We start from the raw sequence: 72,089 nt of genomic DNA, 5'->3' as shown, positions 1-72,089 counted from the left end.
CGTTGACCGATCAACAAATGTACACTTCCCAGCCAATCAAATGTACACTTCCCAGCCAATCAACAAATGTACACTTCCCAGCCAACGCCATTCATGAGGCTTGTCACATGTGGCATCAGCCAACAACACGCCAAAGTTCAGCGCTGAATCCCGTCAGCCGGTTGCGGCGTCTGTTTGACGGAAAAGGGTCTCCCAGCTTCTCCAGGCTCCACCCCCCCAAACCCCCAGAGCTTTTCCAACCTGGAGCCGGCAGCCAGTGGACGGGGAAGACCTGGCAACCCAAGATTGAGAGCCCTTATCCGTGGATTTCCCTTCTGTCCTGTGGGCAGAAGGACTTCGCAAGCGATGCCTTGAGCTCATGCCCCTGGCACCCATCAGTGACGTCAGCATGCCGGGCGAGGGACACGGTGACGTCGATGTTCCCTCTAGGCTGCAGAGTCCTTGTGAGCGAAGATTCTACTTTGTGAGCCATTGGCATTAAACTTGTGAGCGACGGACAGTAAAGTTGTGAGCTGCTGCATAAATTACCGTGCTCCTTCCTGAGCGAAGGCAAAAAAATGCATGAGCTGGAGCCTAAACATCTGTGCGCTGGCTCACGCTCACTCAGCTTCGAGGGAACACTGCTTGACGTCTGTGCAAAACACAATGGTAAAACCATAGAGTCGCACAAATGCCATTGCTTGCCTGGCCGTGTGCTGACCACAATCCTGGGCACACAGGAGAGAGAGAGAGAGATGGATGGATTGGATGATAGATGGCAGACAGACAGAGAGATGATAGAGAGAGAGAGATGATAGATACATAGATAGCTTGATAGATGATAGATTGATAGATAGATATAGATGGTTGGATGGATGGATGGATGGATGGATGGATGGATGGATGGATGGATGGATGGATGGATGGATGATAGACAGATGATAAATGATAGAGAGATGATAGAGAGAGACAGACAGGACAGACAGACGGATGACGATAGATGACATACAGACAGAGAGATGATAGATGATACATACATACATAGCCAGATAGATTGATAGATATAGATGGATGAATGGATGGATGATAGACAGATGATAAATGACAGACAGACAGAGAGATGATAGAGAGAAAGACAGACGATAGATAGATAGATAGATAGATAGATAGATAGATAGATAGATAGATAGATAGATAGATAGATAGATAGATAGATAGATAGATAGATGGATAGGTGGATGGATGGATGGATGGATGGATGGATGGATGGGATGGATGGATGGATGGATGGATGGATGGATGGATGATAGATGATAGATAGATAGATATGATGGAGGACAGGAAGGGTTATGTCTGAAGGCTGAAGAATTGAAGGGCTGCTTAGTTCTCATGGGCCTTTCTTACACATCCAGTAAAATGCTGGTCGCCACCTTCGGATCAGGAAGCCATTTTCCTCCGGGCCACTTTGGCCAGCAATCCTTGAGGCGTTTCCCACTCCCATCTTCTGGGCATGGAGCCAGGGCCACTGGGGGTGTATGTGTTGGGGGGCATATTTGTGAGTGTCCTGCATTGTGCAGAGGGTTGGACTAGATGACCTCAAAGGTCCCTTCCACTTTGATAATTCCAGGCTTCGTTGCTTGTTGAATCTCCCATCCTGCTGATGGCGTCTGCGTAATCCGCCATGAGGACAAGTGAGAAAGGCGGACTCTAAATAACATATATAAAGAAATACGCTTCAGGCATAAATTGATCGTCCTTCCATGTTGGTGAGCCGTTCTGGGAGAAGCTGGGTGGGTTTCCCTTTGTAAAAGCATGAAGCCGATGGAGGGCGGTTGCTCTCCACTCCCTTTGAAGGAGAGAGAAAAAAGCGATTATGCAACCGGCATATTAAGATCAAAGACGATAGAACAGGAGGAAGATGAGAGGCAGAAAAGGGAAGCGGAGAGCCAACTGGAGCGAGATGAGAGGGCCGACTGATTGAGGCACACACCTGTTTCCTCCCACCCATCAAAGCCTAACTCCTTAACTTCATCCCATGGACCAAAAATAAAATGAGAACATCATCTATGGCTTTGTTACTGATCTTACCATTTGGGAGATCAGAAACTGTAAACTCCTGGGGCAGCCGTGTCCACTAAGAGAGCCAGTTTGGTGTAGGGGTGAAGTGTGCGGACTCTCATCTGGGAGAACCAGGTTTGATTCCCCCCTCCTCCACTTGCAGCTGCTAGAATGGCCTTGGGTCAGCCAGAGCTCTCTTATTTGGGAGAACCAGGTTTGATTCCCCCCTCCTCCACTTGCACCTGCTTGAATAGCCTTGGGTCAGCCAGAGCTCTCTTATCTGGGGGAACCGGGTTTGATTCCGCACTCCTCCACTTGCAGCTGCTGGAATGGCCTTGGGTCAGCCAGAGCTCTCTTATCTGGGAGAACCAGGTTTGATTCCCCACTCCTCCACTTGCAGCTGCTGGAATGGCCTTGGGTCAGCCAGAGCTCTCTTATCTGGGGGAACCGGGTTTGATTCCCTCCTCCGCTTGCAGCTGCTGGAATGGCCTTGGGTCAGCCAGAGTTCTCTTATCTGGGAGAACAGGGTTTGATTCCCCCCTCCTCCACTTGCAGCTGCTGGAATGGCCTTGGGTCAGCCAGAGCTCTCTTATCTGGGAGAACCGGGTTTGATTCCCCCCTCCTCCACTTGCAGCTGCTGGAATGGCCTTGGGTCAGCCAGAGCTCTCTTATCTGGGAGAACCGGGTTTGATTCCCCACTCCTCCACTTGCAGCTGCTGGAATGGCCTTGGGTCAGCCAGAGCTCTCTTATCTGGGAGAACCAGGTTTGATTCCCCACTCCTCCACTTGCAGCTGCTGGAATGGCCTTGGGTCAGCCAGAGCTCTCTTATCTGGGGGAACCGGGTTTGATTCCCCACTCCTCCCCTTGCAGCTGCTGGAATGGCCTTGGGTCAGCCAGAGCTCTCTTATCTGGGAGAACCGGGTTTGATTCCCTCCTCCGCTTGCAGCTGCTGGAATGGCCTTGGGTCAGCCAAAGCTCTCTTATCTGGGAGAACAGGCTTTGATTCCCCCCTCCTCCACTTGCAGCTGCTGGAATGGCCTTGGGTCAGCCAAAGTTCTCTTATCTGGGAGAACAGGGTTTGATTCCCCCCTCCTCCACTTGCAGCTGCTGGAATGGCCTTGGGTCAGCCAGAGCTCTCTTATGTGGGAGAACAGGGTTTGATTCCCCATCCTCTGCTTGCAGCTGCTGGAATGGCCTTGGGTCAGCCAGAACTCTCTTATTTGGGAGAACCGGGTTTGATTCCCCACTCCTCCACTTGCAGCTGCTGGAATGGCCTTGGGTCAGCCAGAGCTCTCTTATCTTGGGGAACAGGGTTTGATTCCCCACTCCTCCACTTGCAGCTGCTGGAATGGCCTTGGGTCAGCCAGAACTCTCTTATCTGGGAGAACAGGGTTAGATTCCCCTCTTCCTCCACTTGCAGCTGCTGGAATGGCCTTGGGTCAGCCAGAGCTCTCTTATCTGGGAGAACCGGGTTTAATTCCCCACTCCTCCTCCACTTGCAGCTGCTGGAATGGCCTTGGGTCAGCCACAACTCTCTTATCTGGGAGAACCGGGTTTGATTGCCCCCTCCTCCACTTGCAGCTGCTGGAATGGCCTTGGGTCAGCCAGAGCTCTCTTATCTGGGAGAACCGGGTTTGATCCCCCACGCCTTCACTTGCAGCTGCTGGAATGGCCTTGGGTCAGCCATAGTTCTCTTATCTGGGAGAACCGGGTTTGATTCCCCACTCCTCCACTTGCAGCTGCTGGAATGGCCTTGGGTCATCCAGAGCTCCCTTATCTGGGAGAACTGGGTTTGATTCCCCACTCCTCCACTTGCAGCTGCTGGAATGGCCTTGGGTCAGCCAGAGCTCTAGCAATAATAATAATAATAATAATAATAATAATAATAATAATAATAATAATAATAATAATAATAATAAAAAACTTTTATTTATATCCCGCCCTCCCCGCCAAGGCAGGCTCAGGGCGGCTAACAAGACAATAAAACAATATATAATATAATTAATAATTTAAACAGTAAAACCAATAAAACAATATAACATTATAATGTAATCAAATTGTGTATAAGATAGCTCGGTGTTATTGAAGTTATCAGGGGTTCCGTCTTAAAAAGCTAGCTGGAAGAGGACAGTTTTGCAAGCCCTACGGAATTCGTTAAAATCCCGCAGGGCCCGCACCTCTTTTGGCAGTTGATTCCACCATTGGGGGGCCTTCATAGAGAACGCCTGTTCTCTGGTAGTTTTTAGTTTGGTTTCTTTTGGCCCAGGGATTTCGAGAAGATTTTTTGAACTTGATCGTAGTGCTCTCTGGGGAACATATGGAGAGAGGCGTTCCCTAAGGTAGGCAGGTCCTCGACCATATAGGGCTTTAAAGGTAATGACCAGCACCTTGTAACGGACCCGGTAAACAATTGGCAGCCAATGCAACTCCCACAGCCCAGGCTGCACATGTTCCCACCGAGGCAGTCCCAATAACAGCCTGGCTGCTGCGTTCTGCACTAGCTGCAGTTTCCGGGTTAACAGAGGTTGTCCTTGAAAGGGCAGCTGCTGTGAAAGTCCTCTCAGCCCCACCCACCTCACAGGGTGTCTGTTGTGGGGGAGGGAGATAAAGGAGATTGTGAGCCGCTCTGAGACTCTTGGGTGGAGGGCGGAATATAAATCCAATGTTTTCTTCTTCTTCTTCTTTCCCTCCCCCTGCTTTCTGATGGCCCTGAAGTGGGGGGAGGGCCTCCAAACTGGAGGATCCCCTGGTCCCACCTGGGGATTGGCAACCCTATGTGGGATGCACCCTCCAAAATTGCTGGTCCCGGTCTACTTAGGAGTAAGGTTGCCAACTCCAGTTTGGAAAATTTATAGAAATGTTGATGGTAGAGTCTGGAGAGTTTAGGGAGGGAAGAGTCTTCAGCCGGTTCTAACACCATAGAATCCATCCTCTAAAGGATCCATTTTCTCCAGGGGAACTGATCTCTGCAGTTTGGAGTTTGTTTAAAAAACCCCCCCACAAACTACTTCCTTAGATCTTCAGGCCCTCACTTGGTGGTTCTCCATCCCAGCTAGAAGACAAGAAGTTGAGTTTGGCATCCAGATGCCCAGGGGTGGAATTCTAGCAGGAGCTCCTTTGCATATTAAGCCACACACCCCTGATGTAACCAATCGTCCAAGAGCTTACAGTAGGCCCTATACTAAGAGCCCTGTAAGCAGGGGTGGAATTCTAGCAGGAGCTCCTTTGCATATTAAGCCACACACCCCTGATGTAGCCAATTCTCCAAGAGCTTACAGGGCTCTTTTTTGTAAGCTCTTGAAAGATTGGCTACAGCAGAGGGGTGCGGCCTAATATGTAAAGGAGCTCCTGCTAGAATACAACCCCTGCTGAGATTCCTAATAGTGGAACTAACGGCTCTGGGTATTGATCTGAGCTTTGGCTAAATCAAGTTGGAATAGTAAAAGGATCTTCAAGCTCATGTCATGAGCTCCAGAAAGACCTGCTCATTCTCTCCTGGATTCCATTAGCATCTCTGTCTCCTAGCAACGACCTGCACTCCTCAACAGTCTCAAAAAGCTTTGTAAAACGTGCCTGGAAGAAAATTTGCTCTCCTGGGAGAAAAAAGAGGATTTTTTCCCTTCTTTTTGCTCATATTCCTGCCCGTAAAAAAGGGAGTTCACAAAAGGACTCTTGATCGTCTGCTAACTTCACCACCGAGGGATAGTTTCCATGGACAAAACGGGCATCGGAGATCAAACGGCCAGAGAATATATTCAGCTCCACGCTGCAAAATAATGGCCCTGACCCAGATGTGGCTAGATGCAGATTTGGGAGACCCAGGTGAGAGCCAGTTTGGTGTAGTGGTGAAGTGTGCAGACTCTTATCTGGGAGAACCGGGTTTGATTCCCCCACTCCTCCACTTGCAGCTGCTGGAATGGCCTTGGGTCAGCCATAGCTCTCTTATCTGGGAGAACTGGGTTTGATTCCCCACTCCTTCACTTGCACCTGCTGGAATGGCCTTGGGTCAGCCAGAGCTCTCTTATCTGGGAGAACCGGGTTTGATTCCCCACTCCTCCACTTGCAGCTGCTGGAATGGTCTTGGGTCAGCCAGAGCTCTGGCAGAGGTTGTCCTTGAAAGGGCAGCTGCTGTGAGAGCCCTCTCAGCCCCACTCACGTCTCAGGGTGTCTGTTGTGGGGGGAGAAGATGTAGGAGATTGTAAGGCACTTTGAGTCTCTGATTCAGAGAGAAGGGCGGGGTATAAATCTGCAATTCTTCTTCTATTGACTGAAATAAGAAGAAGGCCAATGCCATGCTGGGAATTATGAGGAACGGAATTGAAAATAAATCAACCAGTATCATAATTATGGAATGACCCAGACATTCGAACTGGTTTTAGATTGTTGTTTTAAATTAATGTATAATTTCAATGTTGTTTTAAACCACCTTATATTGTATATTCTATATTGTATAATTTTATTGAACTGTTGTTAGCCGCCCTGAGCCTGCCTAGGCGGGGAGGGCGGGATATAAATAAAATTTATTATTATTATATTATTATTATTATAATATTCTTGTTCAGTCGCACAGTCGAGCCCGACTCTTTGCGACCCCCTGGACCAAGTCACGCCAGGCCCTCCTGTCTTCCACCGTCCTCTGAAGTCTGCTCAAATTTGTGTTCGTTACATCAAGAACACTGTCCAGCCATCAACTCTTTTGCCGTCTCCTTCTCCTTTGGCCTTCTGTCTTTCCCAGCATCAGGGTCTTCTCCAGGGAGTGCTCCCTTCTCATTGGGTGGCCAAAGTATTTGAGCTTCAGCTTCAGCATCTGACCTTCCAGGGAACAGCCAGGGTGGATTTCCCTTAGGACTGACTGATTTGATCTTCTTGCCGTCCAAGGGACTCTCAAGAGTCTTCTCCAGCACCACAGCTCAAAAGCATCTATTCTTCTGTGCTCAGCCTTCCTTAGGGTACAACTCTCACAGCCATACATTACTCCTGGGAATACCATCGCTTTGCCTATATGGACTTTTGTTGGCAAATCGATGGCGCAGTCTCATTTGGAATACTTTGTACAATTCTGGTCATCACACTTCAAAAAATGATATTATAGCATTGGAAAAAGTGGAGAAAAAGGCATCTAGAATGATTAAAGGGTTGGCACACTTTTCCTATGAAGAAAGGTTAAAATGCTTGGTGCTCTTTAACTTGAAGAAACATGGACTGAGGGGTGAAATGATAGAGGTTTACAAGATTATGCAGGGGATAGAGAAGGTAGAGAAAGAAGTACTTTTCTCCCTTTATCACAATACAAGAACTCGTAGACTCTCAATGAAATTGCTGAGCAGTTGGGTGAGAACAGATAAAAGAAAGTACTTCTTCACCCAAAGGGTGACCTACACATGGAATTCACTGCCACAGGACATGGTGGCAGCTACAAGCATAGACAGCTTCAAGAGAGGATTGGATAAGCATTTGGAGCAGAGGTCCATCAGTGGCTATTAGCCATAGGGTATAGATGGAACTCTCTGTCTGGGGCAGTAATGCTCTGTATTCTTAGTGCTTGGGAGGGGGCAACAGTGTGAGGACTTCTAGTGTCCTGGACCCACTGATGGATCTCCTGATGGCACCTGGGTTTTTTTGGCCACTGTGTGACAGAGTGTTGGAGCCAGGAGTCATTGGGGGTGGAGCCAGAAGACACTGAGGGAAAGAAACAGGAAAAATTGGCTTTGCTTGTGTGGTTTTTTTCTTGGGACATCTGAAAAATCTGGTTGACATTTGTTAGTTGAGCGGCTGAGTGTAATACAAGGGAACTCCGTCTTCATTGCCACTATCATTAGCACTCTCTGACAAACGCTCATATGTCCCTCTCTCCTGTAACATTTTCCAGGACAGATTGCGGTGATGAGTGCACAGGAAATTAATTTTCTGAGTGTCGTCCTCCTATCCCTTTTATGAATTATTATTAGGAAATGCTTGCGAAAACGGGGGGATGATGGAAAGCTGGGATGCTGTGAATATTCTCCCGTTTTGATTTTGAGGCAAAAACCTTGAGAAATTTCCTTTCCAAAGGCTTTAGTGATGGGGAAAATCCACTGTTTCCACATCCTGTTTGGTGTCGTTGCCATTTTTTAAAAAAATATATATATGGCATCTTTCGCCTTTCTGGAATAGCCTTATGCCGAGATGGAATTCTAGAAGGAGCTCCTTTGCATATTAGGCCACACACCCCTGATGCAGCCAATCCTCCTGGAGCTTACAGCAGGCCCTGTACGAAGAGCCCTGTAAGGAATTCTAGCAGGACCTCCTTTGCCTATTAGGCCCCACCCCCCTGATGTAGCCAATCCTCCTGGAGCTCTCAGTAGGCCCTGTAAGAAGAGCCCTATACGGAATTCTAGCAGGACCTCCTTTGCCTATTAGGCCACACCCCCCTGATGTAGCCAATCCTCCTGGAGCTCTCAGTAGGCCCTGTACGAAGAGCCCTATACGGAATTCTAGCAGGACCTCCTTTGCCTATTAGGCCACACCCCCATGATGTAGCCAATCCTCCTGGAGCTTACAGCAGGCCCTGTACGAAGAGCCCTGTAATCTAGCAGGACCTCCTTTGCCTATTAGGCCCCACTCCCCTGATGTAGCCAATCCTCCTGGAGCTTACAGTAGGCCATGCTCAAAGAGCTCTATAAGCAGGGGTGGAATTCTAGCAGGACCTCCTTTGCCTATTAGGCCACACACCCCTGATGTAGCCAATCCTCCTGGAGCTCTCAGTAGGCCCTGTACGAAGAGCCCTGTAAGGAATTCTAGCAGGACCTCCTTTGCCTATTAGGCCACGCCCCCCTGTTGTAGCCAATCTGCCTGGAGCTCTCAGTAGGCCCTGTACAAGAGCCTTGTAAGCTCTTGGAGGATTGGCTACATCAGGGGGTGTGGCCTAATATGCAACAGAGCTCCTGCTAGAATTCCACCCCTGGCCTTGTGGTTATGGATGATTCTTGACAATCAAGGGTCATACAGAGAATGGGTTGGTATCAATAAAATGTGGCACCAATCCTCCCTGCAACTGTGACCCGAACGCCCCACCTTGAATGCTCTGCGGCTCCTGCCACGCTCACCAAAGGACAGAATCTCGACACCATGTCGTGTTGGCTTTCACTGGAGCTGCTGAGCAAATTTTCCCTCCATCCCAGAGCTCGGAGAAAAGTCTGTGGTTCTCCAGCTGTCAGGTCTCCTCTGCTGAGCCACGGACCATTCACACCCCAAGACAGATGGCTGACTTAGGACAGGCTGGCAGGAGAGATCCGTTAGCAAGTCGAAGCCCCAAAGCACCATTAATCTTCTCTTTTTCTTCGAGAAGACCAGCTGCTGATGCAACAAATGCTGCGGCCCCTTCTGAGGGTGACAGGGCCCGCACAGGTCATGTTCATTAGATTGCACCCTTTTCTGCAGTGGTATTTTCCCTTGCTTTTGCTGCACACCTTCATCAGGTTTCTTTTTGTAGCAGGAACTCCTTTGCACATTCAGCCACAGACCCCAGATGTAGCCAATCCTCCAAGAGCTTACAGTAGGCCCTGTACGAAGAGCCCTGTATGCTCTTGGACAATTGGTTGCATCAGGAGGGTGTGGCCTAATATGAAAAGGAGTCCCTGCTACAAAGAAAGCCCTGCCGGTCAGTGTTTCTTTAGGTTTTCTGAGTGTAGTTTTGTGCAGATTCTAAGCTTGAATTTAGAACCGCAGATGGGCTCACATTCTAGCTGTATCTGGGAAAGTGGGCAGTGAACATAAGAGAAGCCATGTTGGATCAGGCCAGTGGTCCATCCAGTCCAACACTCTGTGTCACATAAGAACATAAGAGAAGCCATGTTGGATCAGGCCAATGGCCCATCCAGTCCAACACTCTGTGTCACATAAGAACATAAGAGGAGCCATGTTGGATCAGGCCAGTGGCCCATCCAGTCCAACACTCTGTGTCACATAAGAACATAAGAGAAGCCATGTTGGATCAGGCCAATGGCCCATCCAGTCCAACACTCTTGTGTCACATAAGAACATAAGAGGAGCCATGTTGGATCAGGCCAGTGGTCCATCCAGTCCAACACTCTTGTGTCACATAAAACATAAGAGAAGCCATGTTGGATCAGGCCAGTGGTCCATTCAGTCCAACACTCTGTGTCACATAAGAACATAAGAGAAGCCATGTTGGATCAGGCCAGTGGCCCATCCAGTCCAACACTCTGTATCCCATAAGAACATAAGAGAAGCCATGTTGGATCAGGCCAATGGCCCATTCAGTCCAACACTCTGTGTCACATAAGAGCATAAGAGAAGCCATGTTGGATCAGGCCAGTGGCCCATCCAGTCCAACACTCTGTGTCACATAAGAATATAAGAGAAGCCACGTTGGATCAGGCCAATGGCCCATCCAGTCCACCACTCTGTATCCCATAAGAACATAAGAGAAGCTATGTTGGATCAGGCCAATGGCCCATCCAGTCCAACACTCTGCGTCACATAAGAACATAAGAGAAGCCACATTGGATCAGGCCAATGGCTCATCCAGTCCAACACTTTGTGTTACACAGTGGCCAAAAAAACCCCAAGTGCCATAAGGAGGTCCACCAATGGGATCAAGACACTAGAAGTCCTCCCACTGTGCCCCCCCCAAGCACCCAGAGCAGTGACTCATGATAGCTCCACCCCTGCCACAAATTTTTGTTAGTCTTTCAAGCGCTCCTGGACTCTAACTTGTTTCTACTGCTATGGCTTTAAAGCAACAACTGGTTTACAGAGGTGTTTGGGTGCTTAGCAGATGTTAGGGAGACCCTGGTTCAAATTCTGATTTGGCCTTAAGCCCACTGGTGACTTGGTGGCAGTTACTCTGTCTCTTTCTCTCAGCCTAACCTACCATACAGGGTTGTTGTGAAGATAAAGTTAAGGGATGGAACCATATTTGAAGCTTGGAGGAAAGGTAGGATAAAAATATGTCCAGAAACAAGAAGTTGGGGTTGCCACTATCCATTTATTTTACTTCTTCTGGAGAAAACGGCCACAATGACTCATAGAATCATAGAGTTGGAAGGGACCTCCAGGGTCATCTAGTCCAACTCCCTGCACAATGTAGGAAACCCACAAATACCTCCCCCTAAATTCGCAGGATCTTCATTGCTGTCAGATGGCCATCCAACCTCTGTTTGAAAGCCTCCAAGGAAGGAGAGCCCACCACCTCCCAAGGAAGCCTGTTCCACTGAGGAACCGCTCTAACGGTCAGGAAGTTCTTCCTCATGTTGAGCCGGAAACTCTTTTGATTTAATTTCAACCCGTTGGTTCTGGTCCTACCTTCTGGGACCACAGAAAACAATTCCACCCATCCTCTAGAGGACAGCCCTTCAAGGACTTGAAGATGGTGATCCTATGACCTCTCAGCCATCTCCTCTCCAGGCTAAACATGCCCAGCTCCTTCAAGCTTTCTTCATAGGACTTGGTCTCCAGACCCCTCACCATCTTTGTCGCCCTCCTCTGGACCCATTCCAGCTTGTCTATATCCTTCTTAAAATGTGATGCCCAAAACTGAACACAATACTGCAGGTGAGGTCTTACCAGAGCAGAGTCAAGCGATACCATCAGTTCACGTGATCTGGACACTATACTTTTGTTGACGCAGCCCAAAATTTGCATTTTGGTGGACTGTATGGTATTATAACCTGCTGAGGGATTATGATCAACTGTGGCCCCTGCTCTTCCTAAACCCCATGGTCATCAGGGTTCACTCCCAAAATCTCCAGGTTTTTCCAAAGGAACAGAGCCAAGAGGAAACCTCAGGGGAAGCCTTAGCCTCTCTACCCTGTTGCTGAACAGTCAGAGCAACTTGTTGGCCCCTGTGTGAAACGGGAGGCTGGACTAGATGGACCCTCGCTGGTCTGATCCAGCAGGGCTCTTCTGATGTTCTTATGAAGGCCTCAGCCTCTGTGCCCTGTTGTTGGCCCTCCAGAGGAACTGATTGGCCACTGTGTGAGACAGGAGACTGGACTAGATGGACCCTCACTGGTCTGATCCAGCAGGGCTCTTCTCATGTTCTTAGGAAGGCCTTGGTCTCTATGCCCCATTGTTGGCCCTCCAGAGGAACTGGTTGGCCACTGTGTGAGACAGTAGTCTGGACTAGATGGACCCTCCCTGGTCTGATCCAGCAGGGCTCTTCTCATGTTCTTATGAAGGCCTCGGCCTCTCTGACCTGTTGTTGGCCCTCCAGAGGAACTGATTGGCCACTGGGTGAGACAGGAGGCTGGACTGGATGGACCCTCACTGGTCTGATCCAGCAGGGCTCTTCTGATGTTCTCTATGCCCCATTGTTGGCCCTCCAGAGGAACTGGTTGGCCACTGTGTGAGACAGTAGTCTGGACTAGATGGACCCTCACTGGTCTGATCCAGCAGGGCTCTTCTGAGTCCTTCATGAAGGACTCCGCCTCTATGCCCTGTTGTTGACACTCCAGAGGAACTCTTCTCATGTTCTTAGGAAGGCCTCAGCCTCTCTGCCCCATTGTTGGCCTTCCAGAAGAACTGGTTGGCCACTGTGTGAGGCAGGATCCTAGACGAGATGGACTACCGGGCTGAACCAACTGGGGTCTTCTTACATTCTTAAGCTGGAATGGATAACCCTACTAGAACTTAAAAAATAAAAATTAAGCCACAAAACAGCTCTTTTCTCCAATCCAGAAGCACATCATCTTTTAGTGAAGAAGATGAAGAAGAAGAAATCTGACTGGGTATATTTTTGGAATGGGAGAGGTTATGTTGCAGAAGAGGTCCCATCTTTGAAAGAGAATAACCTGAGAGTACTTCCAAGAGTGCTGCCTCTTTCTCCCGGGAGCAAAATATGCAAAACATTGGCCTGCGTGAAATCTCTCTGTTATATGTATTTTAAAACTATATTTTATTATTTTATTTTTGTGAGATTAACATTCCACCCTACCCCGCGAATGGGCGCACAGCGGCTTACATCATGTCAAACGCTTAAAACAGTCCTATAAAACACAGAATCATTAAACTTTTAATTCCAATAAAGTTAAAATTTAAATGAATAAGTTTAAAGACCTAACTGGCAGCTGGCGGGTCCCCCCCCCCATTCCAGTACACTGAGTTCATGCCAGGAAAAAGTGGCGGATCGTTCTGATGGTACAATTCAACCTACGGTTGCCAAGTCCAATTCAAGAAATATCTGGGGACTTTGGGGGTGGAGCCAGGAACAAGGGTGTGACAAGCATAATTGAACTCCAAATCGAGTTCGGGCCATCACATTTAAAGGGACCACACATCCTTTAAACGCCTTCTCTGTGTTTGGAAATAATGATGATATTTGATTTGGTGATATTGGATTTATATCCCGCCCTATACCCTGAATCTCAGAGTTTCAGAGTGGTCACAATCTCCTTTACCTTCCTCCCCCACAACAGACACCCCGTGAGGTAGGCAGGCACTCCACTGGGGATCCCTGATGTAGGATCCCTCCTTCCTTCCTTCCTTCCTTCCTTCCTTCCTTCCTTCCTTCCTTCCTTCCTTCCTTCCTTCCTTCCTTCCTTCCTTCCTTCCTTCCTCCCTTCCTCCCTCCCTCCCTCCTTTCCTCCCTCTCTCCTTCCTCCCTCCCTCCCTTCCCTCCTTCCTTGAATATATGAAGCTGCCTTATACTGAATCAGACCCTTGGTCCATTAAAGGCAGTATTGTCTACTCAGACTGGCAGCGGCTGCCTAGGGTCTCAAGCTGAGGTTTTTCACACCTATTTGCCTACCCTTTTTTTGGAGATGCCAGGGATTGAACCTGGGACCTTCTGCTTACCAAGCAGATGCTCTACCACTGAGCCACCATCAGCCTCCCTCCCTCCCTCCTTTCCTCCCTCTCTCCCTCCTTCCTTCCTTCCTTCCTTCCTTCCTTCCTTCCTTCCTTCCTTCCCTCTCCTTCCTTCCTCCCTCCTTCCTTCCTTCCTTCCTTCCTTCCTTCCTTCCTTCCTTCCTTCCTTCCTTCCTTCCCTCCCTCCCTCCCTCCTTCCTTCCTTCCTTCCTTCCTTCCTTCCTTCCTTCCTTCCTTCCTTCCTTCCTTCCTTCCTTCCTTCCTTCCTCCTTTTCTCCCTCCCTCGCTCCCTTCCTATTTGTTTCAGTTTTGGTCCACCATTTGGGTTCTCCTTTTTTCACTTCTGTTTTTGCCAGTCTGTTTTAATATACATGGTATTTATCTGTCCTTTTATACCTGTGCATGATGCATGACATTGATTTAATTGGTGCACAAGCGTGATTGCAAAAATACATACATTTTACAGGGGACATGTCACTTCGAAGAAACAGAGGATACCAAAATAAAGAATCACATGTTTCCCTTGGTGCGAGGGAGAAATGTAATTGAACAAGAAGGAAACAGCGGGGATGAGAAATGGAAAATGGTCCCTACCCACATCTACAACCCACAGCGGTGGAATTGCCAGAGCCAGGTTTTGATTAATTCAGGCGCAAAGCGGAGAGTATCGCTGCAGACCAGAGAAAACCTAGCCATGTTTCATGGGAGGTTTAAGAGCCACGTGGTGCAGAGTGGAAAAGCTGCAGTACTGCAGTCCAAGCTGTGCTCACAACCCAAGTTCAATCCCGGCAGAAGCTGGGTTCAGGTAGACGGCTCAAGGTCGATTCAGCCTTCCATCCTTCTGAGGTGGGTCAAATGAGGAGAAAGCGTAGAGGACTGGGGAAGGCAATCGCAAACCACCCTGTAAAAAGTCTGCCGTGAAAACATCGTGATGTGAAGTCACCACCCTGGAAGAGATGTCATGAGGTTCTGGCAGGAGGCAGATTGAGACACAAACCCCAGAGGGGACAAGCCAGCCACATACCCTCATTCTGCTGTCTCTAATCTCAGCACCCTTTCATTCCAGGGTGAGAAAAAGACCGTTCCTTTCGTACACAGAAGCTGTGATGGCCAAGTCAATCATCCAGGAGCATGTTTTATGAAACGATATCTCCCTTTCAATCCAGGTCTCTGTGCCCTGTTGTTGGTCCTCCAGGGGAACTGGTGGGCCACTGTGTGAGATGGGATGCTGGATTAGATGGACCGCTGGTCTGATCCAACAGGGCTTTACTGATGTTCTTAACAGAGGAAGGCCTCGGCTTCTCTGCCCTGTTGTTGGCCCTCCTGAGGAACTGGTTGGCCACTGCGTGAGACAGGAGGCTGGACTAGATGGACCCTCACTGGTCGGATCCAGTAGGGCTCTTCTGATGTCCTTATGAAGGCCTTGGCCTCTCTGCCTTGTTGTTGGCCCTCCAGAGGTTGTGTGAGACAGGAGGCTAGACTAGATGGGCCCTCACTGGTCTGATCCAGCAGGGCTCTTCATATGTTCTTAGGATGCTGGACTAGATGGACCTCCACTGGCCTGATCCAGCAGGGCTCTTCTGATGTTCTTAGGAGACTGGACTAGATGGACCTCCACTGGTCTGATCTAGCAGGGCTCTTCTGATGTTCTTATGAAGGCCTCAGCCTCTCTGCCCTGTTGTTGGTCCTCCAGAGGAACTGGTTGGCTGCTGTGTGAGACAGGAGATTGGACTAGGTGGACTAGTTGTCTGATCCAGCAGGGCTCTTCATATGTTCTTAGGATGCTGGACTAGATGGACCTCCACTGGCCTGATCCAGCAGGGCTCTTCTGATGTTCTTATGAAGGCCTCAGCCTCTCTGCCCTGTTGTTGGCCCTCCAGAGGAACTGGTTGGCCGCTGTGTGAGACAGGAGGCTGGACTACAGATGACCTGTAATTTCTAGGGGATCCTCAGGTTGGCATCACATATTTTTATGGAGAAAATGGAAGGTGGCATCTAGGGTTGCCAATCCGCAGGTGGGGCAGAGAATAAAGGTTACCACGAACCTCCACACAAACTAGCCTCAAAATTAATACCCCTTAAATATCACTCATAACACTCAGTAATTATATAAATTGTCAAAATTTCAAATTTTAAGAGTTTTGTTACTTTTCTCAAAAGTTAAGGGTAAAGGGTCAGAGGAAATAAAGAATTATAGTTACAAATACATCTTAGTCTGCATCTAATATACTTTCTTAGAATACCTATATCGTCACATATTATCATCTCTTAACTTTAAATCAGCAACCTTTAAAAATATTTATATTGTAAGTCTTCTTGTTGGAGTACCTATTCAAGTTGACATTTTCCAGCAAAGGCAAAAAAAAAAAAAATACAGGAGAAAGGAAATATAAATTCACACCAAAGAATCTTAAGAGTCTTGAGTATCTAGCCAAATATGTAGTTTTGACCAATATTTTCTTGCTTCTTCTGTAGAAAATTATCAAAATCTCGTTGAATCAATCAAAAGGTTATAGAAGATATTAAGGAACAAGAGTCCACACACATAGTTTTTTTAATGTCCAAGTAATATAGATTACAGGGTGCAGACAGAAATTCAAGAGGTAGAGTCTTCAAACATGGAGCACTGCTCCTAACGTATTCCAATTGAACGTCAAGAATTCTTCCACGGAGAACCACGCTCCATAAATCTTATCCTCTGTACAGCGACACGTTTCGCTGATGCTTCTACGAACTTTCTAGAAGAAATTTTAACCCGGTTGCAGTGCTATCGCTTACAAATGCCCATTCAGCACTGTGGGTGTGGACTCTTGTTCCTTAATATCTTCTGTAACCTTTTGATTGATTCAATGGAATTTTGATAACTTATATAATCACTGAGTGTTGTGAGTGATATTTAAGGTGCATTAATTTTGAGGCTGGTTTGTGTGGAGGTTTGTGGTCACCTTTATTCCCTACTCCGTTATCCACATTGCTCTTTTTTGATTGCTCAATCCCCAGGTGGGGGCAGGGGATCCCCTGGTTTGGAGACCCTCCCCCTGCTTCACGGTCATTAAAAAGCGGGGGTGGGGAGGGAAATATCTGCTGGGCACTCCATTATTCCCTATGGAGATCGATCCCTAAAGGATATAATGGAGAATTGATCCATAAGTATCTGGAGCTCGGGGGGGGGGCTGTTTTTGAGATGGAGGCACCAAATTTGCAGCATAGCTTCCAGTGCCTCTTCCCAAAACACCCTCCATGTTTCAAAAAGGTTGGATCAGAGGGTCCGATTCTATGAGCTCCAAAAGAAAATGACCCTATCTTTTATTATTTCCAATGGAGGGAAGGCATTTAAAAGGTGTGCGGTCACTTTAAACCTGATGGCCAGAACTCCCTTTGAAGTCCCATGATGCTTGTCACACTCTTGCTCCTGGCTCCACCCTCAATGTCTCCTGGCTCCACCCCCAAAGTCCCCAGATATTGCTTGAATTGGACCTGGCAACCCTAGTGGCATCATACTTTGCAGAGTTTCCTCCCCTTCCTGAACCATGCACTCTCCAGGCTCCACCCCCCAAATCTCCAGGAATCCTCCGACCCAGAGTTGGCAACCCAAAGGATCAAGCAGCCCGCCAGTCTGGATTGCAGGGGCCAGAGGTAAGGCATCTTAGGCCTAGAGTTGCCAAGTCCAATTCAAGAAATATCTGGGGACTTTGGGGGTGGAGCCAGGGGACATATGGGGGTGGAGCCAGGAGAAATTAGGGGTGGAGCCAGGAGCAAGGGAGTTCAATGATGCTTGTCACACCCTTGCTCCTGGCTCCACCCCAATGTCTCCTGGCTCCACCCCCAAAGTCCTGGCTCCACCCCCAAAGTCTCCAGATATTTCTTGAATTGGACTTGGCAACCCTATTTGCTGGGCTGCCTCTGCTGCCACATCAGTCAACAATATTGGCAAGGGCAGCCGTAGCAACTGAGTCACCTGCTCCGGGGATTCCAGGTTCCACCAAATCAAACAAACGCTAATTTTTTTTTTAAATGTATGTTTCCTGTGTCTTTATAAGCTAGGGCAGGGGTGTCAACCATGCGGCCTGGGGGCTGAATCAGGCCCCCGGAGGGCTCCTATCAGGCCACCGAGCAATTGGCTGTCGTCTGCTTCCTTCTCCCTCTCTCTTGCTTCCTACTGCGTCACAGCTTGCTTTGCCAGGTTTGCTCAATCGCACAGGAGCTACGGAGCAAAGCCTCTATTTTTCTCCATTGGCTGAGGCTCCTCCCTTGGGGAGGAAGGGGGGGGGAGAAGAACTTGCATGGCCAGGTTATCGCAATCACATAGCAGAGCTACTGAGCCAAGCCTCTCTTCCTTCTGTTGTCTGAGGCTCCTCCCCCTCCTGGTCCCCTGGGGAAGGAAGGAAAGAGCCAGAGCTTCCTTTGCCCAGTTCCCTGGATCCCATGGGAGAAATACAAAGAAAGCACCTTTAAGACCAACAAGTGCTAATGTTTTAAGCTGGTTTAAGTTTTTTTAAAAAAATCTTTAATCGTGTTTCTCTGTGTCCTTTAGAAAGCTTATATCCTTACTATCTAATCTTAAATAGGTACACATATGACCCGGCTCAACATGGCCCGGCCCTCCAAAGTCTCATTTATGTCAGATCTGGCCCTCATAACAAATGAGTTTGACACCCCTGAGCTAGGGAGTCCCAGACTTTTCAAGCTTGTAGATCCCTTTGGAATTAGGGTTGGAAAATAGCTGGAGATTGGGGGAGGGGGGAGACTGAGGAGGGTGGGGTTTGGGGATGGAAGGGACTTCAACAGGATATAATGCCATAGAGCAGGGGTGGCCAACGGTGGCTCTCCAGATGTTTTTGCCTACAACTCCCATCAGCCCCAACCAGCATGGCCAATGGCTGGGGCTGATGGGAGTTGTAGGCAAAAAAACATCTGGAGAGCTACCATTGGCCACCTCTGCCATAGAGTCATAAGCAGGGGTGGAATTCTAGTAGGAGCTCCTTTGCATATTAGGCCACACACCCCGTTGTAGCCAATCCTCCAAGAGCTTACAAGGCTCTTTTTTGTCAGCTCTTGGAGGATTGGCTACCTCAGGGGTGTGTGGCCTAATATGCAAAGGAGCTCCTGCTAGGATTTCAGCCTAGTCATAAGAACCTAGGAATGTAAGAGAAGCTGTATGGCAGGGGTGTTGGACTCATTTGTTATAAGGGCCGGATCTGACATAAATGCGACCTTGTTGGGCCAGTCCATGGGTGTCATAGAATGTCACGGCTGGTAGCAGAGATATAAACTTTATAAAGGACACAGACAAACACAATTAAAGTTTCAGTATCTCTCCCATGTGAACAAGAGAATTGGGCAAAGCAACCTCTGGTGCTTTCTCTCCCTCTCCAGGGGATGAGGAAGGTGTGGAGCCTCAACCAAGAGAAGAAAAAGAGACTTGGCTCAGTAGCTCTGCTGTGTGATTGACAGAGCTTGGGAAAGCTGGCTCTCCTGCCTTCCCTTCCTCCCCAAAGGAGGAACCTCAGCCAGTGGAGAAAACAGAGGTTTTGCTCTGTAGCTCCTGTGCAATTGAACAGAGCAAGCTGTGACACAGAAGGAAACAAGAGAGAGGGAGAAGAAAGAAGACTTGCTGGTGGGCCTGATAGGAACCCTCTGGGGGCCTGATCTGGACCGCAGGCCATACATTTGACACCCTTCCTATATCGGATTCTGCCAGTGACCCATTCAGTCCAACACTCTGTTTCACACAATGGCCAAAACCCAAAGGTCATTAGGAGGTCCACCAGCAGGGCCAGAATTCCAGAAACCCTCCCACTGTTGCCCTCCCCCAAACACCAAGAATACAGAGCATCAGTTCCCCAGACATTGGCCACCTCTGCAAGCGAAGCCATATTGGATCAGGCCAGTGGCCCTCCCAGTCCAACACTCTGTGGAACATAAGAACACAAGAGAAGCCATGTTGGATCAGGCCAATGGCCCTTCCAGTCCAACCCTCTGTGGCACATAAGAACACAAGAGAAGCCATGTTGGATCAGGCCAATGGCCCTTCCAGTCCAACACTCTGTGTCACATAAGAACACAAGAGAAGCCATGTTGGATCAGGCCAATGGCCCTTCCAGTCCAACCCTCTGTGGCACATAAGAACACAAGAGAAGCCATATTGGATCAGGCCAGTGGCCCTCCCAGTCCAACACTCTGTGTCACATAAGAACACAAGAGAAGGCATGTTGGATCAGGCCAGTGGCCCATCCAGTCCAACACTCTGTGTCACATAAGAACATAAGAGAAGCCATGTTGGATCAGGCCAATAGCCCATCCAGTCCAACACTCTGTGTCACATAAGGACATAAGAGAACCCATGTTGGATCAGGCCATGGCCCATCCAGTCCAACACTCTGTGGCACATAAGAACATAAGAGAAGCCATGTTGGATCAGGCCATGGCCCATCCAGTCCAACACTCTGTGGCACATAAGAACATAAGAGAAGCCATGTTGGATCAGGCCAGTGGCCCTTCCAGTCCAACCCTCTGTGGCACATAAGAACACAAGAGAAGCCATGTTGGATCAGGCCAATGGCCCTTCCAGTCCAACACTCTTGTGCCACATAAGAACGCAAGAGAAGCCACGTTGGATCAGGCCAATGGCCCTTCCAGTCCAACGCTCTGTGTCACATAAGAACACAAGAGAAGCCATGTTGGATCAGGCCAATGGCCCATCCAGTCCAACGCTCTGTGTCACATAAGAACACAAGAGAAGCCATGTTGGATCAGGCCAATGGCCCTTCCAGTCCAACGCTCTGTGTCACACAGAGTGCCATTAGGGAGTTCAGCAGCAGGGCCAGAACTCCTGAAGTCCTTCCACGGTTGCCCCCCAAGCAACTCCTCTTTCCCCTCCTTCTTCTTTCCGCATTCATGTGTGGCCGTTCACATGATAAGCTCAGAGGGACCACTGACCTCACCCCAACTTTGAGTCTTCAGCCCAACAAAGTGCATACAGAAGCTCATACCTTGAATCAAACTTTGTTGGTCTTCTAGGTATTTAGGGGGAGGTGTTTGAGAGTTTCCTGCATTGTGCAGGGTGTTGGACTAGATGACCCTGGAGGTCCCTTCCAACTCTATGATACTAAGGCGCCAGTGGACTCTAACTTTATTCTATTGTAGGGGTGGCCAAACTGCGGGTCAGGAGCCATGTGCGGCTCTTTCACAGGTATTGTGTGGCTCTTGAACTCCCCCCCTCCCCGCCACTGCCCCACAGGCCACCTTTGAGGAGGCACTTGTCTCTTTAAATCACTTCACCAAGCCAAGCCAGCTGGCAGCCTGGAGAATGCATTTAAAGTCAATGTCATTTTCTTTCCACCTCTCCCTCCCTCCCCCAACTATTTGCTTTCCTTCCTTCCCTCTGTTTTTCCTTCCTTCTTCCTTCCTTCGGCTCTCCAACGTCTGACGTTCATGTCTTGTAGCTCTCAAACATCTGACGTTTCTTCTGTGTGGCTCTTAAGTTAAGCAAGTTTGGCCACCCCTGTTCTATTGCTTCAGACCAACAAGACTACCCATCTGGAACTACCGTCCACAGCTCTAGATCTCCGGCAGTTTTAGGGAATAATGGGGAATTGATCCGCAGATATCAGGGGCTCTAGGGAGGCTGTGTTTTGAGGTAGAGGCACCAGATTTTCAGTATAGCATCTAGTGCCTCTCCTCAAAATACCCCCCCAAGTTTCAAAACGATTGGGCCAGGGGGTCCAATTCTATGCGCCCCCAAAGAAGGTGCCCCTATCCTTCATCTAAAAAGGTGTGCTGTCCCTTTAAATGTGAGGGCCGGAACTCCCTTTTGGAGTTTATTTATGCTTGTCACACCCTTGCTCCTGGCTCTGCCCCCAAAGTCTCCTGGCTCCACCCCCAAAGTCTCCTGGCTCCATCCCCAAAGTCCCCAGATATTTCTGGAATTGGACTTGGCAACCCTACCGTCATTCCATGTATTTCAGGGGTGGCCAACAATGTTTTTTTGCCTACAACTCCCATCAGCCCCAGCCATTGGCCATGCTGGCTGGGGCTGATGGGAGTTGTAGGCAAAAAAAAACATCTGGAGAGCCACCCTTGGCCACCCCTGATGTATTTGATGAGCTTTGACTCTGGAAGATTTATACCTCAAATACGCTGTCCTGTGTGGTGCTACTGGGCTGGAATCTAACTGCCTTACTGCAGACTAATACCTATATCTGTCCTCTGAAACGATGTATACACATTGTATATGTGTCCAGCATAGCCCGTGCATAAGGCTCTTGCGTATGGTATGTGCTTGATCTTTGTACACATGTTGAGCAATTCTTACATTAAGTTCAAGGCGCACACCGTTGAAAGTGTGGCCATTTATCCAATTACATGTCCCTGGCTTAACTTGGAAAGCCCTTGTAAGTTCTAGCTATTTTAGTGATCCAGCCATGTGTGATAGGCAGGGCTCTATTTTTGTAGCAGCAACTCCATTGCATATTAGACCACACACCCCTGATGTAGCCAATCCTTCAAGAGCTTACAGGGATCTTCGTATAGGGCCTACTGTAAGCCCCAAGAGGATTGGCTACATCAGGGGTGTGTGGCCTAATAGGCAAAGGAGGTCCTGCTAGAATTCCTTACAGGGCTCTTCGTACAGGGCCTGCTGGAAGCTCCAGGAGGATTGGCTGCATCAGGGGGTGTGGCCTAATATGCAAAGGAGGTCCTGCTAGAATTCCTTACAGGGCTCTTCGTACAGGGCCTGCTGGAAGCCCCAAGAGGATTGGCTACATCAGGGGTGTGTTGCCTAATATGCAAAGGAGGTCCTGCTAGAATTCCTTACAGGGCTCTTCGTACAGGGCCTGCTGGAAGCTCCAGGAGGATTGGCTGCATCAGGGGGTGTGGCCTAATATGCAAAGGAGGTCCTGCTAGAATTCCTTACAGGGCTCTTCGTACAGGGCCTACTGGAAGCTCTTGGAGGATTGGCTGCCTCAGGGGTGTGTGGCCTAATAGGCAAAGGAGGTCCTGCTAGAATTCCTTACAGGGCTCTTCGTACAGGGCCTGCTGGAAGCTCCAGGAGGATTGGCTGCATCAGGGGTGTGTGGCCAAATAGGCAAAGGAGGTCCTGCTAGAATTCCTTACAGGGCTCTTCGTACAGGGCCTGCTGCAAGCTCCAGGAGGATTGGCTCTGAACAGGGTCAGAGTAGCTGGTCTATAGCAGTCTGGGTGGCACAAATGAGATTCGAACTCGGAGCTTCCCCAATCAGAGCAGATTTTTTTTGGCTGCCGAGCCACACCGGTTCCAGCTGCCAAAACCGATGAAAGGAAAACATAAATATTTCCCCTGGACCCAGTTGCTTTCTATGTCCACAAAGCCTTCCCACCTCCCGAGACCGTGCGGAGCGTACAGACGTGTTCCCCCCTCCCAAAAAAACCCACCTTGTCACAGGAGGATTAGCGACCTCTCTAATTTAAATCAGCCAACTTTCTTTTTCCATTTCAAACCGGCCTATTCTGCCCGGTTTGCCTAAATCCTTGATTTATTTTAAGCCGCTCGAGAAGGATGGCGAGATTGGGAGCCGGGAGACGGTAAATGCAATTAAAACGAAGGGGAAAAGTCGGATCCTCGTTTGTAATCACCGCTTCCGGAAAAGCAATATGCTCTGGATTAGAGCGCTTCGGGCTCGGAGTGGGACCATCTGGTCTGCCTCTGCTCGTTCCCCCCTTCAGCCCTGACATTTTACAGCTGTCAAGATAAAGCTGTTTAGACGAGTAACATTGTCGTTTGTTTATGGGGAAATAATATGTAGCGAGTTATGATTAATCAAGGTGTCTCGAAACCTGCTGCAGGCTCTGCGGCGAGATTGAGTTTTGCGGCCGAGGATTTTGTCTCCTGAATTACTAACTTCATTTCTTTTCCCTCCCTCCCACCCTCCCGCCCTGCTCCTTTCTCTTCCTCGCCTAATCATTTCTGGAAGCTACGGCGCAATGCGTGGGGAAAGCTGGTTTGGCAGCTACAGGTGGGACCTGTTGAAAAGCTGTCTGCAGAGGGAAAAAATAGCCAGGATATGTAGGCCCGCTGGAATGCAAAGGGGACATGGCTGAGACTTGCCGTCTCCCCTACTGTTTATAATGTTTAGCCCGAGCCGGATGCCGCTTAATAGGAAGACACTAGGGAGATGGTCAGATTCGAAATGAGGTTTTTATGGGTCCCAGGCAAACACCCGCTGCCACGACATTGTGAATACATAAAAACCCCACGACACTGCGAATACATAAAAACCACTCTGTTGGGGCTGGCTGCTTCCCTTGCATTACTTATCAGCAGGGTTGCTGGCCTCTGTTTCAATGGAGAGCCAGTTTGGTGTAGTGGTTAAGTGTGCGGACTCTTATCTGGGAGAACCGGGTTTGATTCCCCACTCCTCCACTTGCACCTGCTGGAATGGCCTTGGGTCAGCCAGAGCTCTCTTATCTGGGAGAACCGGGTTGGATTCCCCACTCCTCCACTTGCACCTGCTGGAATGGCCTTGGGTCAGCCAGAGCTCTCTTATCTGGGAGAACCGGGTTGGATTCCCCACTCCTCCACTTGCACCTGCTGGAATGGGCTTGGGTCAGCCAGAGCTCTCTTATCTGGGAGAACCGGGTTTGATTCCCCACTCCTCCACTTGCACCTGTTGGAATGGCCTTGGGTCAGCCAGAGCTCTCTTATCTGGGAGAACCGGGTTGGATTCCCCACTCCTCCACTTGCACCTGCTGGAATGGCCTTGGGTCAGCCAGAGCTCTCTTATCTGGGAGAACCAGGTTGGGTTCCCCACTCCTCCACTTGCACCTGCTGGAATGGCCTTGGGTTAGCCAGAGCTCTCTTATCTGGGAGAACCGGGTTGGATTCCCCACTCCTCCACTTGTAGTTGCTGGAATGGTCTTGGGTCAGCCATAGCTCTCTTATCTGGGAGAACGGGGTTTGATTCCCCACTCCTCCACTTGCAGCTGCTGGAATGGCCTTGGGTCAGCCATAGCTCTCTTATCTGGGAGAACCGGGTTTGATTCCCCACTCCTCCACTTGCAGCTGCTGGAAGGGCTTTGGGTCAGCCAGAGCTCCGGCAGAGGTTGTCCTTGAAAGGGCAGCTGCTGGGAGAGCACTCTCAGACCCACCTGCCTCACAGGGTGTCTGTTGTGGGGGAGGAAGGTAAAGGAGGTTGTGAGCCGCTTTGAGACTCTTCGGAGTGGAGGGCGGGATATAAATCCAATGTCTTCATCTACCTCACAGGGTGTCTGTTGCGGGGTGGGAAGGTAAAGGAGATAAGAGAGCTCTGGCTGACCCAAGGCCATTCCAGCAGCTGTAAGGGGAGGAGTGGGGAATCAAACCCGGTTCTCTCAGATAAGAGTCCACGCACTTCACCACTACACCAAACTGGCTTTCTAACCAAGAGGGGGTAGGAAATACCTGAAGATTTGGGGGTGGAACCTGAGAAGGGTGGGGTTTGGGGAGGGGAGAGACTTCGATGGGGTGTGATGTCATAGAGTCCACCTTCCAATGTGGACATTTTCTGCAGTGGAACTGGTCTCTGTCACCTGGAGATCAGTTGTAATCAGTGTTCCCTCTAAGCTGAGTTAGTGTGAGCTAGCTCACTATGTCCTAAGGCCCTATGAGATGGAATGGACTCCCTTTCACTTTTCCCACTGCCTGCAAGCAGGAGGGACTGAAAGAGAGGCTTGCAATGGCTCCCTGCCTCTTGCAGCCACCAGTGGAGTGGGTCCACCTGCTTGTTTTTAGAGGCGGGGAGACATTGGAAGGTTCCCTTTCACTCTCCCCTGCCTATCTTCCTGCCTGCCTGTCTGTCTTCCTATCATTTTTCTGTCTCCCTATCTCCCTTTCTTCCTTTCCTTTCCTTTTCTTTTCTTTCACTCCTTTCTCTCCAGCTTTTCCATAACCCTTCCTCCCTCCCTCCCTCCCTCCCTCCCTTCCTTCCTTCCTTCCTTCCTTCCTTCCTTCCTTCCTTCCTTCCTTCCTTCCTTCCTTCCTTCCTCTCATTCTGCCTCTCACTTTCTTTTTCTTTCATTCTATCTTCCGTCTCATTTTTCTTTCTCTCACTCCTTTCTCATCCTCTTTTTTTAACCTCTCCCTTCTGTTCTTTCTCTCATTCTTTCTCCGTATCCCTGTTTTTCCTGTCTTTTTATTTCATTCTGCCTACTTTCCTTCCTTTCATTTTTTCTTTCTCACACTCCTTTCTCCCCATCTCTTCTTCTTACTGTTCTTTCTCTCATTCTTTCTTTCTGTCTCTCTCTTTCTTTTTCTTTCATTCTGTTTTTCTATCTTCCTTCCTTCCTGCCACCTACATATTCATCACCCCCCCCCCCAAAAAAATATTTTTATAGGGCCCACTGTATTTCTTCCTACGACAGGCTTTACTGCTAGCATGCATTATAGACTTGAATCTTTGTGCCAAAAGACTACATGAGTTGATGTGTAGAAAGACAATTATTGTGCATGCTAAGACATGATTATTGTCTAGCTTCTTATGGATCTGGGAATTATGCACAGTTCTAAACATAGTGGATATGATGCTGTAGTGCTTTTGACAAAATGATATGGTAAGATTTTTGATATACGGTTGGAATATTTAGATACTAAAAATACGCAGATAAGTTAGTGAAGGTTTTGTACAAATATTTATTACTTATATTACAGCGTTGAGTAGCGTTCACAGTGTGGTTTTCTTAGCTTCGACTTCCTTTCGTTCACTGCGGTCCGATACCCACGCTAAGCTGCGGAGTCTTGTGAGCAAAAATTCTACTTGTTGAGCCACTGGCAATAAAGTGGTGAGCCCCTGCATCAATGAGTGTGCTCTGAGGCCATTTTTCCTGAGCTAAGACAAAAATGGGTGAGCCGGAGGCTAAAAAAAACCTGTGAGCGAGCTCACACTAACTCAGCGTAGAGGGAACACTGCTACGGCCCCTGTTAGTGGTTTACAACCCAACTGGTGGTTGAAAACCCTACCCAGGGATCAGGCAGGACACATTGGGAGGAACAGTACTGAGTGTTGCAGCATATTAGTTTTGCTGCTGTTGGCTCTTCTCGTCTCAAGCATATATATATATATATATATATATATTGGGTGTGAGCAGAAGGGCAGGAACCAAAGAGCTCTTCTTGCCTCTTACTCTGTGACTCATGTCCAGTGGCCTGGACAACTGGTTGCCAATCTGCAGGGGCAGCCTGGAGTTTTGGTTGCCCCAAGCCGACCCCATGCCTGTGCCCTTCCCATGGGGGTCAGGGCAAGGCTGTGCCACCTCTTTCATCGCCTAGGTGCCCTGATTGTGTGCATGATGCCCAAGCAGCTCTTCCCAAAGGGTGATTAACTTGTGGAATTCACTGCCACAGGAGGTGGCGGCGGCTACAAGCATAGACAGCTTCAAGAGGGGGTTAATTTTTTTGGCCACTGTGTGACACAGAGTGTTGGACTGGATGGGCCATTGGCCTGATCCAGCATGGCTTCTCTTCTGTTCTTATGTGACACAGAGCGTTGGACTGGATGGGCCATTGGCCTGATCCAACATGGCTTCTCTTCTGTTCTTATGTGACACAGAGTGTTGGACTGGATGGGCCACTGGCGTGACCCAACATGGCTTCTCTTATGTTCTTATGTGACACAGAGTGTTGGACTAGATGGGCCATTGGCCTGATCCAACATGGCTCCTCTGATGTTCTTATGTGACACAGAGTGTTGGACTGGATGGGCCACTGGCCTGATCCAACATGGCTTCTCTTCTGTTCTTATGTGACACAGAGTGTTGGACTGGATGGGCCACTGGCCTGATCCAACATGGCTTCTCTTCTGTTCTTATGTGACACAGAGTGTTGGACTAGATGGGCCATTGGCCTGATCCAACATGGCTTCTCTTATGTTCTTATGTGACACAGAGTGTTGGACTAGATGGGCCATTGGCCTGATCCAACATGGCTCCTCTGATGTTCTTATGTGACACAGAGTGTTGGACTGGATGGGCCACTGGCCTGACCCAACATGGCTTCTCTTATGTTCTTATGTGACACAGAGTGTTGGACTAGATGGGCCATTGGCCTGATCCAACATGGCTTTTCTTATGTTCTTATGTGACACAGAGTTTTGGACTGGATGGGCCACTGGCCTGATCCAACATGGCTTCTCTGATGTTCTTATGTGACACAGAGTGTTGGACTGGATGGGCCACTGGCCTGATCCAACAGGGCTTCTCTTATGTTCCTTAGGTACCAGTTTCAAAACGACCGAGGCTCTCGAGTTGCCAGCCTCCAGGTGACAGAGATCCGTTTATTTAGAGAAAATGGTCATTTTAGAAGGTGTTGTTGTTGTTACCTTTAATTTATATCCCCCCCCCCCCCGCAAGCGGACTCAGGGCGGCTAACAATCAGTTCAAGATTTCTTATACAATTAAACAATCAAACTTCAAACAATAAACACTATTAAAACATTTTAAAACCATTTTACGTGCTGTTAAATAACTACCTAGCGGCCCCGTGGCACAGAGTGGTAAAGCAGCAGTACTGCAGTACTGTGATCTGAACTCTCTGCTCATGACCTGAGTTCGATCCCGGCGGAAGCTGGGTTCAGGTAGCCGGCCCAAGGTTGACTCCTCCTTCCATCCTTCCGAGGTCGGTAAAATGAGTCCCCAGCTTGCTGGGGGGAAAGCGTAGATGACTGGGGAAGGCAAGGGCAAACCATCCCGTAAAAATCTGCCTTGAAAACTTTGTGAAAGCAACGTCACCCCAGAGTCGGAAATGACTGCTGTTTGCACAGGGGACCTTTCCTTTCCTAAATAACTACCTAGGCGGGATTGTCCTTTACTAACAGTTAAACCCGTAGTAGTTCCAATATTTTAGTAGTGTAGGTGGCAGTCCTCTCCCGGTCTAAGTGCCAAAGGTTTGTAGGAATAACTCAGTTTTGCAGTCCCTGTGGAATTGAGAGAGGTCCCGCAGGGCCCTTATGGCCTCCGGGAGTGCATTCCATATTTCAGGTTCTACCACTGTGAAGGCCTTAGACCGTGTAGAACACAGCCTGGCTCCCTTGGTCCAGGGATGGACAGTAGATGTTGCATCCCTGAACACAGTGCTCTCTGGGGAACATGTGGAGAAAGGTGGTCCCAAAGATAGATAGGCCTCTGATCATATAGGGCTTTAAAGGTCAATACCAGCACCTTGAAATGGACTCGGAACACAATAGGTAGCCAGTGCAGTTCTTTCAGCACCGGCTGAATGTGCTCCCATCGAGGGAGCCTCATTAACAGCCGCGCTGTATAATAGCCTCTCTGGCATTATACCCCACTGAAGTCCCTCCCTGCCACACACCCCGCCTTCCTCAGACTCCATTTCAGCTAGGCAATGTCGATCCTACCACTGTCGGTAATACCAATGGACTTCTTGCACTGCCCTTTCTGGTAGGCTTCCCAAACCTCCCGCTCTGGTGGAAGACTTCTGGGTTCGCAGCCTCATCTCCCGCTCTTCAAATCTCTGGAAGCAGGGGTGGGGGGTGGAGGGGGGGGGAGAACATACCTTTAGGCTTCATGTTGTAGAGCTCCTGAGCCCTTTGCAAAATGTCTGCCCCTTTAAGGCTGGGCAGGAAGCAGGAAGCAGAAAGGGCTTCTGAGAACGGCCCCTCCCTTTCTTTGCTTTCCTTTTCACAGGAAAAGGGAGGGGGCAGGGGATTCCCTAGTTTGGAGGCCCTTTAGAAAGCGTGGGGGGGGGAGGGAAATGTCTACTAGGCACTCTATTATTCCCTATGGAAAACGATTCCCATAGGGAATAATAGGAAATTGATCCGTGGGTATTGGGGGCTATGGGGGGGGCTATTTTTTGAGGTAGAGGCACCAAATTTTTAGTATAGCATCTAGTGCCTCTCCCCAAAATACCCCCCAAGTTTCAAAACGATTGGACCAGAGGGTCCAATTCTATGAGCCCCAAAATATGGTGCCCCTATCCTTAATTATTTCCTATGGAAGAAAGGCATTTTAAAAGGTGTGCTGTCTCTTTAAATGTGATGGCAAGAACTCCCTTGGAGTTCAATTATGCTTGTCACATCCTTGTTCTTGGCTCCACCCCCAAAGTCTCCTGGCTCCACCCCCAAAGTCCCCAGATTTTTCTTTAATTGGACTTGGCAACCCTACTTTCTGGTGTTTGTCAAGAGTGCCTCTTGCCATTTACACAGAACGCTTAGCAGCTCGCCTACCTCTATGTAACTACTGAAGCATTCCTTCAGCCTGATCTCAGGGATGGCCAAGGCCGTCTCTGCGTGATATGTGTGCACCTGCAGCGAGACTGGGAAGATCCTTGGGAGAAGTGTCGCTTGCTTCGCGCCTTGGGTTTGAATGTATAACCGTTTCACAGAAGGTATAAATAGTAGAAGAAGACTGCAGATTTATACCCTGCCCTTCTCTGAATCAGAGACTCAGTGCGGCTTACAATCTCCTATATCTTCTTCCCCCACAACAGACACCCTGGGGCTGAGAGGGCTCTCACAGTAGCTGCCCTTTCAAGGAAAACTCCCATGAGAGCCATGGCTGACCCAAGGCCATTCCAGCAGCTGTAAGTGGAGGAGTGGAGAATCAAACCCAGTTCTCCCAGATAAGAGTCCGCACACTGAACCACTACACCAAACTTAACCACTACACCAAAGTAGAGGGCATTAGCACACCAAAGCTAGTTTTCGCAAGAACCGTCTTGCTCTGACCTGTCACGTATCAATAAACAGCTATTCTTGAAGTGGACTGTTGTTGCTCCTTGAACTGCTGGGGACTTGACAGTCTTTGCCTTGTTTTCTGCAATGTTTATAAGAGTTCTAAATTAAATTGGAATGAAAAGGAAAAAAATAGTTAAAAAAAAAACCTTAGAAATAAGAAATGCATTTTAAATAAATCTCCCAGGGTCCGATGGATCTCATAGCCCTGATTTCAGAGCTGGGGGACACCTCTCCAAATAGCGTCAGCAATTTGTTCCTGAGCCCTCTGACTGCCTTGAGCTCGGGTAAGTCCCTTCAATATCTTTCCAACTGTTTGCAACATGCTTATCCACCAATACCCAGCTCAGATGGCTGCAGTGGCTGTTTAAATAAACATCGAGCCATCTGGCTTTTGATTAGAACCAAATGCTCCCATCCATATATAGCGAAGATCTGGAGAAGGATAAGGCTGAGGAGTAAGAAATCTCGAGCCCGGCTTGCGTCTGTGGCTGGGAAGGAGCGATGAAGGTGCTAGGGTTGCCAACTCCAGGTATGGAAATTCCTGGATATTTGAGGGTGGAGCCTTGGGGAAGGCAGGGTCTATGAAGGGAAGGGAACCTCAAGACAGCAACCGAGATGATTCAGGTGCTACCACTGAGAAGGCCTTAGACCGTGTAGAGCACAGCCTGGCTCCCTTGATCCAGGGATGGACAGTAGATGTCTAATGAGTAGGGCTGCCCAGCCCAATTCAAGAAATATCCAGGCACTTTGGGGGTGAAGCCAGGAGCTGGGTTATGACAAGCACAATTGAATGCCGAAGGGAGTTCTGGCCATCACATTTAAAGGGACCGCACACCTTTGAAATGCCTTCCCTCCACTGGAAATAATGAAGGCTAGGGGCATCTTCTTTTGCAGATGAGAGTGCATACCTTGAATAAACCTTTGTTGGTCTTAAACGGGGGTGGCCAAACTGTGGCTCAGGAGAATGGCGGCTTGGAGAATGCATTTAAAGTTAAAGTTGCTTTCTTCCCACTTCTTCTCTCCCAAACTCTTTTCCCTCCCTCCTTTCCTTATTTCCTTGTCTTGTGGCTCTCAAATGTCTGACATTCATGTCTTGTGAATATAAGAACAGAAGAGAACAGAAGAACATCAGAGAAACCATGTTGGATCAGGCCAGTGGCCCCTCCAGCCCAACATTCTGTGTCACATAAGAACATAAGAGAAGCCATGTTGCATCAGGCCAGTAGCCCATCCAGTCCAACACGCTGTGTCACATAAGAACATAAGGGAAGCCATGTTGGATCAGGCCAGTGGCCCATCCAGTCCAACACTCTGTGTCACATAAGAACATCAGAGAAGCCATGTTGGATCAGGCCAGTGGCCCATCCAGTCCAACACTCTTTGTCACATAAGAACATAACGGAAGCCATGTTGGATCAGGCCAATGGCCCATCCAGTCCAACAGTCTGTGTCACATAAGAACATAAGAGAAGCCATGTTGGAACAAGCCAGTGGCCCATCCAGTCCAACACTCTGTGTCACATAAGAACATAAGAGAAGCCAAGTTGGATCAGACCAATGGCCCCTCCAGTCCAACACTCTGTGTCACATAAGAACATAAGAGAAGCCATGTTGGATCAGACCAATGGCCCATCCAGTCCAACACTCTGTGTCACATAAGAGAAGCCATGTTGGATCAGGCCAATGGCACATCCAGTCCAACACTCTGTGTCACATAAGAACATCAGAGAAGCCATGTTGGATCAGGCCAATGGCCCCTCCAGTCCAACACTCTGTGTCACATAAGAACATCAGAGAAGCCATGTTGGATCAGGCCAATGACCCATCCAGTCCAACACTCTGTGTCACATAAGAACATAAGAGAAGCCAAGTTGGATCAGACCAATGGCCCCTCCAGTCCAACACTCTGTGTCACATAAGAACATAAGAGAAGCCATGTTGGATTAGGCCAATGGCCCCTCCAGTCCAACACTCTGTGTCACATAAGAACACCAGAGAAGCCATGTTGGATCAGGCCAATGGCCCCTCCAGTCCAACACTCTGTGTCACATAAGAACATAAGAGAAGCCATGTTGGATCAGGCCAGTGGCCCATCCAGTCCAACACTCTGTGCCACATAAGAACATAAGAGAAGCCATGTTGGATCAGGCCAATGGCCCATCCAGTCCAACACTCTGTGTCACATAAGAACAGAAGAGAAGCCATGTTGGATCAGGCCAATGGCCCATCCAGTCCAACACTCTGTGTCACATAAGAAATCAGAGAAGCCATGTTGGATCAGGCCAATGGCCCCTCCAGTCCAACACTCTGTGTCACATAAGAACATAAGAGAAGCCATGTTGGATCACACCAGTGGCCCCTCCAGTCCAACACTCTGTGTCACATAAGAACATCAGAGAAGCCATGTTGGATCAGGCCAATGGCCCCTCCAGTCCAACACTCTGTGTCACATAAGAACATCAGAGAAGCCATGTTGGATCAGGCCAATGGCCCCTCCAGTCCAACACTCTGTGTCACATAAGAACATAAGAGAAGCCAAGTTGGATCAGACCAATGGCCCCTCCAGTCCAACACTCTGTGTCACATCAGAATATAAGAGAAGCCATATTGGATCAGGCCAATGGCCCCTCCAGTCCAACACTCTGTGTCACATAAGAACATCAGAGAAGCCATGTTGGATCAGGCCAATGGCCCCTCCAGTCCAACACTCTGTGTCACATAAGAGAAGCCATGTTGGATCAGACCAATGGCCCCTCCAGTCCAACACTCTGTGTCACATAAGAACATCAGAGAAGCCATGTTGGATCAGGCCAATGGCCCATCCAGTCCAACGCTCTGTGTCACATAAGAACATAAGAGAAGCCATGTTGGATCAGGCCAGCGGCCCCTCCAGTCCAACACTCTGTGTCACATAAGAACATCAGAGAAGCCATGTTGGATCAGGCCAATGGCCCCTCCAGTCCAACACTCTGTGTCACATAAGAGAAGCCATGTTGGATCAGACCAATGGCCCCTCCAGTCCAACACTCTGTGTCACATAAGAACATCAGAGAAGCCATGTTGGATCAGGCCAATGGCCCATCCAGTCCAACATTCTGTGTCACATAAGAACATAAGAGAAGCCATGTTGGATCAGGCCAATGGCCCATCCAGTACAACACTCTGTGTCACAGAAAAACATAAGAGAAGCCATGTTGGATCAGGCCAGTGGCCCATCCAGTCCAACACTCTGTGTCACATAAGAACATAAGAGAAGCTATGTTGGATCAGACCAATGGCCCCTCCAGTCCAACACTCTGTGTCACATAAGAACAGAAGAGAAGCCAAGTTGGATCACGCCAATGGCCCATCCAGTCCGACAGTCTGTGTCACATAAGAACATAAGAGAAGCCATGTTGGATCAGGCCAGTGGCCCATCCAGTCCAACACTCTGTGTCACAGAAGAACATCAGAGAAGCCATGTTGGATCAGGCCAGTGGCCCATCCAGTCCAACACTCTGTGTCACATAAGAACATCAGAGAAGCCATGTTGGATCAGGCCAGTGGCCCCGCCTGCCCAACACTCTGTGTCACATAGGAACATAAGAGTTGGACCAGGTCAGTGGCCCATCCAGTCCGACACCCTGTGTCACACAGTGGCCACCTTTCCCTCAAACCACTGTGACTCCTTTACCCACAGACGGGGTAAAAGGGAATTTATTAACCTCATTTGCAGGAGGGGAAAAAAAGGGTTAGAAGGAGGTGGGGCAGGAGCTGCATCAAAGCTACTGAGGAAAACTGAACGTGATCTCCAGGTATTTCCCAACTCAGATCCGGCAACCTTATATGGTTTTCTGTCAGTAAAGCTGTCACTCTAGTCTTGGTCAGATAGGAGCAGGGCTTTTCTTGAGCAGGAACGCCCAGGAACACAGTTACGGGCTGCTTTGGTGTCAGGAGGTGTGGTTTAATATGCAAATGAGTTAAGAACTGAGTTCTCTCTAACCCAGGGGTAGGGGACCTTTTTTCTGCCAAGGGTCATATGGATATTTATAACATCATTTGCGGGCCATAACAAATTATCAACTTAAAAAACAGTGCTCCGCCAAGGGAGAACGATTCAGGCCAGCAAAAGTAATGCAAAGAATTGTTTCACTATTTGAAGTCATGTGGGGAGAGCCTAATCTGGCACACACACATACACACACACACACAAACACACCCGGCCCATAGGGTTGCCAATCCCCAGGTGGAGGCAGGTGATCCCCCAGTTTGGAGGCCCTCCCCCCGCTTCAGGGTCGTCAGAAAGCGGGGGGAGGGGAGGGAAACGTCTGCTGGGAACTCTTTTATTCCCTATGGAGATTTATTCCCTATGGAGCTCTGGGTGACCCAAGGCCATTCCAGCAGCTGTAAGTGGAGGAGGGGGGAATCAAACCCGGTTCTCCCAGATAAGAGAGCTCTGGCTGACCCAAGGCCATTCCAGCAACTGTAAGTGGAGGAGGGGGGAATCAAGCCCGGTTCTCCCAGATAAGACAGCTCTGGCTGACCAAAGGCCATTCCAGCAGGTGCAAGCGGAGGAGTGGGGAATCAAACCCGGTTCTCCCAGATAAGGGAGCTCTGGCTGACCCAAGGCCATTCCAGCAACTGTAAGTGGAGGAGGGGGGAATCAAGGCCTTTTCTCCCAGATAAGAGAGCTCTGACTGAGCCAAGGCCATGCTAGCAGGTGCAAGTGGAGGAATGGGGATCAAACCCGGTTCTCCCAGATAAGAGACCTATGGCTGACCCAAGGCCATTCCAGCAGGTGCAAGTGGAGGAGTGGGGAATCAAACCCGGTTCTCCCAGATAAGAGTCTGCACACTTCACCACTACACCAAACTGGCTCTTTTATGTTGTTAAAGCTGTAAATGGAGTCTTGGTCAGATAGGACTAGGGTTTTCTTTTTGAGCAGAAATGCAGTTCTGGCAGGCTTGGTGTCAAGGGGCGTGGCCTAATGTGCAAAGGAGTTCCTGCTAGAATCCCACCCCCGCTTCTGACCAAGGTGTTTGTTCCTACTGCGTTATTTCTCAGCGGCTGGCCTCGCCAACTACTTCATCCAATCCCAGAGCTCTTTTTTTTTTCTTTTGGGTAATTCCACAGATTTTAACTAGACTCCCCTTCTTTCACGATTTCATTTCATTTCATTTCATTTTTTAAAAAAGTGACATTATTTTTAATTTATAAAAATGGGGAAAGGTAACCAGCAAGCCGAAAACTGGGCCCGTAAATGGAAAACGTCTTAACAGCCGCCAATTTTGACCTGCCAAGAGCGCCTTTCCCTGCAATGGAGAAGTAATGGAGAATGTCAATCACAGCCCGGCGAATGTTTTCAATACAATAATTGATATTAAAAATGTCACAAACTATGACATGTTTCAACACACACATTTAAAAGTATGTTCAATGAGGTTCCCCCCACCCCACTCCGTGCTGCACAGTCTTAGAGAAAAAGGTCAACGTTTAGGAAGACATGAAAGAAATCTGAAAGCTATCCATTTCCCATGAAGCACTGCTTTATGGTCAATTCGGGGCTACGTGGTTGCTGTTAGCGAGAGGGGGTTTCAAGGAGGGCAAACGGGTTCCCCCACTCCATATCTAAATGAAAACAGGAATCTAGTGACGCATTAAAAACGTGAACTCTAGGCTCATAGGTAAGTGTTCAAAGTGTCTGAAACACACAACAGATCTTTGCAAGTACAGATCGTTAATAACTTAACTATAAATCCTACAGCAACCAAAACGCAGAACGATATGGGAATGGAACAGAACACAGTTAGAGACATTGCAGATTACTTTTACAATTACTAGAGAAATCAGGAGGGTGAGTTATTGATTTCATCTTTCCTTTTGTTGGAAAAAGCAATGCACACAGAAGAGAATCGCTAATTCCTGATTTCGGGGCAATTTCCACCTTCTCAGAAGTTCTTCATTCAGTCTCCTCTCTGGGTTAGAGAGGTAGTTAGGAACCTATCTCTGTCTCTCCTCTTTCCTATCAAGTATGTAAGTTCCTAAAAAACCCCTATATCTACTCTTAAATCAGGTTGTGTATTGTTGCTGTGTTAATTACTCTGCCAATACCTTTTATGGGCTCTGGCTTGCAGCAACTTGAGCCCTTATCCTTCTGTGCCTGAAGAAGATAAAGAAGATATTGGATGTATACCCTGCCCTATACTCTGAATCTTAGTCTCAGAGTGGCTCACAATCTCCTTTACCTTCCTCCCCTACATCAGACACCCTGTGAGGTGGGTGGGGCTGAGAGAGCTCTGATAGAAGCTGCGCTTTCAAGGACAACTCCTGCGAAAGCTACGGCTGACTCAAGGCCATTCCAGCAGTTGCAAGTGGAGGAGTAGGGAATCAAACCTGATTCTCCCAGATAACAAGTCTGTGCACTTAATCACTACACCAAACTGGCTGCCAGAAGCTGTACCATATCAGAGGTCCCCAACTCCCGGAGAAAACGGCTGCTTTGGAAGGTGGACTGCATTCCGTTATACCCTACCAAAGGCCCTCCTTTCCCTAAACCCCACTCTCCCAGACCCTCCAATCTCCAGGTATTTGACCAAGGGGTCAAAGGATTACTGAAAGAGGATAGGGAAATGGCTGAGAAGCTGAATGCATTTTTTGCCTCCATCTTCACTGTGGAAGATGAGAAGTGTTTGCCTGCTCCAGAACCACTTATATTGGAAAGGATGTTGAAAGACCTGAGTCAGATTGAGGTGACAAAAGAGGAGGTCCTACAACTGATAGACGAATTAAAAACTAATGTCACCGGTCTGGATGGCATACATCCAAGAACTCAAAGTTGAACTTGTGGATCTTTTGACAAAAATATGTAATCTTTCATTGAAATCTGCCTCCGTTCCTGAGGACTGGAAGGTAGCAAATGTCACCCCCATCTTTAAAAGGGTTCCAGAAAAGATCCAGGTAACTACAGGCCAGTCAGTCTGACTTCAATACCGGGAAAGTTGGTAGAAAGCATTATCAAGGACAGAATGAGTAGGCACATTGATGAACACGAGTTATTGAGGAAATCTCAGCATGGGTTCTGTGAGGGAAGATCTTGCCTCACTAACCTGTAACATTTCTTTGAGGGGGTGAACAAACATGTGGACAAAGGTGACCTGATAGATATTGTTTACCTTGACTTCCAGAAAGCTTTTGATAAAGTTCCTCATCAAAGGCTCCTTAGAAAGCTCGAGAGTCATAGAGTAAAAGGACGGGTCCTCTTGTGGATCAAAAACTGGCTAATTAATAGGAAGCAGAGAGTGAGTATAAATGGGCAGTCTTCACAGTGGAGGACGGTAAGCAGTGGAGTGCTGCAGAGCTCAGTACTGGGTCCCATGCTCTTTAACTTGTTCATAAATGATTTGGAGTTGAGAGTAGGCAGTGAAGTGGCCAAGTTTGCAGATGTCACTAAATTGTTCATGGTGGTAAGAACCAGAGAGGATTGTAAGGCACTCCAAAGGGATCTGTTGAGGCAGGTGAGTGGGCGTCAACGTGGCAGATGAGCTTCAATGTGGCCAAGTGCAAAGTAATGTACATTGGGCCAAGAATCCCAGCTACAAATACAAGTAGATGGGGTGTGAACTGGCAGAGACTGACCAAGAGAGAGATCTTGGGGTTGTGGTAGATAACTCACTGAAAATGTCAAGACAGTGTGCGATTGCAATAAAACAGGCCAACGCCATGCTGGGAATTATTAGGAAGGGAATTGAAAACAAATCCGCCAGTATCATAATGCCCCTGTATAAATCGATGGTTCTGTCTCATTTGGAATACTGTGTGCAATTCTGGTCACCGCACCTCAAAAAGGATATTATAGCATTGGAAAAAGTGCAGAAAAGGGCAACTAGAATGATTAAAGTTTTGGAACACTTTCCCTATGAAGAAAGGTTAAAACACTTGAGGCTCTTTAGCTTGGAGAAACGTCGACTGCGGGATGACATGATAGAGGTTTACAAGATTATGCATGGGATGGAGAAGGTAGAGAAAGAAGTACTTTTCTCCCTTTCTCACAATACAAGAACTTGTGGGCATTCAATGAAATTGCTGAGCAGTCGTGTTAGAATGGATAAAAGGAGGTACTTCTTCACCCAAAGGGTGATTAACATGTGGAATTCACTGCCACAGGAGGTAGTGGCGACTACAAGCATAGCCAGCTTCAAGAGGGGGTTAGATAAAAATATGGAGCAGAGGTCCATCAGTGGCTATTAGCCACAGTGTGTATATATATGTGTGTGTGTGTGTGTGTGTGTGTGTGTGTGTGTGTGTATATATATATATATATAATTTTTTTGGCCACTGTGTGATACAGAGTGTTGGACTGGATGGGCCATTGGCCTGATCCAACATGGTTTCTCTTATGTTCTTATTTCTGAACCTCGAGTTCGCAACCCTAGGAAGTAGGGTTGACAACTGGTGGGAGGGTTGGGGCGGGGTGTCCTGTAAGAAAAATTTAAAAGAAAATAAGGCCTCATCTACTTACAGGAAGTTCTTACGATAGAGTTCCGGGCAATTCCTAGAGCTACCCGGGAATGCCAAAAGGTAGCTCTAGGAATCTCTAGAAATTCTATGGTAAGAACTTCCTATACGTAGATGATGCCTCATTTTCCTTTGTAATGGGAGATCTCTGGCTCCTACTGGAGTCTTGGCAGCTTTAACAGTTCAATGTGAAACAGGGCAGTCTTTTTTCAAACAGGATGAGCAGTAACCCATAAGGCAGAATCCATCAGGACATCACTCAGACCGAGAGATAGGGCTTAATTCCCTTCCTAGCCCAACCGCCATCATCCAAATTAAGCCAAATGGACAATTCTGACTGTTGAGCACAGTTCCCTTTCTCAAGGCAAGTGCTAAAGTCAAGTATCTGTTTCTAGATTTCCAAAGCTGCAAACGGTTTGCGCAGGCAGCGCGGATATTTATAGAGCACCAATCCATAAAGCGGGTTCTTGAAAGGTCCCTAGTAATAGCTACTTAATTGCGCGCCGCGCTTTTTTTGCGTTAAAAGCAGCCAGAAATGTTTAGCACTGAATTGTCACCATAGGCGGGAGGGGGTGAGGAAAAAAGGAAGTCCAACTAATGCATTTATAATAACTCCTCTAATCCACATGTAGCTCTCCTGCTTTCGGCTGGCTAAGTTTGATGAAACAATTTAAATGGCTATCGACTGTAAGGAACTTATGGGGAGTTTTCTGCACAGGCTATGGATCCGAGAGATCTTCTCTTGGCTGTGCCGTGAAAGACGATGGCCTGTAGCTCTCATTAAACATGCGTTACTTTCCGCTGCTGTTGTGTGGTTGGCCTCAGAATCTGGGCTGCATTTTTTTTTTTTGGCCACTGTGTGATACACAGAGTGTTGGACTGAATGGGCCATTGGCTTGATCTAATATGGCTTCTCTTATGTTTTTATGTGACACAGAATGTTGGACTGGATGGGCCACTGGCCTGATCCTACATGGCTTCTCTTATGTTCTTATGTGACACAGAATGTTGGACTGTATGGGCCATTGGCCTGATCCAACAGGGCTTCTCTTATGTTCTTATGCGACACAGAGCGTTGGACTGGATGGGCCACTGGCCTGATCCAACATGGCTTCTCTTCTGTTCTTATGTGTCACAGAGTGTTGGACTAGATGGGCCATTGGCCTGATCCAACATGTCTCCTCTTATGTTCTTATGTGACACAGAGTGTTGGACTGGATGGGCCACTGGCCTGATCCAACATGGCTTCTCTTATGTGACACAGAGTGTTGGACTGGATGGGCCACTGGCCTGATCCAACATGGCTTCTCTTATGTGACACAGAGTGTTGGACTGGATGGGCCATTGGCCTGATCCAACATGGCTTCTCTTATGTTCTTATATGACACAGAGTGTTGGACTGGATGGGCCATTGACCTGATTCAGCATGGCTTCTCTTATGTTCTTATATGACACAGAGTGTTAGACTGGATGGGCCATTGGCCTGATCCAACATGGCTTCTCTTCTGTTCTTATGTGTCACAGAGTATTGGAGTGGATTTTCCTTCCTTCCTTCTCCCTCCCTCCCCTCCATCTATTTTCCTTCCTTCTTTCCCTCAAACATCTGGCCTTTATTCTATGTGGCTCTTACGTTAAGCAAGTTTGGCCACCCCTGACCTAGAGATTTTTTTTTGAGGGGGGGGGGCTGAAGAGGGTGGAATTTGTAGACAGGAGGGACTCCAATGGTTTATAATGCCATGCAGGCCTCCTTCCAAAGCGGCCGTTTCCTCTAGGTGAATCGATCTCTGTCCCCTAGAGAGCAGTTGTAATCCCAGGAGATCTCCAGCCACCACCTGGAGGTTGGCAACAGCAGCCTTACCGATCCAACCAGGTTCTTGTCACGTTCGTCCACTTGCTCGGCTTGATTAAAAACGGGCAAAATCCTGGAAACATTTTTTGGTCGTCGTCCCAAAATGGGAGCCGGGTGGCCTAAGTTTGGTTCACGACGTTAAAATATTTCAGCCCTATAAATATTTATGAAGGAAGAAATATTACTTTCAAGAAGCCATCGTTTAAAATGGACAAGTATTTATTCAATGCTGGGACAAAGTGAAGCCAGATGACAATGTTAGAGAAAGAAATCTTGATTGCGTATATGACTAATTATTGGGGCTGCAGTCTATTGGCCATTGTAGGTGGGTTTCTTTTTAATAAATGAACACTGTTGATAAAAAGAAGATATTGGATTTATATCCCACCCTCCACTCCAAATCACAGAGGTTGTCCTTGAAAGGGCAACTGCTGTAAGAGCCCTCTCAGCCACACCCACCGTACAGGATGTCTCTGTTGTGTGTGTGTGTGGGGGGGGAAGATAAAGGAGATTGTGAGCCGCTCTGAGTCTCTGCTTCAGAGAGAAGAGCAGCTCATGATCTCCTTATTCTTCCTTCCCCTCCTTCCTCCCTCCCTTTGAGGTGGGTGGGGCTGAGAGAGCTCTCCCAGAAGCTGCCCTTTCAAGGACAATTCTGCGAGAGCTATGGCTGACCCAAGGCCATTCCAGCAGCTGCAAGCGAAGGAGTGTGGAATCAAACCTGGTTCTCCCAGATAAGAGTCGGTGCACTTTACCATTACACCAAACTGGTTCAATTTCTCAAAGAGCTTGGGGACCTAAAGCAGCCTAAAAGACTCAGTTTCCAACCAAGGAAAAGAGACAGAAGCATCATCCCTCCAAGGCCTGTCAGAGAGGCAAGAAGATAGAAAACAGATTCTGTAGCAAGTGTGTTTGGAGTCTCATACAGTCATAATGAGTTGGATTACCAGTTTATTTGGACATTGGAAGAAGAAGAAGAATTGCAGATTTACACCCCACCCTTCTCTCTGAATCAGATACTCAGAGCGGCTCACAATCTCCTTTACCTTCCTCCCCCACAACAGACACCCTGTGAGGTAGGTGGGGCTGAGAGGGCTCTCACAGCAGCTGCCCTTTCAAGGACAACCTCTGCCAGAGCTATGGCTGACCCAAGGCCATTCCAACAGCTTCAAGTAGAGGAGTGTCATTATCTAGATTTCTGCTTCCCCTTGCAGGGGTTGTACCTGCTGCTGTTTCTCTGCTTTGATACTATGTGCTGTTACTGCATGGCTTTTTTTTTTTTTAAAAACACCCATAAAAAGGTATGCATTTTTAAACTTTGCTGTGACCCCAGTTGTATGCAAATAGAATATGAGTTATGTGAAAAGAGATGGATTGACTCCGTCAAGGAAGCCCCCGGCCCATAGTTTGCAAGAACTGAGCACGGCTGTTCACAATTGGATGTCTTGGAGGACATGAATCCCCCCCCCCTTTTTGTTTTTTTTTGCTGTCAAGTCCCTCCGTGGGTTTTTAAGGCTAGAGACAAACAGAGGTGGTTTGTCATGGCCTTTTTCTGTACAACAGCCCTCAATATCCTTGGGGGTCTCTCATCCAAGTATAACCAGAGCCGACTGGGGGCTCAAACCTGGCTCAATTTTATATATTACCCCTCCCTCTCTGTCATATGTCATCTATCTATCTGTATTCTATCATCTATTTATCTAGCAACCATTTATCTATCTTCCTATCTTTCTGTCATATCTTTCTCTTTCCCTCTCTCTCATCCATCTATCTATCTATCTATCTATCTATCTATCTATCTATCTATCTATCTATCTATCTATCTATCTATCTATCTATCTATCTATCTATCTATCTATCATCTAGAGCCAGTTTGGTGTAGGGATTAAGTGTGTGGACTCTTATGTGGGAGAACTGAGTTTGATTCTCCACTCCTCCACTTGCACCTGCTGGAATGGCCTTGGGTCAGTCATAGCTCTTGTAGGAGTTGTCCTTGAAAGGGCAGCTGCTGCAAGAGCTCTCTCAGCCCCACACACCTCACAGGGTGTCTGTTGTGGTGGTGGGGGGGAAGGTAAAAGATTGTGACCACTCTGAGACTCTGAGATTCAGAGTATAGGGCGGGATATAAATCCAATATCTTCTTCTTTCTATCATCATCATCATTATCTATCTATCTATAATCTATCATCTACCTATCATCTACCTAGCTATCGCCTAGCTATCATCTATCTATCAATCTATCATCTCTCTTTCTGATGTATTGAATGTAGACCTTTATTGGCACTGATATAAGAGTACAGTATACTTTAAAACCAACAGTAACACTATAGAATATAATAAAACCTTAAAAAAACCCAGCAAAAGTTAAATGACATAAAATAGCTGTGGGCTATGCATGAGTAAAAGAGAAAAAGCCTCTCTGATTTGGATCGCAACCTGTAAAAAGTTCATCCATCCCAATTTTACAGTAGCCTTTTTGAGGCAGGACAACCCAAACTGTACACACTGTTCTAGAAGGGACGGCACTGCCCCCATCCCTTTCCTAATCTCCTCCTCATTCCCTTGCTCTAAGTGGAGTGGATCAAGATAGGGCCCCCCTTTCACGCGCTCAGAGGATTCATTGAGGATGCTGCAGTGGTTTCTCTCCAAGAGGACTCGTTCTCCACTGGCCAGTTAATAAAGGGAAGAAGGATTGTTACAGGCGATAGACACGGAGGGCAGGGCAGTGGCCTTTCATTTAACATGCGGGTCATCATCCCACAGGTCACTGGGAGCCACAGTCATCCGCTCTACACGTTTGTCAGGGATGAGGGATGGAAACAGCAATTGCCTCTGAGCTTGACGGGTGAACTGGCTAAGCCAAGTATCTCTTTTACCCGTTGAGTGTTTCGTAAGCTGCCACGCTTCCATTAATCTCCGAGGGGCAAGGATGAGGGGCTGCACAAACTGAGCACAGCCCTCCTCTCCATACATAAACAAGAAGGACAAAAGAGGAGTCGATTGCACCTTTAAAACCAACTTAGTTTTATTCAGAACTTAAGCTTTCGTGTGCATGCACCCTTCTTCAGACGAGGAATGAGGTGCAGCAAGCAGAGCCACATAGAGCTGGTGGGGTTTGGAGTGCCAAGTGGTACAAAGTTAAAAACCAATAGCAGAATAGCAAAATTAACAGATTCAGAAAACCTTTGATCTGAGTTGAATTAGCGTGGGAAACCATAAAACAGTAACATGTCAGAATAATGCCTGTTAATTATTCTATTGCTAATAAACCTGGGTCAAAAATATTAGCGGTAGAATAATTAAGAGGCATTCTCGCATTCTGACATGTTACTGTTTTATGGTTTCCCACTAAGGCAACCCCGATCAAAGGTTTTCTGAAATTACTAATTTTACTATCCTGCTATTGGTTTTTGACTTCATACCACTTGGCATTCCGAACCGCACCAGCTCTATGTGGCTCTGCTTACTGTACCTCATTCCTCGCCTGAAGAAGGGTGCATGCACACGAAAGCTTACGTTCTGAATAAAACTAAGTTTGTCTTAAAGGTGCAATCGACTCCTATTTTGTTCTACTACTTCGGAACAACACGGCTGCCTATTTGGATCGACAAACAAGAAGGGTCACTGATAGTACCGTGAGTTAGACATAGAGATTACTGGAAAATGCCACACAAATCCTGATAGCAAACTTGACTTGGATTTGATTTGTTTGATTTATATCCCGCCCTCCCCACCGAAACAGGACTCAGGGCGGCTCACAACATATAATAAAATCACAACGAAGCCGTTAAACTGAGCATTCATTAAACAATTAAAACAATTAAACAGTATTACAACAGTTCGGGGCTAATTCCTATTTGGTTACAGATGGCGCGCAGTATTCTTATGCATCCTTTAAAGCTGATATATCGGCGGTTTCAGTTAAAAACTGACTGAAATAACGTTGTCCTGCAGGCCTGGCAAACTGGGCAAGGTCCCGCAAGACTCTGACCGGCAGCAGCTGGTTCCACCAATGGGGAGCCACGATTGAGAAGGCTCTTTCCCTAGTCGTTTTCAATCTTGCCTCCCTCGGCCCGGGGATTGATAGGAGGTTTTGCAGTCCAGATCTAAGTACCCTCTGGGGAACATGAGGGGAGAGATGACCCCTAAGGTAGGTAGGTTTTAAAGGTCATAACCAGCACCTTGTCGCGAATCCGATATAGCAGGGGTGGCCAACAGTAGCTCTCCAGATGTTTTTTTTGGCTGGGGCTGATGGGAGTTGTAGGCAAAAAACCTCTAGAGAGCTACCGTTGGCCACCCCTGCGATATACTACTGTATACTACACATACTGTTCACTTTGGACACGTGAAGCTGCCGTCTCCAGATTGACTGCTGAGTAGAATGGTATTTCCAAGTTAGATTAAACGCAGGGCTTTTTTTGTAGCAGGAGAAAGTAGAGAAAGAAGTACTTTTCTCCCTTTCTCACAATACAAGAACTCATGGGCATTCGATGAAATTGCTGAGCAGACAGGTTAAAATGGATAAAAGGAAGTCCTTCTTCACCCAAAGGGTGATTAACATGTGGAATTCACTGCCACAGGAGGTGGTGGCGGCCACAAGCATAGCCACCTTCAAGAGGGATTTAGATAAAAATATGGAGCAGAGGTCCATCAGTGGCTATTAGCCACAATGTGTGTGTGTGTATATATACCGTATTTTTCGCTCCATAAGACGCACCTGATGATAAGACGCACCTAGTTTTTAGAGCTGTTTGTGTGAATTTAGAGGCATTTGTGTGAATTTTTTGCAGTATTCGCTCCTTAAGACGCACACACTTTTCCCTCCACTTTTTTGGGGGGAAAAGTGAGTCTTATGGTGCAAAAAATACGGTATATAATTTTTTTGCCACTGTGACACAGAGTGTTGGACTGGATGGGCCATTGGCCTGATCCAACATGGCTTCTCTTATGTTGTTATGTGACACAGAGTGTTGGACTGGATGGGCCATTGGCCTGATCCAACATGGCTTCTCTTATGTTGTTATGTGACACAGAGTGTTGGACTGCATGGGCCACTGGCCTGATCCAACATGGCTTCTCTTATGTTCTTATGTGACACAGAGTGTTGGACTGCATGGGCCACTGGCCTGATCCAACATGGCTTCTCTTATGTTCTTATGTGACACAGAGTCTTGGAATGGATGGGCCATTGGCCTGATCCAACATGGCTTCTCTTATGTTCTTTTGTGACACAGAGTGTTGGACTGGAGGGGCCATTGGCCTGATCCAACATGGCTTCTCTTATGTTGTTATGTGACACAGAGTCTTGGACTGGATGGGCCATTGGCCTGATCCAACAAGGCTTCTCTTATGTTCCTTATGTGACACAGAGTGTTGGACTGCATGGGCCACTGGCCTGATCCAACATGGCTTCTCTTATGTTCTTATGTGACACAGAGTGTTGGACTGCATGGGCCACTGGCCTGATCCAACATGGCTTCTCTTATGTTCTTATGTGACACAGAGTCTTGGAATGGATGGGCCATTGGCCTGATCCAACATGGCTTCTCTTATGTTCTTTTGTGACACAGAGTGTTGGACTGGAGGGGCCATTGGCCTGATCCAACATGGCTTCTCTTATGTTCTTATGCCTATTAGGCCACACACCCCTGATATAGCCAATCCTCCAAGAGCTTACAGGGCTCTTAGCACAGGGTTCCAGGAGGACTGGCTACACTAGGGATGTGCAGCCTAATATGCAAAGGAGTTCCTGCTACAACAAAAAGCCCTGATTAAACATATGTTCAATTCAGTTTTCAAATTCTTATCTTGATTAGTAAAGTGTTTAGAGTAAAGTGCCTGTATTGCAGGGGTGGCCATCGGTAGCTCTCCAAATGTTTTTTTTGCCTCCAACTCCCATCAGCCCCAGCCATTGGCCATCCTGGCTGGGGCTGATGGGAGTTGTAGGCAAAAAACTTCTGGAGAGCTACCGTTGGCCACCCCTGCTGAATTGTATGGACTCGAGCACAACGTATTAAACAAGATGCAATAACATGAAGAGACTCTGAATTTCTTTACAAAGCAACGATCCTCCAACTGGTCAGTCCTCTAACGTCTAACAATCCATTACAGCAACACAGTCCATCATTCTCCAAGAGAGTGATTTAAAACCTTTTTGCCTTGGGTGAGTGCTGTTTTTTTTTTTTTTTTGTATACTTGTATTTCATTTTTAAAAAAACTGTTACTCTGTAAGTGCTTTCAGTTTTCAGTTCCAGATTGAGTAAGGTGGCCAGAAGAAGAGTTATCTTTCTTGAAGCATGCTAATTAACCTAAGGAGCATGTTGCAAAGAGCCAGTTTGGTGTAGTGGTTAAGTGTGCGGACTCTTATCTGGGAGAACTGGGTGTGATTCCCCACTCCTCCACTTGCACCTGCTAGCATGGCCTTGGTCAGCCATGGCTCTGGCAGAGGTTGTCCTTGAAAGGGCAGCTGCTATGAGAGCCCTCTCCAGCCCCACCAACCTCACAGGGTGTCTGTTGCGGGGAAGGAAGGTAAAGGAGATTGTGAGCCGCTCTTAGACTCTTCGGAGTGGAGGGCGGGATATAAATCCAATATCTTCATCTACCTCACAGGGTGTCTGTTGTGTGGGGGGGGGAGGTAAAGGAGATTGTGAGCCGCTCTGAGACTCTTCGGAGTGGAGGGCAGGATATAAATCCAATATTTTCATCTACCTCACAGGGTGTCTGTTGGGGGGGGGAGGTAAAGGAGATTGTGAGCCGCTCTGAGACTCTTTGAAGTTGAGGGCGGGATATAAATCCAATATCTTCTTCTGCTTCTATACCTTCACTAAATATGGCATAAACGTTGCCTTATTACAGCTTCAGGCACGGTTGGGTGAAACCGGCACCAATATTGCCATTTTATTGCCACCCCTTGCCTGAATCCTTCAGGAACGTGTCCTTCATATTGCCACATATTGGAAAATGATGGACTGTGTTGTTGAAGGTAGAGGACTGACCAGCTGGACGATGGTTGCTTTGTAAAAAAAAATTCAGAAATTTGGGTATAAATCCAATTAGGACCTTTTTTTGAAGCAGGAGCTCCTTTGCCTGTTAGGCCGCACCCATGCGATGTAGCCAATCCTCCTGGAGCTTACAGTAGCCCTGTGCTAAGAGCCCTGTAAGCTCTTGGAGGATTGGCTACATCAGTGGGGTGTGGCCTAATATGCAAAGGAGCCCCTGCTAGAATTCTATCTCTGGACCCTGTACTAAGAGTCCTGCAAGCTCTTGGAGGATTGGCTACATCAACGGGGAGTGGCCTAATATGCAAAGGAACTCCTGTTACAAAATGAGCCCTGAATCCAGTCTCTTCTTCTTCTTCTCTTCTCAAAGTGTCTTCAAAGAAGGAGGAGGAGAAGTAGATTGGATTTCAAGGCTTTAAAACAAAACAAAACAAAACCCAGGAACGCACAGGAACGCAGTTCCAGCTGGCTTGGTGTCAGGGGGTATGGCCTGATATGCAAACAAGCTCCTGCTGAGCTTTTTCGATGAAAAGCCCTGGTGACCTCAGGGGGTGTGTGGCCTAATATGCAAATAAGTTCCTGCTGGGCTTTCTCTACAAAAAAAGCCCTGTTGGATTTATACCCCGCTGTTCACTTGGAGTCTCAGAACATCTTACAATCTCCGTTCCTTTCCCCTCCCCACAACAGACACCCTGTGAGGGAGGTGGGACTGAGAGAGAGCATCTCCTTCGAGACCTGTGGTTGACCCGAGGTCACTCCAGCAGCTGCATGTGGAGGAGTGGGGCATCGAACCCGGTTCTCCCAGATTACATTCCGAGCTCTTAACCACTACCCCGAACAGCTCCATTCAGGCCTGCCGGCAGCTCGATCTCACACAAGCCGAAGCAGCCCTTTATGTAACCCACTCTGAGCCGATGCCAAGTTATCGCTTCCAAGAGTTCCTCTATATGTACTCGAGGATCTTAAAAGGACACAGTCTGGGCCTGTATGGTTTCCAAATGTACATTCCAAAAGAAAGCCTGGTTGCCTTCCAATGCATTCGATTAAACCCTCTCCATCCTCTTAGATTCCGTCCCAGATCCAGCAGTTTCCCACCTGTCTCTCTCTCCCTTCTCCCTCAGTTCCCCCCTCCTTTCCCTCTTTCTTTCCCCCTCTTTTAATCTTTAATTAAAACACAGCCACGTAACTCTCCCTCTAGCAATTACAAGGCCGCAACGTTTTCAAACAAAACCCAGAGAAAGGAAGATAGGAGGACCGATCGCAGCGCCCGCTCCCCCAAATTGCTTTCTTTACACGCCAATTATTCCCCTGCCGAGAGATAGCCATGTTTGAAGAGGAGAGATACAACTTCAGATTGGGGCCTCGTGCCCAACTGGCGCACGGAGAACCGGAGAATGTTATGGAAGGTTGCCAAGGGAGCATGAAGCGCATTCTTGGATGGTGACGGTGCAAGGATCGCTTCTGTGCATCGGTGCGCACAGCTGGATTTCCCTCACACAGCTTGGCACAGGGAGCTGACCCAAAAGTAGCTGGAACATCTGTTCTTTACCTTCTTGCAAAACAGAGGCCCTGCCACAGGAGGTGGTGGCGGATACAAGTATAGCCAGGTTCAAGAGGGGATTGGATCAACATATGGAGCTATAAGCCACAGCGTATTGTTGGAACTCTCTGACTGGGGCAAGTGATGATCTGTATTCTTGGTGCTTGGGGGGAGGCAACAGTGGGAGGGCTTCTAGTGTCCTGGCTCCACTGATGGACCTCCTGATGGCACCTGGTTTTTTTTTTTTGCCACTATGTGTACAGAGTGTGGGACTGGATGGGCCATTGGCCTGATCCAACATGGCTTCTCTTATGTTCTTATGTGACACAGAGTGTTGGACTGGATGGGCCATTGGTCTGATCCAACAAGGCTTCTCTTATGTTCTTATGTGACCCAGAGTGTTGGACTGGATGGGCCATTGGCCTGATCCAACATGGCTTCTCTTATGTTCTTATGGCCCTGCTGGTGGACCTTCTGATGGCACCTGGGTTTTGACCCCCTGTGTGACACAGAGTGTTGGACTGGATGTGCCATTGGCCTGATCCATATGAACATATATATGAACATATGAAGCTGCCTTATACTGAATCAGACCTTTGGTCCATCAAAGTCAGTATTGTCTTCTCAGACTGGCAGCGGCTCTCCAGGGTCTCAAGCTGAGGCTTTTTCACACCTATTTGCCTGGACCCTTTTTTGGAGATGCCAGGGATTGAACCTGGGACCTTCTGCTTCCCAAGCAGATGCTCTACCACTGAGCCACCGTCCCTCCCCAGCATGGCTTCTCTTCTGTTCTTAGTGACATAGAGTGTTGGACTGGATGGGCCATTGGCCTGATCCAACATGGCTTCCCTTGTGTTCTTATGTGACACAGAGTGTTGGACTGGATGGGCCATTGGCCTGATCCAACATGGCTCCTCTTATGTTCTTATGTCTAGCATAAGGAATCTCAGGGTTGGTTTTTTGGAACACAGGTCAAGAATTAAACTAGGAGTGCAAGATGCCCCAATTGTGGCTCACTGTACTGAATTTGGGCACACGTACAATGATATTGAATGCGGTGTAGTGTTTGCCTTTAAAGGTTATAAGTACAATTTTGAGGATGCCTCGAAAATTCGTTGTAAAAAAGAGGCTTTTTTCATTCACAAATTTCCGACTTTGGCACCATCAGCTCCGAATGCTTCTCTGGCTTAAAGAAATACATATATTAGAACAGGTTATATTCTTTGTGTTTAAGCAATGTCCGTGGAGAGCTAACTGACTGCAAGTGTGGGGATTCCATTGAATGGCTATGTAAACAAGGATGCTGAAGAAGAAGAAGATATTGGATTTATATCCCGCCCTACACTCTGTAGAGTCTCAGAGCGGCTCACAATCTCCTTTACCTTCCTCCCCCTCCCCCACAACAGACACCCTGTGAGGTAGATGAAGATACTGGATTTATATCTTGCCCTCCACTCCAAATAGTCTGAGCAGCTCACAATCTCTTTTACCTTCCTCCCCCCACAACAGACACCTTGTGAAGTAGATGAAGACATTGGATTTATATCCCGTCCTCCACTCCGAAGAGTCTCAGAGCAGCTCACAATCTCCTTTACCTTCCTCCCCCACAACAGACACCCTGTGAGGTGGGTGGGGTTGAGAGGGCTCTCCCAGAAGCTGCCCTTTCAAGGACAACCTCTGCCAGAGCTATGGCTGACCCAAGGCCATTCCAGCAGCTGCAAGTGGAGGAGTGGGGAATCAAACCCGGTTCTCCCAGATAAGAATCCGCACACTTAACCACTACACCAAAATTATTATTAATTCCAAGGGATTTCCAGATCCCGCCTGGAGGCTGGCATCCTGCTCATAGTCTCCAGGCCCTGCTCATAGCCTTCCAGAAACATCTTTTGGCCACTATGTGAAACAGGATGCTGACCTAGATTGCCTGTTCCAGCATGGCTGCTCTTACGATCACGTGTTCTGTAAGACTGCTTGAGTAAATCGCCAGAGTTGATTGGCTAGACACCAATTTATCATCCCTCCATCAGCACCACACATGCTTCTAATCTAATGCACCCCAATTGGGAGGTCAGAGACGCCGTCTCTCAGAAAGGCTTAGCTTCAGCATATTTCCTGTTTGAGGAAAATAAGGTTGACTAATGAGCGCACCCCCCCCCCCCCGAATCATGCTTCGAACGGTGCCACTGAAAGAAGGAACGGTTAATGAAGGGGCTCGTGGGATCTGGACAGCCCCGAGTCCCATGATAGGATGATGGATGAACTGCTGACATTCAGAAAATAAATATGTTTACCTGCCAAACATGTCAAGAATCTCTCTGAACAAAGATTCGCCAACACCTTCCATTCGGTTAGGGCCTTAATTAAAGCTTCCTGGCCGCTTCAAGTTCATTGGCTCTGTCTTGGATGATCCTCTAGAGGGCCCCTTCCCCTCATATCCCCATCATATCCTTCTTTACAAGAAAGAGATGAGGTTGCTAAACTCGCCCTGCTGTTGATGGAACTGGGGAACAACTGCAATTTTTTTTTTGGGGGGGGGGGGTGATCAGGCTCCAGGGAAGCCAGCCTCTAGGTGGGAGCAACAATGCTTTGTATTCTTGGTGCTTGCGGGGGGGAACAGTGGGAGGGTTTCTAGTGTCCGGGCCCCACCAATGGACTTCCTGATGACACCTGGGTTTTGGCCACTGTGTGACACAGAGTGTTGGACTGGATGGGCCACTGGCCTGATCCAACATGGCTTCTCTTATGTTCTTATGTGACACAGAGTGTTGGACTGGATGGGCCATTGGCCTGATCCAACATGGCTTCTCTTCTGTTCTTATGTGACACAGAATGTTGGACTGGATGGGCCTCTGGCCTGATCCAACATGGCTTCTCTTATGTTCTTATGTGACACAGAGTGTTGGACTGGATGGGCCATTGGCCTGATTCAACATGGCTTCTCTTATGTGACACAGAGTGTTGGACTGGATGGGCCACGGGCCTGATTCATCATGCCTTCCCTTATGTTCTTATGTCTGGGGCAGTGATGCTCTGTATTTTTGGTGCTTGGGAGACAGCAGTGGGAGGGCTTCTGGAGCATTGACCCCACTGATGGACCTCCTGATGGCACCTGGGTTTGGGCCACTGTGTGACACAGAGTGTTGGACTGGATGGGCCACTGGCCTGATCCATCATGCCTTCCCTTATGTTCTTATGTCTGGGGCAGTGATGCTCTGTATTTTTGGTGCTTGGGAGACAGCATGGGAGGGCTTCTGGAGCTTTGGCCCCACTGATGGACCTCCTGATGGCACCTGGGTATTGGCCACTGTGTGACACAGAGTGTTGGACTGGATGGACCATTGGCCTGATCCAACATGGCTTCTCTTATGACCCAGCTAGTGTAACTCCAGATGGCCCCTGGGTTTTGGCCATTGTGTGACACTAGTGTTGGACAGGGATGGGCCATTGGCCTGATCCAACATGGCTTCCCTTATGTTCTTATGGCCCTGCTGGTGAACCCCCTGATGGCCCCTGGGTTTTAGCCACTGTGTGACACAGAGTGTCAGACTGGATGGGCCATTGGCCTGATCCAACATGGCTTCTCTTGTGTGCTTATGGCCCTGCTGGTGAATCTCCTGATGGCCCCTGGGTTTTAGCCACTGTGTGACACAGAGTGTTGGATTGAATGGGTCACTGGCCTGATCCATCATGCCTTCCCTTATGTTCTAATATCTGAGGCAGTGCTGCTCTGTATTCTTGGTGCTTGGGGGGACACAGTAGGAGGGTTTCTGAAGTTCTGGCCCCACTGGTGGACCTCCAGATGGCACCTGGGTTTTTGGCCGTTGTGTGACACAGAGTGGTGGACTGGATGGGCCATTGGCTTCATCCAACGTGGCTTCTCTTATGTTCTCATTTCTGGGGCAGTGCTGCTCTGTATTCTTAGTGTTTAGGGGGACAACAGTGGGAGGGCTTCAGGAGTTCTGGCCCTGCTAGTGGACTTCCTGATGGCATCTGGGTTTTTGCCACTGTGTGACACAGAGTGCTGGACTGGATAGGTCACTGGCCTGATCCAGCATGTTCTTCTAGAATTACAGCTCATCTTTTGACTACAGAGATCAGTTTCCCTGGATAAAATGGGGGGGTAGACTCTAAAGCACTGTACTTTAATTAGGTTCTCTCCCGGCTCCTTCCCCAAAGGAGAGAGCCAGTTTGGTGTAGTGGTGAAGTGCGCGGACTCTAATCTGGGAGAACCGGGTTTGATTCCCCATGCCTCCACTTGCACCTGCTGGATGGCCTTGGGTAAGCCATTGCTTTCACAGGAGTTGTCCTTGAAAGGGCAGCTGCTGTAAGAAGCTCTCTCAGTCCCACCTACCTCACAGGGTGCTTGTTGGGGGATGGGGAGTAGAGGAGACTGTGACCACTCTGAGATTCAGAGTATAGGGTGGGATATAAATCCAATAACATAAGAACATAAGAGAAGCCATGTTGGATCAGGCCAATGGCCATCCAGTCCAACACTCTGTGTCCCATAAGAAAATAAGAGAAGCCATGTTGGATCAGGCCAATGGCCCATCCAGTCCAACACTCTGTGTCACACGGTAGCCAATACACATACACACACACACACACTGTGGCTAATAGCCACTGATGGACCTCTGCTCCATATTTTTATCCAATCCCCTCTTGAAGATGGCTATGCTTGCAGCCACCACCACCTCCTGTGGCAGTGAATTCCACATGTTAATCACCCTTTGGGTGAAGAAGTACTGCCTTTTATCCCTTTTAACCTGACTGCTCAGCAATTTCATCGAATGCCCACGAGTTGTGAGAAAGGGAGAAAAGTACTTCTTCCTCGACTTTCTCCATCCCATGCATAATCTTGTAAACTTCTATCACGTCGCCCCGCAGTCGACGTTTCTCCAAGTTAAAGAGCCCCAAGCGTTTTAACCTTTCCTCATAGGGAAAGTGTTCCAAACCTTTAATAATTCCAGTTGCCCTTTTCTGGACTTTTTCCAATGCTAGAATATTTTATTTATTTTATTTATTTAAGATTTATACCCCGCCCTTCCCACAAGTGGCTCAGGGCGGCTTCCAATAGTAGATCCATCAAAATTACACATATAAAGGGATCCATATTTAAAACAGATAAAACAGATAAAACAGATAAAACCCTAGTTATTAATACACATAAATATTTCAGCTATATATAAAAGGAATCCAGCAAGTTACAGTAATCCTTTTTGAGGTGCGGTGCAATATCCTTTTTGAGGTGCGGTGACCAGAATTACACACAAGTGCTCCAAATGAGGCCACACCATCGATTTCTACATTATGATCCTGGCTGATTTGTAAATAAGTCCAGTCTCCCTGAGTTTCCCAACCTGGGTGTGGGAATCCTTTACCTCTATTGACCCTGGAGGTCCCTTCCAACTCTATGATTCCCGGCCAGTGGCCTTGAGAGGAGCTGGCAACCCTATCAGGCTCTGCCTTGGAAGACAGAGACAGGCAGAAGGAGAAGGCATGTGTTTGGTGGGTCAGGGCATGGGGCTTGCCCAGCTCCAAGCGGTGGCATATGGCAGAGCAGCTGGGGACCTCTTGGAACGTGTCCTCCTGCCTTGGATGACAGCGATGGAAATCTGAGTGTGAACTGCACGGAATTTGGAGCGGAGGGCAGGAAGTCCAAAAGAAGCGCGCAAGCCAGGCTAGACATCTCTTCTGCTGTTTTCTTCTAATATCAGCTGCCACCCACCCAGGTGGCCAGGAGTTCTAGAAGCTGCTTTCAAAGGTTAAGGAGAAATGGGTGCCAAGAGCCAGCGTGGTGAACGGAAGCAAGTTTTTTTTTATTTTAAGACTGCGTTGGATGAAAGCAGAAATGGTGATTTTAAATCTTGGTTTTAGTGTTTTTAAGTACTCTGGTTTATGGATTTGGGGAGGCAAGGTGGCACGTGATAGCCTGATCTTTTCAGATCTAGAAGAAGAAGATGAAGACTGCAGATTTATACCATGTCCTTCTCTCTGGATTGGAGAAAGAGCAGCTTACAATCTCCTATATCTTCTCCCCCCACAACAGACACCCTGTGAGGTGGGTGGGGCACAGCAGCTGCCCTTTCAAGGACAACTCCTGCGATAGCTATGGCTGACCCAAGGCCATTCCAGCAGCTGCAAGTGGAGGAGTGGAGAATCAAACTCGGTTCTCCCAGATAGGAATACACGCACTTAACCACTACACCAAACTGGCTCTCTTGAAAACTAAGCAGGGTCAGAATTTGGATGGGAGACCACCGAGCAAGACTCTGCAGAGGAAGGCAATGGCAAATCACCTCTGCTTCTCCCTTGCCTTGAAAGCCCCTTGCTGGGGTCACCAGAAGCTGAAAGTTAAGCAGGGCCAGAATTTGGATGGGAGACTACCAAGGAAGGCTCTGCAGAGGAAGGCAATGACAAATCACCTCTGCTTCTCCCTTGCCTTGAAAGCCCCTTGTTGGGGGTCACCAAAAGCTGGAAACTAAATGGGGCTGGTACATGGATGGGAGACCACCAAGGAAGACTCTGCAGAGGAAGGCAAGCATCTTCTGCAGAAGGAGGCCAACCACCTCAGCTTCTCACTTGCCTTGATAGTCCCTTGCGGGATTCACCAGAAGCTGAAAGCTAAGCAGGGTCAGAACTTGGATGGGAGACCACCAAGGAAGGCTCTGTAAAGGAAGGCAATGGCTAACCACCTCTGCTTTCCTTGAAAGCCCCTTGTTGGGGGTCACCAAAAGCTGGAAGCTAAATGGGGTTGGTACTTGGATGGGAGACCACCAAGGAAGACTCTACAGAGGAAGCCCTATATGGCTTGGGACCTGCCTCTCTCCGGGACCGCCTTTCCCCACACGAGCCTCAGAGAGCACTAAGATTAACCTCACAAAACCTTTTAATGATCCCCAGGCTAAAGGGTGGTTGGATGTCCACCACTAGGGCAAGAGCCTTTTTGGTGGTGGCCCCTACCCACTGGAACGCTCTTCCTGAAAACATCAGGGCCCTGCGGGACTTGCCACAATTCCTCAGGGCCTGTATGACAGTACTGTTCAAACAGGCCTTTAACACCTAATGGAGGCGTCCAGTACTTCACCAACCCGCGGCATCAATATTTATTCCGACCTTAGGCAGAAACATAAGGTGCTTAACAACATCTAAAGATATTACAGCAAACGGCGCTTATGAAGAATCCATAACAGCGCCATCTAGGGACAGGAATTGTATATGTATATGTTAAGATGTTTTAATGATTTTTGTGACTTTATTGTATACTTACTTTTGTGTATTTTAACTGTTGTTAGCCGCCCTGAGCCCAACAGGGGAGGGCGGGATATAAATATAATAAATAAATAAAGGCAATGGCCAACCGCCTCAGCTTCTCACTTGCCTTGAAAGCCCCTTGCTGGGGTCACCATAAGCTGGAAGTTAAGCAGGGTCAGAACTTGGATGGGAGACCACCAAGGAAGACTCTTCAGAGGAAGGCAATGGCCAACCACCTCTGTTTCTCCCTTGCCTTGAAAGACCCTTCCTGGAGTCACCATACAGCTTGGATGAGACACCACCAAGGAAGGTTCAGCATAGCATTTGGTGCCTCTCTTAAAAAAACCCCACCCCAAGTTATAAGAACATTGGATTGGGGGGGGGAATTCTACGAGCCCCAGAAGAAGGTACCCCTTCCTCCATTATTTCCAATGAAGGGAAGGCATTTAAAAGGAATGCGATGGCCAGAACTTCCTTTGGAGTGCAATTGTGCTTGTCACAACCTTACTCCTGGCTCCACCCCCAAAGTCCCCTGGTATCCAAGTGAGATTAGTAAAAGGGAACACAGGCTGTGGCAAATCAAATGCAAGACTGTGATCAGGCAGGCAAAAAGGGACTATGAGGAGCATATTGCAAAAAACATAAAGACCAACAATAAAACTTTCTTCAAATATATTAGAAGTAGGAAACCAGCCAGGGAGGCAGTGGGGCCCTTGGATGACCATGGGGTAAAAGGATTACTGAAGGAGGATAGGGAAATGGCTGAGAAGCTAAATGAATTTGTTGCCTCCGTCTTCACTGTGGAAGATGAGAACTTTTTGCCTGCCCCAGAACCACTAATTTTGGAAGGGGTGTTGAAAGACCTGAGTCAGATTGAGGTGAAAAAAGAGGAGGTCCTACAACTGATAGACAAATTAAAAACTAATAAGTCACGGGTCCGGATGGCATACATCCGAGAGTTCTGAAAGAACTCAAAGTTGAACTTGTGGATCTTCTAACAAAAATCTGTAATCTTTCATTGAAATCTGCCTCCGTTCCTGAGGACTGGAAGGTAGCAAATGTCACCCCCATCTTTAAAAAAGGTTCCAGAGGAGACCCGGGAAATTACAGGCCAGTCAGTCTGACTTCAATACCGGGAAAGTTGGTAGAAAGCATTATCAAGGACAGAATGAGTAGGCACATTGATGAACACGGGTTATTGAGGAAGACTCAGCATGGGTTCTGCAAGGGAAGATCTTGCCTCACTAACCTGTTACATTTCTTTGAGGGGGTGAACAAACATGTGGACAAAGGTGACCTGATAGATATTGTTTACCTTGACTTCCAGAAAGCTTTTGATAAAGTTCCTCATCAAAGGCTCCTTAGAAAGCTCGAGAGTCATAGAGTAAAAGGACAGGTCCTCTTGTGGATCAAAAACTGGCTAAGTAATAGGAAGCAGAGAGTGAATATAAATGGGCAGTCTTTGCAGTGGAGGACGGTAAGCAGTGGGGTGCCGCAGAGCTCGGTACTGGGTCCCATGCTCTTTAACTTGTTCATAAATTATTTAGAGTTGGGAGTGAGCAGTGAAGTGGCCAAGTTTGCGGATGACACTAAATTGTTCAGGGTGGTGAGAACCAGAGAGGATTGTGAGGAACTCCAAAGGGATCTGTTGAGGCTGGGTGAGTGGGCGTCAACGTGGCAGATGCGGTTCAATGTGGCCAAGTGCAAAGTAATGCACATTGGGGCCAAGAATCCCAGCTACAAATACAAGTTGATGGGGTGTGAACTGGCAGAGACTGCCGAAGAGAGAGATCTTGGGGTCGTGGTAGATAACTCACTGAAAATGTCAAGACAGTGTGCGTTTTGCAATAAAAAAAGGCCAACGCCATGCTGGGAATTATTAGGAAGGGAATTGAAAACAAATCAGCCAGTATCATAATGCCCCTGTATAAATCGATGGTGCGGTCTCATTTGGAGTACTGTGTGCAGTTCTGGTCACCGCACCTCAAAAAGGATATTATAGCATTGGAAAAAGTCCAGAGAAGGCAACTAGAATGATTAAAGGGCTGGAGCACTTTCCCTGTGAAGAAAGGTTGAAACGCTTGGGACTCTTTAGCTTGGAGAAACGTCGACTGCGGGGTGACATGATAGAGGTTTACAAGATAATGCATGGGATGGAGAAAGTAGAGAAAGAAGTACTTTTCTCCCTTTCTCACAATACAAGAACTCGTGGGCATTCGATGAAATTGCTGAGCAGACAGGTTAAAACGGATAAAAGGAAGTACCGTATATACTCAAGTATAAGCCGAGTTTTTCTGCCCAAATTTTGGGCAGAAAACCCCCCTCCTCGGCTTATTTATTTATTTATTTATTTAATGGACTTATATCCCGCCCTTCTCACCGAAGTGTCTCAGGGCACTCGAGTCACTATCCGGCCTGCCCATACACCTGCATATTTTATTGATTAATCAGCTGCCTGCCCGGCCAGAAGCGTGGCTGGCGGGATCCCAGGCGGGGGGCCGTGGGTGGTTCTCCGCCGACTGAGCTTGAGGGGGACAATGTCTGGCAATCCGTCTGTCCCTCTCTGCAGCTCCTTGGCTGGGGAGGCCTGCCTGCCAGTACGCTTGCTCCATTCCCCGAAGGCCTCCGGGTGAAGCAGCCACAGCATGCCGGCCTCGCCGGGAAACCGCTCCCCGGCTTCTTGTTTCCGCGCCCCAAGAGTTCTGCCTCCCTCCTTCCCTCCCGGGGGCTCCCTTCCTTCCTCTCTCTTTCCCTCCTGCTTCCTTCCTTGCAAGTGGGCGGGGGACTCCTTTCCATGCGCCGTCGTGTAGACCCTGGGAAGCCCGAGAGGAGCAGAAAGGAAGCCGTCCTGCCTGCCCGCCCGCCTACAAAGCAGCTGCTGGTTTCCCGCGGCTTCCCCGGACACACGGATTGGGGCCTAGGCCTCCCCCAGCCTCGCCCACACTGGCCCCGAGGCTTCTCACCCCATCCGCCGGCTCAGACCCCTTACCTGAGCTAAGGTTTTGTACTTTTTAGTTATTGTTGATACCATATTGTTTAGGTTGACCCTCTTTTCTACTTGCAGAACAATAGTTTACTGCCTCAATTAATGTCGTTTTATTGGTATCTACCAGTATTTTAATTTTGTAATTTACCAGTAACTGCTGCGCTTCCCACCCTCGGCTTATACTCGAGTCAATAAGTTTTCCCAGATTTTTGGGGTAAAATTAGAAGCCTCGGCTTATATTCGGGTCGGCTTATACTTGAGTATATGCGGCACTTCTTCACCCAAAGGGTGATTAACATGCGGAATTCACTGCCACAGGAGCTGGTGGCGGCCACAAGTATGGCCACCTTCAAGAGGGGTTTAGATAGAAATATGGAGCACAGGTCCATCAGTGGCTATTAGCCACAGTGTATGTGTGCATATAAAATTTTTTGTCACTGTGTGACACAGAGTGTTGGACTTGATGGGCCGTTGGCCTGATCCAACATGGCTTCTCTTATGTTCTTATGTTCTTATCTCCTGAGTTGGACCTGGCAACCCTAGCTGCAGCCATTCATGAACATGTCAAACAGAGATGTTCCACCAGCTGTTTGAGGATAGTGATGGTTTTCCATCTAGTCTGGCAGCAGCATTCCCTCCAAGAAGAAGGAGAAGACAACTGCAGATATATACCCCACCCTTCTCCCTGAACTCATAGAGCGGCTCAAAATCTCCTTTACCTCCCCCCCACTGCACAACAGACACCCTGTGAGGGGCCGAGAGAGCTCTCCCAGGAGTTGCCCTTTCAAGGACAACTCCTGCAAGAGCTATGAGTGACCCAAGGCCATTCCAGCAGCTGCAAGTTGAGGAGTGGGGAATCAAACCCGGTTCTCCCAGATAAAGAGTCCGCGCACTTCACCACTACGCCAAACTGGCTCACGCTAACTAAGCTGAGTTAGCGTGAGCTAGCTCACCGATTTTTTAGCCTCCAGCTCACACATTTTTGTCTTTACTCAGGAAGGATGATTCCCCAGAGCACAATAATTGATGCAGGAGCTCACAACTTTAACGCCAGGAACTCACAAAGTAGAAGTTTTGCTTACAAGACTCTGCAGCTTAGAGGGAACATGGTCCGGCTCTCTTCTAGTTTGGTGTGAGAGCCAGTTTGGTGTAGTGGTTAAGTGTGCGGACTCTTATCTGGGAGACCTGGGTTTGATTCCCCACTCCTCCACTTGCACCTGCTGGAATGGCCTTGGGTCAGCCATAGCTATTGCAAGAGTTGTCCTTGAAAGGGCAGCTGCTGTGAGAGGTCTCTCAGCCCCACCCACCTCACAGGGTGTCTGTTGTGGGGGAAGAAGATATAGGAGATTGTAAGCCGCTCTGAGTCTCTGATTCAGAGAGAAGGACGGGGTATAAATCTACAGTCTTCTTCTTCTACTACTTCCTCCCTCTTCTATGAGGCAATGACACTCCATTCTCACCATCAGACCATCTTAGATGGCCAAAACTGTATTTTATGTGGGGGTGTGTGAAAAAAAACAAACTTCGGAATCTCTGTAAGACTTGTAATTTTATCACGGTTGTTGGCAGCCCTGAGCCCTGTTTTTCAGGAGGAAAAGGAAAGGAAAGGTCCCCTGTGCGAGCACCAGTCATTTCCGACTCTGGGGTGATGTTGCTTTCACAACGTCTCCATGGCAGACTTTTTTTTTATGGGGTGGTTTGCCTTCCCCAGTCTTTTACACTTTCCCCCCCCCCAGCAAGCTGGGGACTCATTTCACCGACCTCGGAAGGATGAAAGGCTGAGTCAACCTTGGGCTGGCTACCTGAACCAGCTTTCGCTGGGATAGAATTCAGGTCGTGAGCAGAGAGTTCAGATCTCAGTACTGCTGCTTTACCACTCTGCGCCACGGGGCCACTTACTTTTCAGAAGAGAGTGACCTTAAAAAAAAATTAATAATAAAGAAATAAATCACAGGTTTAAAAACTGGCTTGCAATTGGCAAACGGAACATAATCCAAAACAGTGGGGTCAGAAGAAGAAGAAAAAGAAGAGGTGGAGGAGGAAGAAGAAGAAAAGGAGGAGGAGGAGGAAGAAGAAGAGGAGGAGGAAATTGGATTTACATCTTGTCCTTCACGTGGAGACACAGAGCGGTTTACAATCTCCTTTCCTTTCCTCTCCCCACAACAAACACCTGGTAAAGGATGTGGGGCCGAGAGAGCTCTCTCAAGAACTGTGACTGAACCTAGGTTGCCCAGCTGGCTGCATGTGGAGGATGAGTGGGGAATCAAACCCAGTTCTCCCAGATAAGAATCCATGCACTTAACCACTACACCAAACAGCTCTGCGAGAGCTCTGGCTGACTCAAGGCTATTCCAGCAGGTGCAAGTGGAGGAGTGGGGAATCAAACCCGGTTCTCCCAGATAAGAGAGCTCTGGCTGACCCAAGGCCATTCCAGCAGCTGCAAGTGGAGGAGTGGGGAATCCAAGCCGGTTCTCCCAGATAAGAGATCTCTGGCTGACCCAAGGCCATTCCAGCAGGTGCAAGTGGAGGAGTGGGGAACCAAACCCGGTTCTCCCAGATAAGAGTCCACACACTTAACCACTACCCCAAGCTGCCCCTCCTCCATTTTATCCTATCAACAACCCTATAAGATAGGATACACTGAGACCATATGACCAGCCCTGGAGTATCCCAAGAACGTCCGGGCAGAATGGGACTTTAAACATGGCCACCCTTTAAGAAACTCCCACTGATTTCAACTGCATTAAATCCCTATAAAAAAATAATTAGGCTTACCGCATTAGATAAAATTGCAATCTATGACTCTCTATTTGAATTTCATCGTTGGATTTTTGTTATAATTTTGAGGTCCTAAATCCATTCGTTGACGGCGCTATTTTTAAATAAATTCCACCCAAACCCCTTGACTTCAAGATCAGGCATCTGAGTGCTGTTGCGCGTGAGACTGAAATAATATCTTGGAGTTAATTTCACACTGCATTAATAATGCAGAGTATATGGTGAGATCCTTATTTATCCTCTAAACCCAAGCAGAGATGAGTCCTTCCTTCTTCAACCCAACAACAGGCCCACAGAAAGCACTGCCAGCCTCCAGGTGGCTTTGCAAAAGAAGCCCAAAGCCTCTGTGGAAGAACATAGGAACGTAAGAGAAGCCGTGTTGGATCAGGCCAATGGCCCATCCAGTCCAGCACTCTGTGTCACATAAAAACATAAGAGAAGCCATGTTGGATTAGGCCAATGGCCCATCCAGTCCAGCACTCTGTGTCACATAAGAACATAAGAGAAGCCATGTTGGATCAGGCCAATGGCCCATCCAGTCCAGCACTCTGTGTCACATAAGAGAAGCCATGTTGGATCAGGCCAATGGCCCATCCATTTCAACACTCTGTGTCACATAAGAACATGAGAGAAGCCATGTTGGATCAGGCCAATGGCCCATCCAGTCCAGCACTCTGTGTCACATAAGAGAAGCCATGTTGGATCAGGCCAATGGCCCATCCATTTCAACACTCTGTGTCACATAAGAACATGAGAGAAGCCATGTTGGATCAGGCCAATGGCCCATCCAGTCCAGCACTCTGTGTCACATAAGAGAAGCCATGTTGGATCAGGCCAATGGCCCATCCATTTCAACACTCTGTGTCACACAAGAACATGAGAGAAGCCATGTTGGATCAGGCCAATGGCCCATCCAGTCCAGCACTCTGTGTCACATAAGAGAAGCCATGTTGGATCAGGCCAATGGCCCATCCATTTCAACACTCTGTGTCACACAAGAACATGAGAGAAGCCATGTTGGATCAGGCCAATGGCCCACCCAGTCCAGCACTCTGTGTCACATAAGAGAAGCCATGTTGGATCAGGCCAATGGCCCATCTAGTCCAACACTCTGTGTCACACTGTGGCAAAAAAAAAAAAAAATCCAGGCACCATCAGGAGGTCCACAAGTAGGGCCAGGACCCTAGAAGCCTTCCTACTCTTGCCCCTACCAAGCACCAAGAATACAGAGCATCACTGCCCCAGACAGAGAGTTCCAAAAATACCCTGTGGCTAATAGCCACTGATGGACCTCTGCTCCACATGCTTATCCAATCCCCACTTGAAGCTGTCAATGCTTATAGCCTCCACCACCTCCTGTGGCAGTGAATTCCATGTGTTAATCACCCTTTTGGTGAAGAAGAACTTCCTTTTATCCATTCTAACCCGACTGCTCAGCAATTTCATTGAATGTCCATGAGTTCTCGCATTATGAGAAAGGGAGAAAAGAAGAAGATATTGGATTTATATCCTCCCCTGTACTCTGAATCTCAGTGGTCACAATCTCCTTTACCTCCACCCCCTCACACACCAAACACCCTGTGAGGTGCGTGGGGCTGAGAGAGCTCTCCCAGAAGCTGCCATTTCAAGGACAACTCCTATGAGAGCTATGGCTGGCCCAAGGCCATTCCAGCAGCTGCAAGTGGAGGAGTGGGGAATCAAACCCGGTTCTCCCAGATAAGAGTCCGCGCAATTAACCACTACACAAAACCGGCTCTAAGTCTCTACTACCACTAATATACCTGTAATCAATTTATAATACCTATCAGGGCTTTTCTTGTAGAAAAAGCCCAGAAGGAACTCATTTGCATATTAGCCCACACCCTCTGACACCACCATTGTTTCACACAAGACTTCTTTGTGGGAAAAGCCTAGCAGGAAATCATTTACATATTAGGCCACACCCCTGATGTCACCATTGTTTCACACAGGGCTTCTTTGTAGAAAAAGCCCAGCAGGAACTCGTTTGCATATTAGACCACACCCCCTGAGAACACCATTGTTTGGTGTAGCGGTTAAGTGTGCCGACTCTTATATGGGAGAACTGGGTTCGATTCCCCACTCCTCCACGTGCAGCTGCTGGAATGGCCTCGGGTCAGCCAGAGCTCTCTTATATGGGAAAACCGGGTTGGATTCCCCACTCCTCCACTTACAGCTGCTGGAATGGCCTCGGGTCAGCCAGAGCTCTCTTATATGGGAAAACCGGGTTGGATTCCCCACTCCTCCACTTACAGCTGCTGGAATGGCCTCGGGTCAGCCAGAGCTCTCTTATATGGGAAAACCGGGTTGGATTCCCCACTCCTCCACTTACAGCTGCTGGAATGGCCTCGGGTCAGCCAGAGCTCTCTTATCTGGGAGAACCGGGTTTGATTCCCCACTCCTACCCTTGCAGCTGCTGGAATGGCCTTGGGTCAGCCAGAGCTCTCTTATTTGGGAGAACCAGGTTTGGTTCCCCACTCCTCCCCTTGCAGCTGCTGGAATGGCCTTGGGTCAGCCAGAGCTCTCTTATCTGGGCGAACCGGGTTTGATTCCCCACTCCTCCACGTGCAGCTGCTGGAATGGTCTTGGGTCAGCCAGAGCTCTCTTATCTGGGCGAACTGGGTTTGATTCCCCACTCCTCCACGTGCAGCTGCTGGAATGGTCTTGGGTCAGCCAGAGCTCTCTTATCTGGGAGAACCGGGTTGGATTTCCCCCTCCTCCACGTGCAGCTGCTGGAATGGTCTTGGGTCAGCCAGAGCTCTCTTATCTGGGAGAACCGGGTTTGATTCCCCACTCCTCCACGTGCAGCTGCTGGAATGGTCTTGGGTCAGCCAGAGCTCTCTTATCTGGGAGAACCGGGTTTGATTTCCCCCTCCTCCACGTGCAGCTGCTGGAATGGTCTTGGGTCAGCCAGAGCTCTCTTATCTGGGAGAACCGGGTTTGATTCCCCACTCCTCCACGTGCAGCTGCTGGAATGGTCTTGGGTCAGCCAGAGCTCTCTTATCTGGGAGAACCGGGTTTGATTTCCCCCTCCTCCACGTGCAGCTGCTGGAATGGCCTTGGGTCAGCCATAGCTCTCTTATCTGGGAGAACCGGGTTTGATTCCCCACTCCTCCGCTTGCAGCTGCTGGAATGGCCTTGGGTCAGCCTGAGCTATCGCAGGAGTTCTCATTGAAAGGGCAGCTGCTGTGAGAGCCCTCTCCAGCCCCACCCACCTCACAGGGTGTCTGTTGTGGGGGAGGAAGGTAGAAAAGATTGTGAGTCGCTCTGAGTCACTGATTCACAGAGAAGGGCGGGGTATAAATCTGCAGTCTTCTTCTTCTTGTTTCACACAAAGCCCAATGGGAACTTATTTGCATCCAAGCCAGACCACCTGATACCAAGCCAGCCGGAACTACGTTCCTGTGCGTTCCTGCTCACCCGCCACTCCCCGATAACTATCAAAATAATTCCAACATGCACAAACAATAGTTCATAACATAACAATATCCAATCAGGAACAACGCATCTGAAATATGAAGAAGGGACAGAGAAACCAACCAAATCCAATAATAAAGTCCTTTTAAATTGGCTACAAAGCACAGTCACCCAGAGGCTGGGAAATCTGCTGTTGCACGTTTAAAGAATAAGCCCAGCTGTGCGGCAGTCCAAAACTTGAATCCAGATGTGTAGCTAACAGGCAGTGTGGTATTTCACACCTAGTTTAGCCAGCGCTTTGTCCAAGCTTTTACCATGATCTGAAGGAACTCCCTATAATCCGCTTTTAAGATCTGTATGCAACCAAATGCAGCTTAGTCCGTGCTACTCTGATCTCCATAGCAACCCACGGCTGCACAATTTGGCTCATGAAGAAGCAAGAGATGAAGAAAATGGACTCATTTGAGCTGTGGTGCTGGAGAAGCATATTGGATAAATATCTGGAGCAGAGGTCCATCTGTGGCTATTAACTATAAGGTATAGATGGAACTCTGTCCAGGGCAATTGATGCTCTGTATTCTTGGTGCTTGGGGAGGGGGAACAGTGGGAGGGCTTCTGGTGTCCTGGCCCCACTGATGGAACTCCTGATAGCACCTGGTTTTTTTTACCACTGTGTGACACAGAGTGTTGGACTGGATGGGCCATTGGCCTGACCCAACATGGCTTCTCTTATATGACACAGAGTGTTGGACTGGATGGGCCATTGGCCTGATCCAACATGGCTTCTCTTATGTTCTTATGTGACACAGAGTGTTGGACTGGATGGGCCATTGGCCTGATCCAACATGGCTTCTCTTATGTTCTTATGTGACACAGAGTGTTGGACTGGATGGGCCATTGGCCTGATCCAACACGGCTTCTCTTATGTTCTTATGTGACACAGAGTGTTGGACTGGATGGGCTATTGGCCTGATCCAACATGGCTTCTCTTATGTGATACAGAGTGTTGGGCTGGATGGGCCACTGGCCTGATCCAACATGGCTTCTCTTATGTTCTTATGTGACACAGAGTGTTGGACTGGGTGGGCCATTGACCTGATCCAACATGGCTTCTCTTATGTTCTTATGTGACACAGAGTATTGGACTGGAGTGTAAGCCAAAATGCCCTCAAAACGAGGTTGGGGAATTAGTTAGGTGGGCACCTGGCTCACTAGGAATCTTTTTACCAATATATACCAGGCTCAACCATCCAGAGGGTAATTCTCAATAAAAAGGACTCTAATTTAATAAAAACCAATTGTAATTTATTTAGAATAATAGTTCTTCCACACAAGATAAAAATACAATACAATCACACATTCACACAGGCCTAAGAAACACAGATAGATTGATAGGGGAACATATAAGGGTAAACAGACAGGGTAATATTTACCATCGTAGTCTTCGAGGAAGGTTCCAATGGCGACATAAGAGGACAGGGGAAATGGACCCAAAACTGTGGCCAGAATTGGGGATGGATCTAGACAGCGGAACTGGGATACTGTCAGATGCACACCTGTGGGTAGCTAGTCCACAGGTTATAAGGCCTCACCTGAGCCCTTAGGGGATGGGAGGCAACAGGGAGGAGGAATGGGAGACTCTGTGATGACCATGAAGGCTGGACATTAGCAGAGCCAATGGTGAGTCCCGTGGTGACACCCTATTGGGTGTTTGCTTTGACCAATGAACTTCACCTTCATCCTGGGCAATCTGGAAACTTCCAGGTTGTGACAAGGCCTGAGGCGGCTCCAAGGGTGTCAGTATGGAAATGGCTAGGTACTTGGGATTAAGTGGGCTTATCTGGGAAGGTGACAATAGGGAATCAAATATTGACCGAGGTATCCCCGGTGTGGACAAAAGACTTAGTTGTGACAGGAGATGTTCTTCCTCTTTTCTCATCATCTTCTGAGCAGCCGTCTTTGTTCTGGGTTTCGTTAGACAAAAGGCTTGAGTGGTCTGGCAGGGTATGCTTGGATAAGCTTGATCGCCTTATGCAAAAGCTGAAGCAGATGCTGGAGATGGAATCAGGAAAGCAAGATGGATTCTGGTGGTGTTAGCCTTTGGTTCATGGAAACAGGCTGGAAACATGGTGGCCTGGCTTCTTCCACTGCAGCGGCCAAGACTGGGCACACAAGGAGCAGAGTTCTGGCTAACACGCATCCAGAGGTGTAGAATGCAAAGCTGCCACATAAGCCTTAGAAGCTGTGGGCAAAGTCCACTTCTTAGAGCAGATGTATGAGAGTCAAATCTCCAGGCACCCTGGCAACCATACTGGTGATCACGATGTCCATATGTATGAAAAGTAGGGGGCTTTCCTTACAGGAGGGGCCATTGAGCTGATCCAACATGGCTTCTCTTATGTGACACAGAGTGTTGGACTGGGTGGGCCATTGAGCTGATCCAACATGGCTTCTCTTATGTGACACAGAGTGTTGGACTGGGTGGGCCATTGAGCTGATCCAACATGGCTTCTCTTATATGACACAGAGTGTTGGACTGGGTGGGCCATTGACCTGATCCAACATTGCTTCTCTTATGTTCTTATGTGACACAGAGACCGTTTTCGCACACAGCTTACCTCACAGTCACAATCCTGTTCCCTCCGCAGCATCTGTCGGATTTCCCAGCATCTGCGCCGGAGTTACAGGAAGTACCACGGCTTTTGTGTAGCCATAGCTCTCATAGGAGTTGTCCATTGCAGCAGCTGCAAGTGGAGGAGTGGGGAATCAAACCCGGTTCTCCCAGATAAGAGTCCGCGCAATTAACCACTACACAAAACTGGCTCTCTCTACTATCCCTAATATACCTGTAATCAATTTATAATACCTGGGAGAGCTCTCTCAGCTCCACCTATCTCACAGGGTGTCTGTTGTGGGGGAGGAAGATTAAGGAGATTGCGAGCCACTCTGAGATTCAGAGTGGAGGGTGGGATATAAATCCAATAATCATTAACTTCTGAAATCTGGCAAGATCCAGCTAGCCTGGTCCAAGAACTAAATGCAGCCCTGCAATTCTAACTTCCAGATTTTTGTCTCTCTGCCAATTCATACCATTTGGGCATCTGGAATGGAAAATTCAAATGGTTCCCCTGACTGTGAATTGCCTAAGAATGTGAGAGCAGCCCTTTCATTTCATTTATACCCACTTTTCTCCACATGCAGTGGCTTACAGGATAAGAACATTAAAAGAGCCCTGATGGGTCAGACCAGTGAGGGTCCTTCTATTCCAGCCTCCTGTCTCACACAGTGGCCAACCAGTTCCTCTGGAGGGCCAACAACAGGGCAGAGACGCTGAGGCCTTCATAAGAACATCAGAAGAGCCCTGCTGGATCAGACCAATGGTCTATTGAGTCCAGCCTCCTGTCTCACACAGTGGCCAACCAGTTCCTCTGGAGGGCCAACAACAGGGCAGAGAGGCGGCGGCCTTCATAAGAACATCAGAAGAGCCCTGCTGGATCAGACCAATGGTCTATTGAGTCCAGCATCCTGTCTCACACAGTGGCCAACCAGTTCCTCTGGAGGGCCAACAACAGGGCAGAGAGGCTGAGGCCTTCATAAGAACATCAGAAAAGCCCTGCTGGATCAGACCAATGGTCTATTGAGTCCAGCATCCTGTCTCACACAGTGGCCAACCAGTTCCTCTGGAGGGCCAACAACAGGGCAGAGAGGCTGAGGCCTTCATAAGAACATCAGAAGAGCACTGCTGGATCAGACCAGTGAGAGTTCTAGTCCAGCCTCCTGACTCACACAGTGCCAGTCAGCTCCTCCGGAGGGCCAACAACAGGACACAGAGGCTGAGGCCTTCATAAGAACATCAGAGGAGCCCTGCTGGATCAGACCAGTGAGGGTCCATCTATTCCAGCCTCCTGTCTCACACAGTGGCCAACCAGTTCCTCTGGAGGGCCAACAACAGGGCAGAGAGGCTGAGGCCTTCATGAGAACATCAGAAGAGCCCTGCTGGATCAGACCAGTGACGGTCCATCCAGTCCAGCTTCCTGTCTCACACAGTGGCCAGTCAGCTCCTCCGGAGGGCCAACAACAGGACACAGAGGCTGAGGCCTTCATAAGAACATCAGAGGAGCCCTGCTGGATCAGACCAGTGACGGTCCATCTAGTCCAGCCTCCTATCTCACACAGTGGCCAACCTGTTCCTCTGGAGGGCCAGCAACAGGGCAGAGAGGCTGAGGCCTTCATGAGAACATCAGAAGAGCCTTGCTGGATCAGACCAGTGACGGTCCATCCAGTCCAGCTTCCTGTCTCACACAGTGGCCAACCAGTTCCTCTGTAGGGTCAGCAACAGGGCCCAGACTGAAATCTGTATATACAGAGCAGAGTGATGCTCTGTATTCTTGGTGCTTGGTGGACAACCGTGGGAGGGCTTCTGGAGTTCTGGCCCTGCTGGTGGGCCTCCTGTGCCTGCAGTGTACTTTGGTTCCACTCACAAGGAGTTACCCCAGTCTTTGTTCAGCTGGAGTTGGCAACCTGAATTGCAGGCGATGGGAAGTATCGCCTGGTAAAAAGGAGGAAGCCTGTTCCACTTAGGGTTTCCAACCCCCAGTTGGGGGCAGGGGATCCCCAAGTTTGGAGGCCCTTCGCCTGCTTCAGGGTCATCAGAAAATGGGGGGTGGGGGAGGGAAATGTCTGCTGGGCAGTCCATTATTCCCTATGGAATCCGATTCCCAAAGGGTATAATGGAGAATTGAACTGCAGGTATCTGGGGCTCTTGGGGCGATGTTTTTTGAGGTACATGGGCCAAATTTGAAGCATAGCATCCAGTGCCTCTCCTCCAAACACTCCCCAAGTTTCAAAAAGATTGGACCAGGGGGTCCAATTCTATGAGCCCCAAACAAGCTGCCCCTATCCATTGTTTCCAAATGGGGGGAGGCATTTAAAAGGTGTGCAGCCCTGACAAGGGTGGGATTCTAGCAGGAGCTCCTTTGCATATTAGGCCACACACAAGGCTCTTTTTTGGAAGCTCTTGGAGGATTGGCTACATCAGGGGGTGTGGCCTTATATGCAAAGGAGCTCCTGCTAGAATCCCACCCCTGGGTCCAGCATTCCCTCCAAGCTGAGTTAGCGTGAGCTAGCTCACAGATTTTTAGCCTCCAGCTCACACATTTTTGTCTTAGTTCAGAAAGGATGACCCCAAATTTATGCAGTAGATCACAACTTTAATGCCAGTAGCTCACAAAGTCAAATTTTGCTCACAAGACTCTGCAGCTTAGAGGGAACATTGGTGTGGTCCCTTTAAATGGGATGGCCAGAACTCCCTTTGGTAGGGTTGCCAAGTCAAATTCAAGAAATATCTGGGGACTTTGGAGGTGGAACCAGGAGACTTTGGGGGTGGAGCCAGGAGAAAGGTTGTGACAAGCATAATTGAACTCCAAAGGGCGCTCTGGCCACCAATCACCTTTTAAATGCCTTCCCTTCATTGGAAATAATGAAGGAGAGGGGCACCTTCTTTTGGGGCTCATAGAATTGGACCCCTGGGCCCAATCTTTTTGATACTTCAAGGGTCTTTTGAGGAGAGGTGGTGGATGCTATGCTGCAAATTCAGTGCCTCTACCTCAAAAAATACCTTCCCCAGAGCCCCAGATACCCGCAGATCAATTCTCCATTATTCCCTATGGGGAATTGGTCTCCATAGGGAATAATAGGGTGCCCAGCAGACATTTCCCTCCCCTCCCCCAGCTTTCTGATGACCCTGAAGTAGGGGAAGGGCCTCCAAACTGGGGGATCCCCTGCCCCCCACCCGGAGATTTGGCAAAAAAATAAAATATAACCGAGTAGCACACACTTAGTTCTATTAAGGAAAGATCTTTAAAGACAGTACACCAAAAATGCACATCAAAGAATACAAAAAGTCCCAGCGCACAGAATTCTCTCATACAATCCGAAATCCAGTACTTGGAGCGCATTCCAAGTCCTGGATTTCGGACTGTATGAGAGAATTCTGTGCACTGGGACTTTTTGTATTCTTTGATGTGTATTTTTGGTGTACTGCGTCTTTAATGATCTTTCCTTAATAGAATTAAGTGTGCGCTACTCAGTTATATTGTATTTTTTGCCAAATATTCACCGGGTATCCTCTGTGTTTGTCTATTTGGGGATTGCCAACCCTACCCTTAGAAGTCCGACTATGGTTGTCACAACCTTTCTCCTGGCTCCACC

The sequence above is a fragment of the Heteronotia binoei genome, chromosome 8 (genome assembly GCF_032191835.1).
Source record: "Heteronotia binoei isolate CCM8104 ecotype False Entrance Well chromosome 8, APGP_CSIRO_Hbin_v1, whole genome shotgun sequence".
Classification (NCBI taxonomy): Eukaryota; Metazoa; Chordata; class Lepidosauria; order Squamata; family Gekkonidae; genus Heteronotia; species Heteronotia binoei.
Note: the sequence above shows the minus strand (reverse complement) of the source record.